The sequence below is a fragment of the Leucoraja erinacea genome, chromosome 7 (assembly GCF_028641065.1).
Source record: "Leucoraja erinacea ecotype New England chromosome 7, Leri_hhj_1, whole genome shotgun sequence".
NCBI lineage: Eukaryota > Metazoa > Chordata > Chondrichthyes > Rajiformes > Rajidae > Leucoraja > Leucoraja erinaceus.
This window is the reverse complement of record NC_073383.1, coordinates 49,024,606-49,096,694: the sequence shown is the minus strand read 5'-3', so window position 1 is coordinate 49,096,694 and position 72,089 is coordinate 49,024,606. Positions and strand designations below refer to the sequence as shown.

At 43.2% G+C, this 72,089-nt stretch overlaps 1 long non-coding RNA gene across 1 annotated transcript; it reads right to left on the bottom strand.

Moving 5' to 3' along the window:
* Positions 1 to 15,800: 15,800 nt before the first annotated feature.
* Positions 15,801 to 70,285, bottom strand: LOC129698981 (uncharacterized). Its single transcript, XR_008723757.1, has 3 exons — positions 66,816 to 70,285; positions 60,968 to 60,990; positions 15,801 to 16,175 (listed from the first exon to the last, which is right to left on the bottom strand). It is a non-coding gene; the product is annotated as an uncharacterized LOC129698981 (long non-coding RNA).
* Positions 70,286 to 72,089: the final 1,804 nt, after the last annotated feature.

Genomic DNA, 72,089 nt, shown 5'->3' with positions numbered 1-72,089 from the left:
CTCAATATGTGCAAGAAGTCGTCTTTTTATTTTGTCAAATATGAATAAAGACTGTGTCTCACATTGACCGTGATGATTGTGTTATTTTATGATCTACTGAGAGGTGAAACTTTCAGTCTGAAGAAGGCTCTCGACCCGAAACGCCACCCGTTCCTTCTCTCCAGAGATGCTGCCTGTCCCGCTGAGTTGCTCCAAGCAACTGGTGTCTATCTTCAAAGGACTGACCACCGGGCTGGTTGTTGGGGCTGACGTGTTGCGTTTCACAAACCGAACTTGGGACGGGACTGGAGTTGGGAGGGAAGGGTGGGGGAGTCGAGGGAGAGGAGGGGGAGACAGATGGGGGTGTCTGTCACTGAAACAGGCAGGTGAGATTTCACATTCACCTTGTGTGTGCCTCTCTCTCTCTCTCCCTCCCTCCCTCCCTCTCACACAGGCATGAATGGATGAACTCTGCGGGCCAGGCAGCATCTACGGAGGGAAATGGACAGGCGACCCATTCTTCATGCTGCCTTATGTCTCTCTCCCCCCGCCCTCCCCCCAACTCCCACCCACACACACGAATGCTGGAGAAATCAGCGGGTGCAGCGGGTGCAGCGGGGCCGAAACGTTGTCTATTTCCTTCGTTCCATAGATGCTGCTGCACCCGCTGAGTTTCTCCAGCATTCGCGTGTGTGGGTGGGAGTTGGGGGGGGGGGGGGAGAGAGACATAAGGCAGCCTGAAGAATGGGTCGCCTGTCCATTTCCCTCCGTAGATGCTGCCTGGCCCGCGGAGTTCATCCATTCATGCCTGTGTGAGAGGGAGGGAGGGCGAGAGAGAGAGAGAGAGAGAGGCACAAACAAGGTGAATGTGAAATCTCACCTGCCTGTTTCAGTGACAGACACCCACCGCCACTAAATGAAGCCACCCCCATCTGTCTCCCCCTCCTCTCCCTCGACTCCCCCACCTTTCCCTCCCAACTCCAGTCCCGTCCCGACCCCCTGGGAAACTGAAGGTTTCCCGCTGTAATTAAAGAGTTCCCACGGTAGACTGTAAAACTGGGACCCTGGTTCTGGACTCCCCCAACATCGGGAACATTCTTCCTCCATCTAGCCTGTCCAATCCTGTAGATACGATTAGACAGGTATCTAGTTATTTAATTAAATTAATGATTTCTATCGCCCAGCCTCTCATCTTTCAACCGGGTTCGGCCAGCAAGGATCTGCAGATGCTGGATTAAAACGAAGATAGACACAACATGTAGCTCAGCGGGACAAGCAGCATATCAGAAGGGTCTCGACCCGAAATGTCACCCATTCCTTCTCCCAAAAGATGCTGCCTGCCGTCGAGTTACTCATTCTCTTTAAACCGGCATCTGCTGTTCCTTCCGACACATGCACAGAAATATGCAACTTTTCGGTCCGAAACGTTGCCTATTTCTTTCGTTCCATAGATGCTGCTGCACCCGCTGAGTTTCTCCAGCATTTGTGTGTGTGGGTGGCAGTTGGGGGGAGGGGGGGGGGGGTGTGTAGAGAGATAAGGCAGCCTGAGGAAAGGCTCGCCTGTCAATTTCCCTCTGTAGATGCTGCCTGGCCCGCAGAGTTCCTCCAGTTAGAAACTGCTTTCAGACAAAAAGAGACACAAACTGCTGGAGTACAATAGCTCAGCAAGTGAGAGTACAATAGCTCAGCAACACTCAAAAATGAAAAAGAATAAAAATGTGATTATTTCACCTCCCTTCAACTATTTTGTGTTTCAGCATGAGAGGGATTATAACATTAGAGACATTCCTCTTGTAGTGATGTGTTAATGAAGAGTTGCAGACATCAATCTGATAGTAAAAAATATATTTATTTAACCTCACCTTATGTCCCTTCTGTCAAGCTTCCGGATTTGCCGTTTGCAGGAGTTCCCACGGTACTCGTAAGAGTCATTACGGATATCGCAAGGATATCGCACTGGCATCTGCACTCATACAATGTTGCAACGCTGCTCAAGACACTCTTGGAGAAATTCAAAAATGTTTGAATTTTCTCCCGACCTTACCAAGTCACACGACTGCCTGCTGTCAGCGCCACGGAGGTCCTCGGTGGTCCACGAATGCCGTACTGCTATCGCAGAAGGTTCCCACGATGTTAAACTCTTGTTAGGTCTTGCTTCAGGTCGCACCGTGAGATCGCCCTTTAACAGGTAAGTAAAATGATTTATTAGATGTCAATCCTCTGCTGCCCTGCCCTATGCTGCTGACTCTGGACTGGAAATGTTTCCATTTTAAAATCTTTTCTCTCATTCACAAATGCATTGCAGTCCTGATCCGTGAAATATCAGATCAGGAGACCAATGAGAGCTCTGCTGCTTTCCAGGTAGCTTCCTGTACATCCTGATTTTGACTCTAGACTTTATTTTAGAAATGCAACGTGGGAAAGGCCCTTCGGCCCACCGACTCCACGCTGACCAGCGATCACCCCATACACTAACATTATCCTACACTCTAGGGACAATTACAGACAAACCTGTACGTCTTTGGAGTGTGGGTGGAAACCGGAACACCCCGAGAAAAAGCCACGTGGTCATGGGGAGAATGTACAAACTCCATACACACAACACTAAAAGTCAGGATTGAACCTGGGTCCCTGGCGCTGTAAGGTAACAACTCTACCACTGTGCCACTCTGCCGGTATCAGCTTCCCTGACAGCCTCCTTGGCTAGGTCCAGTGAAATGCTTTGTTTTGCATACAACCCGATAAAACCGTGCAGCAGTCCTCAGTGACAAGTGACAAAGGCTACAGGTGAAAAGGGGACAAAAGGGTATCAGATAAGAAAAAATAGGTGGAGTGACATGCAAAGCCATAGGGGGGGGGGGGGGGGGTGTGGGCTGGAATGGGACCAGTAGGGAGGGGAATAAAAGGGTGGCAAAGGGGACTGGGATCAGTGACGAGCATATAAAGGATATGCAAGAAACAGCATGAATGGGTTGGTGAGAAATGATGGGAGAAATATGTGTGCCTGGGCAGGGGTGCAGGGGTGCAGGGGGGTGCAGGGGTGCAGGGGTGGGGGGGGGGGGGGGGGGGGGGGGGGGGGGGGAAAGGGGAAGTATGTGGTATTATTTGAAATTGGTCAATTCATACTGTCGCTACCCTAAGCTAACCCAAGTATACTAAGCCACCCAAGTGAAACACAATTTCCTGTTCTTTCAATTTGTGTCTGGCCTCACTCTAAAATCTTAACATGTCACAGATGCTGCTTGGCCTGCAGAGTATTTCAGCATTTACTATTTTCTTTCTGTATATCATGCTGTCTCAGTTTTTCTTATTCTACGTGCATAGTCTGACCAGTTGGGCCGGTCCCCACAACCTTGCCGTTAACAACTCATTACACAGACCAACAACCTTAATGTGTTGGTAACTGACCCAATTAGGCCATTTTGTTTCACCTTAACAACAACATTCGCTGTGTTCAACACGTCCCTCCCCTATCTTCTCTCTGACTTGTATTTCTCTCTCCCCCCTGCTCTGATGAAAGGTCACTGGCCCAACACTTTGATTCGTTTTCTTCCCACAGCTGCTGCCTGATCTGCTGAGTGTTTCCAGCATTTTCTGTTATTTCAGGGAAAATTCCATACATCCTTGAGCACTGCCACATGGGATCATTAACAACCCACAAAAGATCCCGAAACAGGAAACAGGAATGGCCTCAATGCTTGAATTAATCAGCCACCACCCTGTCTCCAGCAACAGCTTTTATTTATAGCATTTAGCAAAATGTTTCGAGAGGCTTCAAAGGAGTATTATGAAACCAAATTTGGCTCTGGGCCACATAAGTGATTACAAAAGATAGCCAAAAACCAAGCTACAGTGTTTTAAATACTTTGAAGGAGAGGAGAAGTGGGGAGGGTTATCAAGGGAGGACCATGAACTTCAGCCAAGATTGTGTGTACAAAATCGTGAAAGGAATAGATCGGGTAGATGCACAGAATCTCTTGCCCAGAGTAGGGGGAATCGAGAGCCTGAGACCATAGGTTTAAAGTGAGGGGGGAAAGATTTAATAGGAACCCAAGGCATAACCTTTTCACACAAAGGGTGGTGAATGTATGGAACGAACTGCCGAAGGAGGTCTTTGGGGCAGGTACAATTGCATTATTTGAAAAACATTTAGACAGGACAGGTTTGGAGTGATAAGGGCCAATTAGGAAAAGGGGAGATGCAACGAGACCTCGGTGTCATGTTACACCAGTCATTGAAAGTAGGCATGCAGGTGCAGCAGTCAGTGAAGAAAGTGAATGGTATGTTAGCATTCATAGCAAAATGATTTGACTATAGGAGCAGAGAGGTTCTACTGCAGTTGTACAGGGTGTTGGTGAGACCACACCTGGAGTATTGCGTACAATTTTGGTCTCCAAATCTGAGGAAAGACATTCTTGCCATAGAGGGAGTACAGAGAAGGTTTACCAGACTGATTCCTGGGATGTCAGGACTTTCATATGAAGAAAGACTGGATAGACTCGGCTTGTACTTGCTAGAATTTAGAAGATTGAGTGGGGATCTTATAGAAACTTACAAAATTCTTAAGGGGTTGGACAGGCTAGATGCAGGAAGATTACACCCGATGTTGGGGAAGTCCAGGACAAGGGGTCACAGTTTAAGGATAAAGGGGAAATCCTTTAGGATGAGTAAAACATTTTTCACACAGAGAGTGGTGAATCTCTGGAACTCTCTGCCACAGAAGGTAGTTGAGGCCAGTTCATTGGCTATATTTAAGAGGGAGTTAGATGTGGCCCTTGTGGCTAAAGGGATCAGGGTGTATGGAGAGAAGGCAGGTACAGGATACTGAGTTGGTTGATCAGCTATGATCATATTGAATGGTGGTGCAGGCTCGAAGGGCCGAATGGCGTACTCCTGCACCTATTTTCTATGTTTCTATGTTTCTAAACGCAGGCAGGTGGGACTGGAGTGGTCGGGGGACATTGGCTGGTGTGGGCTTGTTGGGCAGAAGGGCCTGTTTGCATGCTGCAAGATGCTATTATTCTATGATTGCCAACACAGGAGAAATAACAATTATGGTGCACAAGAGGATAGAATTGGAAAAGGAAGATCTCAAAGGTCTGGAGGGGTTAGGATGCAGCTTGAAGAAAGAGAATGTGGAACAGGCTCTGAAGCCAGTATCTGCAATCTGTGATGGAAAAGCCATTGGCCCCGAATGACATTTTCTCCTTGATTGGGGCTGCTCCAGGCCTACTGCAGGGAACAAACAAGATTGAAATTAAACATTAATGAGCTCCCTAGTCATGTGGAACAAATGCACTAACTTTCTAATGTCCCTTGTGCACTGCAGCTCAGTGCCCCTGACCAGACTGCTATATTTCACAAAACAGCTGACTTTCTGTCGACTTTCTCATGGAGTAACTATTTTTAATTCTATTGCTGAACAGGACCTTGGATGCCATCAATGGAATGGAAACATCTGAACGATTGTGATATTCTGGAAGTTGGCCCTATAAAATGCAAACATTCCTGATGTGAAAGTCAGAGGCTGAGCAAATGAATCATCACATTTAACTGTGGTAGAAACATACCTTCCCCTTTTAACCCACTCAGCACCGAAAGAATGCAGAATGTTAAGGCAGCACAGTGGTCCAAAATCAACCTTTGAACAGTGTTTCTTGCGGGTAGAGTTGTGGACAATTATGCCTCATGCTCATTCGTGGTCCTGAAGTCACATTTGATCCAGATAGAGAAAGGCTACCTTTTCTACAGAACAAATGACGGGCAGCACAGTGGTGCAGTAATAGAGTTGCTGCCTTGCATAACCAGAGACCCAGGTTCAATCCTGACTACGGATGCTGTCTGTACGGTGTTTGAACGTTCAACCATATTATAATTGCAGCTATGGTTTCCTCCCACTCCAAAGACGTATAGTAGGTTAATTGGTTGTATCTCTAAAATCTAAATAGTCAATGACGTGCGTTCATGCAAGAGTTGTGTAAGCAATTAAAGAGAAATAAAACAAATCTTAATTTAGCATTTCATTAAGCAGTTATTACATTCCAGTACATCTCGCAACCATTAATTGACTTTCCAAGTACATTCGATATTGTAATTAATTAAATTATTTTTTTCTGCATGGCTCCCCGTGACTGTGATTTTTCCCCGGGTGCTCTTGTTTCTTCCCACTCTCCAAAGACGTACAGGATTGTAGGTTAAATGGCTTCGGTAATATTGTAAGTTATACCTTTTGTGTAGGATAGTGCTCGTGAATGGGGCCGTTGGTCAGCACAGTCCTGGTCGGCTGAAGGGCCCGAAATCTCTAAACTAAACTAAACTAAAGGGTTTCAACCCAAAATGTCACCTATTCCTTTTCTCCAGAGATGCTACCTGACCCACTGAGTTACTCCAGCATCTTGTGTCTATCAGCAGATCTATTTTGTTGGCCGGGATGGATGGTGTGTACCTGGGAGAAGGAATTGTAAATGATGGTTTTTCCCTCTGTTGCTGTTTTGTTCCATCCAGGTGTCAGAGCTCACTCAGTCAAGCAGACGGAGAGTATTCCATCACAGATGTTGCAAAACATTAAGGGTTCAAAATCGGAGTTGTTCACCACAAAATGGCCAGCTTCTTCCCCCTCTCTTCATGTCACATTAAAGTGAAATGTTGATGTCTCCCTGCAGCTCTATTCTGTCTGACCAGATCATGACCATGGTTGTGAAAGGTTGAGTGCCTCCATGATTCTCACCTTCTCCCTGGCCCACGCATACGTCACTATGCTACACAGAGCAATAACCCTGTGTAAGATTGGAGTATAAAGGAAGAAATAGTAGAAGCTTGTCAGAATGGTATAGCGAAAACTTGGCCGCAAACCAAAATAATCATGTGTTTAAGAAGGAACTGCAGATGCTGGAGAATCGAAGGTAGACACAAAAAAAAGCTGGAGAAACTCAGGGGGTGGAGCAGCATCAATGGAGCGAAGGAAATAGGCAACGTTTGGGGCCGAAACCCTTCTTCAGACTGAGCGGGGGCGGGGGTGGGCGGGGACAAGAAAGGAAAAAGGAGGAGGAGCCCGAAGACTGGGGGATGGGAGGAGACAGGAGGGGGACTGAGGAAGGGGAGGAGACAGCAAGGACTAACAAAATTGGGAGAATTCGATGTTCATGCCCCCAGGATGCAGACTCCCCAAACGGAATATGAGGTGCTGTTCCTCCAATTTCCGGTGCTGCTCGCTGTGGCCATGGAGGAGACCCAGGACAGAGAGGTCGGAGACGGAGTGGGAGGGGGAGTTGAAGTGCTGAGCCACCGGGAGGTCAGCTTGGTTATTGCGGACCGAGCGGAGGTGTTCGGCGAAACGATCGCCCAACCTCCGCTTGGTCTCACCGATATAGATCTGCTGACATCTAGAGCAGCGGAAAATAATCATGTGACTGTGATGACTTCATTACAAAAGCATCCCAAGGTAGCTGTGGTTATAATGTGTAGGAAAGAACTGCAGATGCTGGTTTACACCAAACATAGACACAAAATGCTGGAGTAACTCGGCAGGACTATTGAGGGAAGGAATGGTAACTTTTCGGGTCTGAAAAAGGGTCTCGACCCAAAACATCTCCCATTCCTTCTCTCCAGAGATGCTGCCTGTCCCACTGAGTTACATCTATCTTAGGTGTAAACTAGTTACAATATGGTTGAATTTTACACTCATTTTCCATGCGAGGAGACTCGATCCAAGATGTTTTCAGGGCAACTATGAGGACCAATAAGCATCTCTAACACTAACTAGAATTAAGTGGGAAATGTTTAAAATATGCCATGGCAAATATTTAAGGGGATTTTCAGAATACGAGTAGATACATTCCAATGAGAATGAAGAGTTCCAGGCGGGGGATTTACCATCTGTGGGTTAACTATGTTGGTTAAAAATAGAGTGATAGAATTATATAGCACGGAAACAGGTTCGTCAGGACAATCCAACTCACTTCTCCCACTTCCTCTGGCAGCTGATTGCATATACCCACCAACCTCTGTGTGAAAAAGTAGCCCCTCAGTTCTTGTTTACATCTTTCCTCTCTCACCTTAAATCTATATCCACTAGTTTTAGACTCCCATGCCCAGGAAAAAGACTGTGTTCATCTACCTTTCTATGTCCCTCCTGATTTTATTTAGCTCAACAAGATCACCCCCACAAGGTAGTTATAGGATTTGTAGTAAAATTCAGTGGATAGGCCATCTCCTGGGATGGCAATAAAGAGATCAAGAAATGAGGAAGAGATGTCAGAGATCATCCAAGTGAATTTTAGGATAGGGTAAAGGTTGATGAGTAATTTCCTGAGAGGCACAACATGAGAACTATAGCTTACAATGTAATTTCTTGAAGGTTGCCAGGTAGCAAAACGGTTGTAAGAATGTCAGCGTCCCAAAATCTTCATGTAAAACCGAGGAACCCATTCAAAGAATGTGAGCTGTGAGATTCCTTGACAGAACGTTTAAAACGTGCTTACCTACATTTTGCTTATTCATTTTTCAAAATCTGGTCATTACTGGCAAGAGCAGCAGTAATCACCCTTCCTGAATTGCCCTTCTGGTGAAGATGATACCACAGTGCTGTTGGGGAGGGCCAGTGCTTAGGCCCAGCCCTGATGAAAGAGTAAAATATATATTTCCGTCATGAGCGTGCAGGATCTGTAAGGTGGCGGTGGTTCAGAGCTCTCAAAAACCTTGTCCTTTATGGTGGCTGGGGTTGGTGTTGGGGAACCTACAGTTTATGTTGGAGATCGTACACATCAGCCTCTGTTCACAGTGGTGGAGGAAACAAAGGTTTTGGGTGGTTGATGGGGTACGGTGCCAACCAAACAGGCTGCTTCATCCTGGTTGGTGTTGAGCTTCTTGAGTGTCATTGGGACTGTACTCATCCAGGTAAGAGGAGAGAATTCCATTATGCCCCTGACTTGGAGATGATGGAAAGCATCAATTTGACCTGATTTTCCATCCATTACTGCATTAGGAATATGTCTGGAAGATTATTACACAGATCCATCAATTGGTTCTCCCTGCCACATCAGCCAAGAGTAACCATGCAGTGAACAGCAATGGTAGAATAGCAGAGAATCAAGCATAGTCTTTCAACCATCGACCAAATCATGGTGGAAAAGGTGCATGGCTGCAGCTTTTTATAAATAGGATTGCCTGCAACACTTCTGGCTCTATCCAGTGGAGCTATACGCTTCCCATGGTTTCAATGAAGTGTTGCCAGAAACCTGGATAGTGTATCTTTGAGTTATATTGGGTGTGCACTACTTGAGAATTGACCCATGTCACCTATTGCTCTCCATGTGAGTTTGTTGTATTGTCAGTGTTAAACATGCTACATGCATTTTACCGATGTGAGAGCAGGTAAGCATATAAAGATTTTCTTTCTCATTCTCTCTCTCTCTCTTCCCCCCCTTTCTCTCCTTCACCCTCTCTCTATCTTCCTGCCCTGCCATTCATCCTTTCTCTATCTCCCTCTCACTACTACTCCCTCTCTCTCTCTCTCTCCCTCTGCCTCACCTTCTGCCTCTCCCTAATCCCCCTCTCCAATCCCCATCTGCCAATCTATCTTCCTCCCCCCCTACTCCCATCCCTACTCCCTCCCTCTCTCATATTTGGGGAAATGAATGTGCACCCTGCATTCCAAATTCTTGATCGTGCAGTTGCGAGTCATTTCCATATTGAATTCCCAGTGTCACACACAGCTTGAAGCACTTGTGTGAAAAGCAGACAATGGTGGTTTGGCATTTGGTCCTGATTTTACATCCTCTGTCTCCAACCCCAGCCCACTGAACTACTTTAAAACCAACTTACAGAAGTTAAAGTCCCACCAATATTTCCTCAGCGACTGCTTATTCATTATGGTAGAATTGATTCTATTGCAAAATAAACTGTATAGTAAGTTGAGAAAACTTGAATTTTGATAGAGCAGAGAGACGGTGTGACACAGCCAGGGGAAATATTTACCTCAGCTCCCCTCCTGCCTGCCTGTACATGAAGTGTATCTCTAAGAATTCAAATCAAAGATAACAGTCAGTGAATTGGAGCATTGCATACTGGGACTTGAAACCAGCCTACCATAAAAGGAACATTCATAACCCAATGTCACAAGCGCAATTTGCAGCACAATGGGCACATCAATCAAAACGATCTGACAACGCTGCCTCCCTCTCTTTCCATTCACACACCCATTCGATGAACTGTAAAAATATTTAAGAATAATTACATTAACTAGCCAAATGCAAACTTTTCAAAGCTGAATCCACATTCCAAAATGTTACAGTTCAGCTTGTATTAAAATGACTACACAAATGGAATGTTCTTCAAATAATCTCATCATAATATTTCTCCATGTTTGGTTATTCAATACATTTTGATTTCTTAATGTGAAAGTAGGGGTTTCACTGGATTGCCAGTGTTGATGGGCAAAGTGTTCAGATGGTAGATGGTTGGCATAGTCAGTCCTAATAGTCAATGGAGACACCGGGAACTGCAGATGGTAAACCTTGAATAAAATACAAAGTGCTGGAGTAGCTCAATGGCTCAGGCAGCATCTCTGGAGGGAATGGACATGGAACATTTTGGGTCGGAACCCTTCTCCAGTCTGAATAATGGTCCCGACCACAAATGTTACCTGTCCATTTCCTCCAGAGGTGCTGCCTGACCCATTGAGTTACACTTGCACTATGTTTTATTCAAGTAATTAGTTGTTGACTAAACTCCTGGGTCTGAAGAAGGTTCTCGACCCGAAACATCACCTAATCCTTTTCTCCAGAGATGCTGCCTGACTCGCTGAGTTTCTCCAGTGTTTTGTGTCTATCAATTGTTGACTGATCATCAGTGTGGGTTGAGATTTCTGATTCCCTTATGAGAGTTATCATATCCATCCAAGTTGGAAAATAAAACGTTGCCCATTCTTTCAAAGAGAAAGTCCAGGTTGTGGGGTACTATATAGAAATATCTGAGCAGAGCTACAGTATGTCTATATGAGCAGGAACCATTCCTCTCCTCCTCTGACTCATTCCAAAAAGCCTTTCTGTCCATCACAATGAAATGGTGATGAAGATCCTGCCTATCATCCCCCAATTAATAATCGCACTAGCAGACCCACAGTTATGTTGCTTATATGTTACAAAGAATCTTACTAAATGCTGGATTTCGTAGTCAACAATCCAGACACAAGAGACAAGAGTTAAGTGTTTAATTATCATATGAACTGGGACCAGAATAATGAAATTCTTCATTGCTGCATCTTTACAAGTAAATTAAACACAAAAAAAGCAACAAATAAATATACTGTACAATACATTATCCATTATTCTAAGTAATCCAAACAGTGAAAGGACGATGCAACCTTGGTGCAAAGTCCATAGTGGTTCAGTGCGAAGATATGAATATGGTTAGGGTTGTGTGGTTAGTTTAAGAGACTGATGGTAATGGGATGAACCTGGAGGTTCAAGTTTCTCAGGTTCCTGTACCTTCTTCCCGATGGTACAAGCAAGATGATAGCGTGATCAGGGAGTGAGTCTTTGACGATACAAATATGAATAAATAGATAAATTCTCAGCGTCTTTCACCATCAAGATCTGTTTTTTTTTGCTTTATTTTTGTCCAAGTGGTTTTCCACTGATTTTCCAACCTTGCTATTGTGCACTTAGTGTGGATAGGGAATCAAAGCAAAACCTTTCCTCGTCACGATGGAAAAAGCACACTAGAGAATACGGAGGGGCCTCTTTTCAGATAAACTGTTCCATGCTTTTGAGTAACACCATTGTAAATTCTATATTCTTCCCACTTATTCAGACAAATGTGTCAAAACAATGACTTAATAAACCTACAGGCCAATTAATTTCCTACCCATCAGAATAGATTCCAAAGGAACAATGCCACTCCTCTCCTTTGGGAACACAAAATCTGACTGATATCTTGTAGTCATTATGTTCAATCAGGAACCCCTTGTTGCTGCAATTAGATGTTGCAAAAAACACAAAACTAATGATGAAACAAATCCATGCTTGAAAAAAGGCTTTGGCTTAATTGGGAAGCAAAAATATCACTTTGGCATAATTGGGAAGCAATAGGCCATTGGAAAACATAGATTTGATCTGAAATATGTTCACCTGATTAAATCTAATCAGTCTGAAGTTGTCATTTTAAGATGATTCACACTTTGGCTTCAACAAAAGGGACTTGACAGGGTGGATATGGGGAAGATGCTTCCTCTTGTGGGAGGATCCGGAACTAGAGAGTCACGGTTTAAAAGTAAGGGAGACACCCATTTGAGTTACAGATGTGGCAATGTTTTTTTTTGTCAGAGTATTAAAAATCTTTGGAATTCTACCTCAAAGAGCACTGGAAGTAGTCTTTTAATATTTTTAAGGCAGAGGTGAATAGATTATTGATAAGTGGGAGGTTGAAAGGTTAGCAAAGATGGAGCTCAGATTCCAATTAGATCAGCTACAGTATTAAGTTGTGGAACAAACTTCAGTGCCAAATGACCTACTCCTAAACATGTTCATGATGTTCACTTAGTAATACCTTTAACAAATCATTTAAGGGCCTGTCCCACTTTTACGACCTAATTCACAACCTTTTTTACTCGTGGACATTTTTCATCAGGCTAGAAAAAATGCCGCGACCCACTTGATGCCACGAGTACCTACGACAACCATCACGACCTACTTACGATCTACCTATGACCTCCTACGACCTTGTGATGACCATGCTGCGAGTATGAGTAAAGGGCAAACTCGGCAGAGGTCGTGAATTATGTCTTCAAAGTGGGACAGCCCCTTTAAACTAGTCAGAAAATAATGCACTTGTGTAGCAGGCAGAGAATTATTATACAGATGATTTGCCTGCTAAGAACAACGGTCTTGTGTTTATGTGCTGGCTCAAAAGTAACTGTTGTGGAATTGGTCAGTTCATTTGTCCAAGAGCTTCCAAGGCCAAGATTGACTGGCAATTAATTCTAACAGGGTTGACGGTGGATATGCAATGGAAGACATTTAAAGACTGCATGGATGAACTACAAAAATTGTTCATCCCAGTTTGGCAAAAGAATAAATCAGGGAAGGTAGTACATTCATGGATAACAAGGGAAATCAGGGATAGTATTAAAGCGAAGGATGATGCGTACAAATTAGCCAGAAAAAGCAGCATAGCGGAGGACTGGGAGAAATTCAGAGACCAGCAGAGGAGGACAAAGGGCTTAATTAGGAAAGGAAAAATAGATTATGAAAGAAAACTGCCAGGGAACATAAAAACTGACTGCAAAAGTTTTTATAGATATGTGAAAAGAAAGAGATTAGTTAAAACAAATGTAGGTCCCTTGCAGTCAGAAACAGGTGAGTTGATCATGGGGAAGAAGGATATGGCGGACCAATTGAATAACTACTTTGGTTCCGTCTTCACTAAGGAAGACATAAATAATTTGCCGGAAATAGCAGGGGACCGCGGGTCAAAGGAGTTGGAGGAATTGAGTGAAATCCAGGTTAGCCAGGAAGTGGTGTTGGGTAAATTGAATGGATTAAAGGCCGATAAATCCCCAGGGCCAGATAGGCTGCATCCCAGAGTACTTAAGGAAGTAGCTCCAGAAATAGTGGATGCATTAGTAATAACCTTTCAAAACTCTTTAGATTCTGGAGTAGTTCCTGAGGATTGGTGGGTAGCAAACGTAACCCCACTTTTTAAGAAGGGAGGGAGAGAGAAAATGGGGAATTACAGACCAGTTAGTCTAACATCGGTAGTGGGGAAACTGCTAGAGTCAGTTATTAAAGATGGGATAGCAGCACATTTGGAAAGTGGTGAAATCATTGGACAAAGTCAGCATGGATTTACGAAAGGTAAATCATGTTAAGAGGGAGTTAGATGTGGCCCTTGTGGCTAAGGGGATCAGGGGGTATGGAGAGAAGGCAGGTACGGGATGTTGAGTTGGATGATCAGCCATGATCATATTGAATGGCGGTGCAGGCTCGAAGGGCCGAATGGCCTACTCCTGCACCTAATTTCTATGTTTCTATTCTATGTCTGACGAATCTTATAGAATTTTTGAGGATGTAACTAGTAGCGTGGATAGGGGGAGAACCAGTGGATGTGGTGTATCTGGACTTCCAGAAGGCTTTCGACAAGGTCCCACATAAGAGATTAGTATACAAACTTAAAGTACACGACATTGGGGGTTCAGTATTGATGTGGATAGAGAACTGGCTGGCAAACGGGAATGAGAGATCTGAATGAGGGAATTGAAGGAATTGAAGGCAATCTCCAAGTTTGCAGATGACACTAAGCTGGGGGGCAGTGTTAGCTGTGAGGAGGATGCTAGGAGACTGCAAGGTGACTTGGATAGGCTGGGTGAGTGGGCAAATGTTTGGCAGATGCAGTATAATGTGGATAAATGTGAGGTTATCCATTTTGGTGGCAAAAACAGGAAAGCAGACTATTATCTAAATGGTGGCTGACTAGGAAAAGGGGAGATGCAGCGAGACCTGGGTGTCATGGTACACCAGTCATTGAAAGTAGGCATGCAGGTGCAGCAGGCAGTGAAGAAAGCGAATGGTATGTTAGCTTTCATAGCAAAAGGATTTGAGTATAGGAGCAGGGAGGTTCTACTGCAGTTGTACAGGGTCTTGGTGAGACCACACCTGGAGTATTGCGTACAGTTTTGGTCTCCAAATCTGAGGAAGGACATTATTGCCATAGAGGGAGTGCAGAGAAGGTTCACCAGACTGATTCCTGGGATGTCAGGACTGTCTTATGAAGAAAGACTGGATAGACTTGGTTTATACTCTCTAGAATTTAGGAGATTGAGAGGGGATCTTATAGAAACTTACAAAATTCTTAAGGGGTTGGACAGGCTAGATGCAGGAAGATTGCTCCCGATGTTTTTCCTTTTTCACACAGAGAGTGGTGAATCTCTGGAACTCTCTGCCACAGAGGGTAGTCGAGGCCAGTCCATTGGCTATATTTAAGAGGGAGTTAGATGTGGCCCATGTGGCTAAGGGGATCAGAGGGTATGGAGAGAAGGCAGGTACGGGATACTGAGTTGGATGATCAGCCATGATCATATTGAATGGCGGTGCAGGCTCGAAGGCCGAATGGCCTACTCCTGCACCTAATTTCTATGTTTCTATGTTTGTATGGGTGTGTGGGGGTGAGGGAAAATTAGTCAAAGTCCCTGATGAGAAAAGGTTGTGACACAAGAAGAAGGTGTCTTGGTATGTGGAAGTGTAATGGGATGTTTAATCCCCTGTGCCAAGCAATATTCTCCTTGAAAGATATGATGTATGATGTCCTGCCTTTATTAGTGCAAATTTGATCTACCTCTTACATTCCAATTGTCATTTATATCCATTGTTATGTGAAATTGGGTGTGACTCTAAAGCTGAAAGTTGACAGTACTGTAGTGTGTGTTAAACATTTCATGCCACCAGATTTCACGAGGAAGGGCTTTCAACTTGAACAATGAAGGCACTGAAATTGAATGAGTTAATATCAGGTTTAAGATGACTAGACTCTTATTGTTCCTGCTGCAGAAGCTGATGGCTGGAGGCAAGTTCTGTGTTAAGGATGTAGAGTAATATAATAGTAAGATTAAACGAGAACTTACCAGTTTGAAGTTTGATCTTTATTTTATAAGGAGTAACATTGAGGGACTACGTGAAGAACCCCGCCAGGACGCAGGCGTGTCATTCTTCAAAGCAGCAGTGTGAAATCACAGATAACTATAATTACATTGTAAGATGTATAAACATAGTAAGATTAGAGAAGAGATACCAGTTGAGTATATGATCAAGGGTGGGAATGGAGGGCACGTATTCCCTCAACGTTACTCCTCATAAAATAAAGATCAAACTTCAAACTGGTAAATTTTAAAGCTCTGTGATTTCATGCCGTGGAAACGAGTCCATGCATCACATCTGCCTTGATTATGGGGAGAATAGTGTTAACATCATTAGATATCAATACGATATTGAAACAACAAAAAATTTATTAGCACCAAATCATAGCCCCTCTTTATGGGGTAAAATCATATTACAGAACTTAAAAGTGTTTCTGCAAATGTTCCAGGTTCAATGACTGGTTTATTATAAAATCGTTGGAATGTTCTCTCCGTTGACCATCCTGCAGTCTTGAGGATTTGGTCCATTGGAACATCCAACTGCATTGCTGCTGATGTAGCTGCAGCCCTGGTGGAGTGAGATTTAAAAATGTTAGTATCTACTCCCACCTTTATTAGGACCTGTTTTAGCCATCTTGAGATGGTCTGGACTGTCACTTTTTTTGTGTGGCTGTTTGTGGCTGATTAACAGTGCCATTTCTTTGCCTCTGATGATTCTTGTATGTTCCATATATAATAGTAAGTGAGTTACTATACAGAGACGATCATCCGTCGGGTAGGCCCTGAACTCTATTTTTTGCCTTGCTGACCCCTGTCTGTTCTGTTTAATTAATTCATGGATATGAAAAGTCAAATTCCCAGATGACATAGTCAAGTTGTCCAGCCTTAGTTTTTGTAGCGACTGGACCCTTTGTGCCGTGACCAAAGCCATCAGCATGACTGTTTTCATTGTTAGTTTCTGTAGGGACAGAGCTGTAGGTGGAGACCAGTTTCTCAACATGGTCAATACAATGCTCACATCCCAAATTTGGGTGTACCTGGTTCTTGGGGGATTAGTATTGAAAATGCCCCTCATGAGTTTGTTTACCAGGGGGTGTGTCCCTACAGAATGCCGCTCTGTTCCTTGCCACAGGTAGTTTGACAGAGCACTTCTTGCGCAGTTGATGGCAGTATAGCTGAGCCCCTCATCGTAGTGGAGGCTAGCCAGAAATTCCAGAACGGACGGAATGTTGTTTGATCTGTGGTTGAGGTTATTGTCGTGACAGTACTTCCCCCATTTCTTGATGTACACCAAGTACTGTTTTTTTGGTGGACTGTCTGTGGGTCGATGCAATCATATCCATTGTTCGGTCTGTCAGTCCCAGGTGTTGTAGGGGCGCTTTCAAACTCTATAAATTAATGCATTTCGTTGTCTCTGTACTGTACACTGACAATGACAATTAATTGAATCATTTCATTTCATTTTCATTTCAAATTAATAGGTTTGTATGATTATGACAGGGGTGACTTCCTGTGTTACTGGATGGACCAGTAAATTTGGTCTATGATGGATGGTGATGCATGGTTCTAATACCATGTCTAGTATCACCGGGAACCATGGTTGAGTAGGCCAATCGGGTACTATCAAAATACCAGACGCAGAGTCTTGTTGTATTTTCCTTAATACCCGACTGATGAGGCAGAAAGGAGGGAATACATAAATATACAATTTCCCCCAATGCAGCGAAAATGCATCTGTTACTGCTGCCCTAAGGGTCTGGTTCCCATGAAACATAATTTGATAACTGGTGATTGAGCCTGGATACAAAAAGATCGATAGCTGGTGTTCCATACCATGCTGTAATTTCAGCAAATACGTTTTTATCCAACATCCATTCAGTGTTTTCATTGAATTTGCGCGACCTGGTGTCTGCCACTAAATTTAGTTTACCTGGTAAGTAGGTAGCTGATATCCAAATATTTCTCTGGATACACCATTGCCAAATTGTGTTGGCCAGATTGTCACATGATGTCGATTTGTTTCCACCCATGTGGTTGATATATGCTACCACGGTGGTGTTGTCAATTTGTAGTCTAACATGCTGGTGATATAACCCAGAACAATATGACTTAAGGCCATGGAATGCCCTTAACATTTCCAGGTAGTTTATGCCCAGTGTTTGTAATAATGATGCCTCCTGTGCATTCCATCTCCCTCCACAGCTGGAGATGGAATTGGTGGCTCCCCAACCAAGTGCACTGGCATCAGTTTGTAGTACCATAGACGGGTTGCTGATAATTATTGGATTGGAACAATACTTGATGTTGTGTTCCCACCATTTTAGTTCCATTATGGCCTCTGTTGGTAGCTTCATTGGTCTGTCAAAATGGCCACCATTAATTTTGAGTGCTCTTCTTTTTGCTCTCTGTAAATTTCGATAGTGTAAAGGTCCGAATTGTGTGGCTGGAAATGCAGCCACTATTTTCACAATTATTCTAGCTACCAGTCTAATGGATGGTTTGGTGATGTCAATGATTTTGCTGCAAGCCTCTTTTAAGGCTGCAACCTTTTCTTTCGACAAAGTCACTGACATGAGAACTGAGCTAATGGTGAACCCCAGATAATCCATTTTTGTTGAAGGCATTAATTTAGACTTAACTGGATGGATGATAAACCCCAGTTCTTCAAACAATTGTTTTGTGGCTGTTACTGCTTGTTTAGCCAATTCCAAAGTTTTGCCAACAATAAGTATGTCATCTAGATATGCCATTATCATGTGTTTTTGTTTTCGCAGTAACGCTAGGGCTGGTTTCAAAATTTTTGTGAATAACCTGGGGGCTGATGTTAGCCCATTAGGTAGTGCCCTGTATTGCCAGTGCTGTCCCATCCAGTTGAATTTTAAATAACATCTGTGGTCACCTCTTATGGGTACTGTATAGTAAGCATCTTTTAAATCGATGCTTGCCATGTAGTAGCCTTCGGAAAGCAATTGCTTAGCAGCAACAAAGGTTTCCATCTTGAAATGAATATATTGTAGAAAGGTACTTAAAGTAGTCAAATCGATGATGTTGCGGCAACCATCATCTTTCTTGTTTTTTAATAAAGATATCGGACACAAATTCCTGTGATTCGTGTTGGGTTTGTTCAATGACTCCTTTTTTATATAGCCGCTGTAGTTCAGATTTTTCTATGCCTATGAGCACGAACATTCGGTTCGGTACATGCTGTACTGGAGGGTTATGTTTTTGTATAAATTCTATGGTATAACCGTGGATACTGCTTAGAATATAAGTGTCGGTAGTTAACTTATTCCATGCATCCAAATAATATCGTAATCTCCCACCAACTTTCATGCTCCCTTTAATTCTTAAGGAACCAGACCCACCTACCTCCATGGTTACCAGTGGTAGGTGTGTTATTTCTTTGGCATCCTCCGTGGACGTTGAGGCGCCGTTGTCTGGGTCTGTTGTTGGGTTGGTGTTGAGGGCTTGCGCATTTTCCAGGAAGGTCGGTCTGGGCCATGGCCTAAAAAAGACCGATGTTGGGTGTTCCTGGTTTTTGCGCTTGCTCCGCTTTGTGTTTGCCGACCGGGGGGTGCGTAGGGGTGATGTTTTTGGCCATAGTAGCTTTTGGTTGCTGCTTTTATGAGCCCCAGGGTTTTCGCCTCTTCATCAAGTTCTTTGACTTGTTTTGGTAAATTCCCTCCAAATAGTAGCATTGGCGGTTTGGAGGTTCCAGGTTTACAGAGGCCGGCAAATTTGGGGTCTAATGCTGGTTGGATTGCACTTTTTCTGATGTTGTTCAACTCGTATTGTGAGTTGCAAAGTAAAGCCAGTGCATCCTGGTGGTCTTGGGTCATGTTTTGCTCCTTCAATGTGCGGGCAAAAGCTGTAATTCCTGCCATTAGGACTTTTAGGACTTTCTGTATTTTTAAGTCCCTGGTTCTAATTGATGCCCCTACATGTTTCCAGATGCACTGGTTTACACTGGGAACATTTAGCGACTTGCAGTTCCCTGGTGGTAAATGTCGTGCCATGGTGTCTGATAGTGCCTGTGCCTGTAGTTGGTTAAATGACATATAGTCAACGCTTGCCGCTATTTTCAGCTCCAGGTCTTAGCCAGTTTGGTCTGGTTGGATAAACTGGGACACCATATCCAGCATGTTTTCTTTCACCCCAGGCATACTGGGGGTATGTTGATCACTCCCCTCTTCAGGGTCAGCCCAGGCTTGACCCTCCGTGCTCTCCGCTGATGAGGGAGAAACACTGTGCAGCCCCACAAGGGGTACTGCTGTGGGGCTTATTAATTGCCCACTGTGGCTAGCCTCCATCTCCCGGAGCCTGCCACTTTGGAGTATTTCCTCCAGCAGCCGCTCCAACTGGCTCTCGGGCATTATGCTCTCGGGCATAGGCCACTCGCGGCTGTTCCTGGTCCTGCAGCCGCTCCAACCGGCTCCAATGCTCACGGTTAAATGTACCATCTGAGCAACAGCACTGACAAAACTGTACCAAAGTGAAGCATCAACTTGGGACTCAAGTAAAGCTTCTTATAATAAAAATAGCAGGACATGAAGCCACAACCTGCTGACCCAAGTTAATTGCAAGCAAGCAATTAAGCACGTTTGAAAGAAAATTAAATATTTCAAATAGGAAAGGAAGAATGGCTATAAGCAGAATAACGACCACCAACTGTTCTCACTGGAAAGCAGGAGGCTGAGCGGTAACCTAAAAGTGGGTTTATACAACCATTTCTTGATTAGTATGGGTGCTGAGGTTATGGGGTGGTGAATGGGGTTACGAGGGAGAGATAGATCAGCCATGATTGAATGACGGAGTAGACTTGATGGGCCGATGGCCTTATTCCTATTCTTTATGACCTTATGAGGGGCATAGAAAGGATAGATAGTCAGAGTCTTTTCCTTGCACAGGGGAGTCTAGAACTAGAGTGCACATATTTAAAGTGAGAGGAGAGAAATTTAAAGGAGACCTGAGGGGTAAGATTTTCACACAGTGGGTGCTGGTGATCTGGAACGAGCTTGCAGAGGACGTGGAGGAGGCAGATACAATTAGTGTTTAAAAGGCATTTGTACTGGTACTCGGATAGGAAAGGTATATAGGGAATGTGTAGGATGGAACTGCAGATGCTGTTTGATGTCTCAAATACAGGTAAATGGGATCAGCATAGATAGACAACATAGTCATCATAGATGTGGTGAGTGCAAAGTGCCTAGTTCTGTTCTGTATGATTCTATGATTACTCAGTCTTAGAATTTTTCAAATGCATTCTCCGTGTTGAAGATCTTAAGGATTCAAGTTCAAGGTCAAGTTCAAGTTCAAATTTTTTGTCATTTGCACCATAAGGTGCAGTGAAATGTAATTTACCATGCAGCGTTACAATTAAAATGGGACACAATACACAACATAATTCAACGCAGACATCCAATGCAGCATTCTTCACTGTGGTAGAAGGCAATATAGTTCAGACAGTCCTCCTCCTCCCTTGTTCACCCGTGGTCGGGGCCCTGACCCTCCATAGACGCCACCCGGCGAGGGAACGGCCACTCCACGATGGAAGGTCCGCTCCACCCCTGCTGCCAGTAGCTCCACAGACCAAGGCTCCAAGATGATGTAGGCCCGCGGTCGGAGTGCTTCTCCGGCGACCCCTGGCAAGGGGGTCCTCAATGTTAAAAGTCACCACTACGCCACCACTGAAGCTCTGGGCCCGACTCCGGGAAAGGCCGGACCAAACCAGCTGTAAGGCCGCGAGGAGAGGGGGGGGGCGAAGAAGCGACAAGGAAGAAAGTCACATCTCCGTCGAGGTAGGTGCCTGAAAAATGGTTTTCCCCTATTCCCCTCACACAGGACATACAGAGAAACACTAAAACATACTTTTCGACATACCTTTGTATTCATGTTCTTGATCGGGGTGTTATCCATACAAGTCAATATAATCATACTATGCTAAGTCATATAAAATTGAATTGGGATTCTGTCCTAACTTCTGTTTTTATCCCCTTGCATTTTCTCTGCAGACTTTCAGTGGATGAAATCACTTGTAAAACTCCTCTGATGGTTTCTGTCACTGTCAATTAAGATACTTGCAATACCATGTATTTCCCAAGGCTTTAAGAAAAATTAGGTTAAACAAAATGATTGTTTGGCTGGAGAAGTTTTGTACACAACCCAGACTTGACTGGTCCGTGATGTAAAGTAGCGTATTCTCCAACCTCGAGATATTTGTTCACACCCATGCCAGACAATATGACCAAACTTTTTCTCCCAGTTCTGGCAGCAGGTTTCTGTATAATTGGATTTGGACAGTTGGGCATTAATTCTAAGGGATGCGCATTCAGAGAGCAAAACAAATCAGGATAAATTGGCTGAAATAACAAAGGGAAGTTTTGTGAAATATGGAAATGCTGTACTTGAACTTTTTTCCAGTGCTCAGTGTCCTGACTGATTTCAAAAGCAAGAGTTCCAGTAGTGACACAAAATGAGGTAAATATAAAATAATCTGTTCCATAAGAGACAGCAAAGTTTTGCAATTGGTAGAACACTGTGAACTATTGAACACTATGAACCAACTTCAAACTACGAACTGTCTTGATTTTACTAGCGACTTTGGGCTCTGTTTTATTTTGCACTATATATTTTTTTAACTTCGAATCATCGAGTCATGGAGTGATACAGCATGGAAACAGGCCCTTCGGCCCAACATGCCCACACTGCTCAACATGTCCCAACTACACTAGTCCCACCTGCCCACGTCTGGTCCAAGTCCCTCTAAACAATACAATACAATACAATACAATACAATACAATACAATACAATACAATACAATTTATTTGTTATCATTTGAACCTCTTGAGGTTCAAACAAAGTTTGGTTTCTGCAGTCATACACACAAGAAAAAGAACCAAGACACAACACAATTTACATAAACATCCATCACAGTGAATCTCCTCCTCACTGTGATGGAAGGCAAAGTCTTATCTCGCTCCTGCACTCCTCCCGATGTAAACCTGTCCTATCTATGTAACTGTCTAACTGTTTCTTAAATGTTGAGAAAGTCCCAGCCTCAACTATCTCCTCTGGCAGCTTGTTCCATACACCCACCACTTATTGAACTTTTTTTATGTTTGGCTAGAATGTTATCTATTGAGTACTGTGTTTACAAACCTGTTGTGCTGCTCCAAATAAGGATTTTAAGTCTGAAGAAGGGTTTCGGCCTGAAACGTTGCCTATTTCCTTCGCTCCATAGATGCTGCTGCGCCCGCTGAGTTTCTCCAGCTTTTAATGTGTACCAAGGATTTTATTGTTCCATTTCAGTGCGTATGACAATTAAACACTCTTGACCACTGCCTCACAATATCAGAGACCTAGTTTTGATCTTGAACTTGGGTGTTCTCCATGTGAAGTTGGCGTGTTCTGCCTGTGAGCACATGGGTTTCATATAGAATATAAAATGGTACAGTCCATAATGTCCATACTGAGCATGAAGCCAAGTTAAACTATTCTCCTCTGCTTGTGATCCAAATCACCTCCCTTCCTTTTATATCCATGTGCCTATCCAAAAGGCCATTATCATATCTGCCTTCATCACCACGCAAGGCAGTATGTTACAGGCACCTACCATTCTCTGCATTAAAAAATCTTGCCCCATACATCTACTTTAAACTTCTCCCCTCTCACCTTATAGCTATGCCCTCTGGCCTTTGATATTTCCACATTGGGAATAAGGTTCTGGTTGTCTATCCATAATTTTTATATACTTCTACCTAGTCTCCTCTCAGCCTTTGACTCTCCAGAAAAGAACAATCCAAACATATCCAACCTCTCTTTGCAGCTACTACTCTCTAATGCAGGCAACCTAGTGGTAAACCGCTTCTACACCCTCTCCAAACCAACCACGTGTCTTATAAGTTCTGGGAGGCCAGAAGTGCACACAATGCTCCAAATACAACCTTACCAAAGTCCTATAAATTCTTAGAATAGAGAAACAAGGAACTGCAGATGCTGGTTTACACAAAAGGACACAAAGTGCTGGAGTAACTCATCCGGTCAAACAGCATCTATGGAGAACATGGATAGGTGACAGGTCAGGATCCTTCTATAGACTGATTGTATTGTACGCGATGCCCTAATCAATAAAGGCAAGCATACCATACGCCTTCTTTACCACATGATCTATTTGAGTTACTACTTTCAGGGACCTATAAACTTGGATCCCAAGGTTTCTCTTTACAACCATGCTGTAACTTGCCATTAACTGTACAATTGCCCCAAATATTCGACCTCCCAAAGTGCTACACCTCACACTTGTACTCCATCTACCATTTCTCCATTCATTTCTGTGGCTAATCTATATCCCGCTGTATACTTTGACAACCTTCTGACACAAGGCTCACTGGCCTATAATTTCCTGAATTATCTATCTTTTCCGTAATCAAAGTAACACCATTGGCTACTCTTCAGGGACCTCGCCTGTGGTTAGAGAAGATACAAAGATCTTTATCGGAACCCCTGCAATATCCTCCCTTGCTTCTCTCTATAACCTGGGATGGATCCCATCAGGCCTGGGGATTTATCCACCTTCTACTCTTGAAGACCCCCAAAGCCACCCACTTGATCTCAACCTGTCCTTGCATATTAATATTCACCACACTTATCCCACTGCCCTCCATGTCTTTCTCCTTAGTGAATAGAGAAAAAAAATACTTCTTTATTACCTGACCTACATCTTCTGACTCAAGCATAAATTATCTTCTTTATCTATATTTAATGTTAATGCTATATTTAAGAGGGAGTTAGATGGATCAGGAGATATGGAGAGAAGGCAGGTACAGGATACCGACTTGGATGATCAGCCATGATCATATTGAATGGCGGTGCAGGCTCGAAGGGCCGAATGGCCTACTCCTGCACCTATTTTCTATGTTTCTATGTTTATCATTGAGTGGGCTTTCCTTCCCCATGATACAGTTTTGTCTTTAATGTATGTTTAAAAGCCATGGAGTTTTCTTTAACCTGACTCACCAGTTACATTTCATGACTCCTTGGGCTCTTCTAATTGCGAGCTTGAGTTCTTTTCTGCTTGCTTTATATTCCTCAAAATCCCTATCTGATTTAATCGTTCTAAACACACACATTTCCATTTTGGCCAAATTTGCAACCTCTTTGGTCATCCAAAGTTCCCTTACATTGCCACACTTATCCCTCCTCCTTATTGGAACATGCCGGAACTGAACTCTAATCAATTGGTCTTTAAACAACCCACACATGTCAGATGCGGATTTACCCAATAACAATTGTTTCCAATTTATTCTCCTAGCACCTGTGCAATAATGCTGTAATCAGCCTTCGCCAATTTAGCACCTTCCCTTAAAGTCCAGACTTATCCTGATTCATATATGTCTTGTAACATCTGGAGTTGTGATCACTATCCCCAGTGGTATATTCTTCCGCTGAAACCGCTGTTTTCCTCCAGTTCAGTGCTCTAGTTTCCTCCTAGATCCCAAAATCTGGGCACTGTAAATAGCCGCCAGTGTGTAGGTGGGTGAGAAATCTGGGTGGTGGTGATGGGAATGGAGGGGGAGAAGAAAATTAGAATTATATAGGTTTGGTGTATAAAGGTGGTTGATGGTCAGTATAGACCCGGTGGGCTGAAGGTCCTGCATCCGTACTGTATGGGTCCATGACTTAATAACTAAGGATGAGGATATCAATAAAGAATGAGGATTTCAGGCTGGAAACACTTCAGGTTATATTTATTTTATGGAAAACCCCACAGGGAACATGACATCACTTTAAATCAATCTGACACCTAAAGAGATTGGTAAAAAATGTATTACAGAGGGAGGACGTGGGGGAGGAAATGTGCACCAGATGAAATTCAGGGTTGCTAAGCCTAATTAAGTACTGCAAGTGGTTCCATTTATTTAAATAAAATTACCTGAAGACAGTGAATGTTATATCATAATTAATAAATCACATAAGTGCAAGTGAACACTATTTCCTGATTAATCCTAGTATGTATCAATCTTGAAATGCCTGACATTCCTTCAATCTTTGATGAGCCATTACAGACTATTCCGCGGAGCCAAGAAGCCTAAAAACGATTAAAAAATGAAAACAATAAACTATGAATGCTCAAAATCTGAATAAATGTAGAGAGTGCTCAGCAGGTCGAGCAGCATCTGTGGGGGGAGAAAAGCATTGTGATGTTTCAGGTTGAAGATCTTTCAATTCCTGAAGCATAGTGCGTCCAAGGTGTTGCTTATGGTTCATGCATCAAGAAGCCATGGATCCAGTTGTAGATATTTTACAGATTTTCTTACCAGTGTAAATCATGCCGGCACACTTTGATGTTATTTTTAGTCTTTCGGAAACCAATGGAACACAGAACATGAGAAGTGCATGCAGAACATTGAGGGGCCATTTGGGGGGGGGGGGGGCCCGGGAGGGCTTTCTGAGAATGAAGGGGGACCCAGGAGAGGGAGAGGGGCGGGGGTCCTTCGAGGACAGAGGAACCCGGCAGTGGTGTGGAGGAGGTTGCTGCCACATGGGGCGGCAGGCAGTAGATAGGGGCTGTTCAGTGAATCTTTGTAACTTTGTCAGTGCCAAAACATGATGACACTTGTATACTGCCTAGGGGAGCTCTGCTACATGATTTCACTGGGTTGTATGCAACACAACGCATTTCATTGTAACCAGGTGCATGTGACAAAAACGTATAATTGAATCGTTGAATCCGAAACTAATGGCCAATCTTCTTTCTTTTATGTTCCTCTGCCCCTTAATTCTATCAGTGTGCAGAAATGGATCAATCTCAGCTTTGAATGTAAGTCAATGACTGAGCCTCCAATGCCTTCAGGGTCAGAACTGCAAAAATACAACACCTTCATCATTTCAGTTCCAAAGAGCCCACCCCTTATCCCAAGATGCTGTCTTTCTAGCCAGGCGTACCAAGCCCCTCTCCAACTGTGCTGAGTCCTCCCAGAATGTTGTGCACCTTGCTGCTGGCGGACAGTGTGTCACCCTGGCAGTAACTTGATCATTCACAGGAGCTTTGCCAGATAACGACAATGGTGCACTATTGCTAATGTATGTACATATATATATTTTGCTGTTCCATTATTCTATGTTCGCTCTTCTGGGTGAGATGCTAACTGCATTTTGTTGTCTCTGTACTGCACACTGCACAATGACAATAAAGATTGAATCTGAATCTGAATCTGGTGCACGTTTTATAGCAGGGCCCTTGTTGTGTTCCTGGCCACATCCTGATATGATGAAATTGGAACTGACATTTAATGCTACCATAGATAAGAGGATGCAAACCGTGAAAATAATAAAGAGAAAATTAACGTCAACCAAAGATTGAGAAGATCATCTGATTCAATTGTACTGGCTGCCAGTTCAAATTACCTCTGTGCATTTAAGCAAGTCAATAAGGGATTTTTCATAATACAATGTAAGGTAGACAAAAATCCTGGAGAAACTCAGCGGGTGAGGCAGCATCTATGGAGCAAAGGAATAGGCGACGTTTCGGGTCGAGACCCTTTTCAGACTGATGTGGGGGGGGGGCGGGATAAGGAAAGGAAGAGGTGGAGACAGTAGGCTGTGGGAGAACTGGGAAGGGGAGAGGAAGGAGGGGGAAAGCAAGGACTACCTGAAATTGGAGAAGTCAATGTTCATACTGCTGGGTAAACTACCCAAGAGAAATATAGGGTGCTGCTCCTTTAATTTGCGGGACTCACTCTGGCCATGGAGGAGGCCCAGGTCGAATTCGGAATGGGAGGGGGAGTTGAAGTGCTGAGCCACTGGGAGATCAGGTTGGTTATTGCGAACTGAGAAGATGTCGAGCTTCGGCTGTTGGAATAACTTAGGTCACACACAATGATTACGATCCAAAGACTTTATTAGCATTACAGCATGGGTAACTTCATCTTAATACGTAGCACAAGACTGAGGGAGAAAGGGCTGAGAAGCGTGAGGAGAGGAGCGAATGCACGATGTGATAATGGGGGAATGAGGAGCATGAGGGCAGAGGGCGTGGGTTGGGAGGGGAGTGCGATATGGAGTGAGTAGAATGAGGAATACACAGAATCAATATATTCTAAAGTACTCAGATGGTACAGTTCTATTATCTCTATTGAGTAACTCAGACAACCCCGGGCTGCACCAACTCGGCGTGAACAAATTGGTCGAGTATAGGGTATAGGGTATAGGGTAAGGCCACACAGTTGTACAATATAAAAATTAGTTATTCCAGTCAATTGGAAAGCATAACATGGGAGGTTCACTTCCCATTTTGGGAATGGCAGAATCCTCTGTCTCAGTGTGTTGCAGGCTTGTTTTAGAGGAACACCTCTCCTCTCCTCATTCTCTTCATCCATACTCTCAAAGCACTGTATCTTTGATTGAAGTGGTCATCGCCCACCATCAGTTTGCAAAGGCCATTCAACAAAACTAAGTGACTAATCTCAGACTGAAGGCACTGTGGAAAATTACATCATTTGTGGCACTGAAATGTAGACACAAGGAACTGCAGATGCTGCTTCACAAAAAGGACACAACAGTGACATGGGTCAAAGGGGAGGAAGAGGTCAGTTGTACCTCTGCACCAACCGAACATTTAGAAAAAGGACCAAGGAACTGAAGGAGTTATTGAATGACATCTTCACTGAAATCGATCAGGATCCAGCAAGAAACTTGATCTCTACAATTTAAAACAGGAAATGCCATTGGGAAGTGATGGAAATGAATTATTGGGACATTCTGTTGATGTTAACAGAGCACAAGTTAAGGGGAACGATCAAGGTTACAATAGACAAAGCAGTAGCAATTGTTTGTTGAGAACCTTCCTTACAAGGTAACACAGGATGGGCCAAAGAAATCTTCAAAAAGCATTAAGCATCACTTCCTGTCTCCACTGATGATTCCAGAACTCCAGACTTTGTTTTTACTGTAGTTAATTTCAAAGCAAAAATGCTGAAGGAACAGCGAAGAAGTAGAATTAGGCCATGGAGGTCAAGGGTTAGTCCATTGTTGTTGGTTTCTCTGGCAACAAAAGTAAATTCAGTCCAAAATGGGAATCAAGAGACAAGGGTTCAATGCACGTGTGTTTAATAATCTGTCACAGTCTGGTACAAAAAATAATTTCATGAATATTCATGAAAAGACATCATGAATCAAAGTGCTAAGAAACTGTAGCCAAGACAAAGAATTAGGTATTATCCCACTTCAGTCAACTAAGCAGCCCAAAACAGAGTCACGACAATCTCCCAATTGACAGGGGAAGAGTGCGGATGGAATTCCTCAGTTGGAGAAAAAGAAGTGGCAGTGGACTAATCTAATCAAGATCACCTTGTTGATAGGGCTAAAAAAATTCAAAAGAAATCGGTGCAGAAGACCGAAGAGGTGAGAAGCCAAGAAGCAAGGATTCAAGAAACTTGCTGTATTTGTGACGAGTTCCTTGCATGTGAAGAAGATACAAAAACAGTTAATTGGGGCGGCACTGTGCTGCAGCAGTAGTGTTGCTACCTTACAGTGCCAGAGACCCAGGTTCAATCCTGACTGCAGGTACTGGCTGTACAGGGTTTGTATGTTCTCCCTATGATCGCATGGGTTTTCTCTGGGTGATCTGGTTTCCTCCCACACTCCAAATCTACAGGTTTGCAAGTTAATTAGTGGCAGTAAAATTCTAAATTGTTCCAAGTGTGTAGGATAGTGTTTAGTGTATGGGGTGATCACTGGTCGGCACGGATTCAGTGGGCCAAAGGGTTTGTTTCCGCTCTGTACTTTTAAAGTCTAAAAGATTTAAAAACTCAACTGTGCTCAAGAAGTGACCAGGTGGTAGCGGAGTTGAAGTTTTTAACGATGGAAAGATGGCAACATTGACACATTGTCTCGTGCTCATCTCATTCCTCCAGCAGTTCACACTTCCTGCCTTCATAGATGCTGATTGACCTGGTGAGTTCTTTCGTTGTTCTGTTTTTGTTGCAATTATTCAGAGTACAGCAGCAGGAGGTAAAATAGCATTCAAATAGCTCATTTATGTTGGTATTAAGAGAAACCAAAGTGTAAGCACACTGAGGGTTTCCTACCATTGACTGGATGTGCTTGAGCTGACTGGTTGCGCTGATGGTAGCAGGTTTTCCTGGTAAGGCCCTCTTTCATGTTTCCATGACCTGGGTATAATTCAGATGTCTCTACCATTACCATGCTCACTTCTCTATTGTCAATATGCTCAAAAAGATTTCCTCCTGCACTAAAGGAAATTTCCTATCATCTTCCCACACAATATATTTGTGCATTTATAGTAAAAGTCTGTTGTACTTGGCCTGACACTTCTTTCAGGGGGTATGGAGAGAAGGCTACAGGATACTGAGTTGGATGATCAGCCATGATCATATTGAATGGCGGTGCAGGCTCGAAGGGCCGAATGGCCTACTCCTGCACCTATTTTCTATGTTTCTATGTTTCCATTTTACTTTTGCCCGCATGTTTTGGTCTCTAGACTTGTGGCTGTTACCTGCATTGTTCAAAAACTCATTCATTTCTCCTGTCGTCATTGAAGAAGGCTCTGGACCCAAAACGTCCCCGATGTACGTTCTCCAGAGATGCTGCCTGACCTGCTGAGTTATTGTTTGAGAAAGAACTGCAGATGCTGGAAAAATTGAAGGTAGGCAAAAATGCTGGAGGAACTCAGCGGGTGAGGCAGCATCCATGGAGAGAAGGAATAGGCAACGTTTCGGGTCGAGTCTCTTCTACAGTCTGCAGTGCCTCATTGCCTTAATGTTACTTAGGGGGTTTAGTTTAGTTTGTTTGTCACGTATACCGAGGTACAGTACAAACTTTTTTTGTGCGTGCTAACCAGTGAGGAACGGAATGCACTTACAGGGCCAAGAGCTCAACATGGGGGACTGTTTATTGCCCTTGGTTGAACAGGTGCACGTTGCCCAGAGAGCAGTCAGACACCAGATTCTTTACTTGATAAGGCAGCAGCTTTAAAGCCACAGTCGCCAGTTGACGGCTGTTATCGAAAACATCACAAGCCTGAAGAACTGACATAGAATGTAGGAATTCTGTACCTCAGAGGGATCTGCGTGCAGTCAATAAGTACATGTGGGGCTAAGAGCATGTAGGCAGGAAGACAAACACTGAGTATGTAAGAAGGAACTGCAGATACTGGTTTACATCGAAGAAAGGCACAAAATGCTGGGGTGACTCAGCGGGACAGCATCTCTGGAGGTTCAGCCATAACCATTGTGAATGACCACCAGGGGCGATGACTGCCCTGCCGGAAGTCTGTTCGGCTTTTCACTCTTTTTGTTATTTTTTAGTTTGTTAAAAATTTGTTTTAATGTTCTTTGGTTTGTTTAATGTTCTTTGGTTTGTTTTATGTGGGGGGAGGGGATTGGGAGAAACTTTTTTTCAGGATCTTACCTTCCCGGAAATGTGATCAATTTTGGGATCACATTCTCTGGGCTCTGCGGCCTACCATCGATGCAACTGGAAGCCTCCTCGGACTGTCGTGAGCCCCACCGCGGGGCATGGGCTTAACATCGGAGCTGATCCCTTGCCTGGGATTACTCCCACCATGGCCACCGCGGAATCAACATCAAGGGCTCGCAGTCTCGGGTGAGGCCGAGTCGGGAGTTCCAACGTTGCGGAAGGTTCACCAGCCCCGACGCGAGATTCGATCATCCTGCATGGGGGAGCTGACATCCCCCCAATGCGGGAACTGATTGCCTCGACGCGGAGGGCCCGAACACCGCCAGCTATGGGAGTCAAGATCATCCCATCAACAGGGGCTCGAGACCCACGACCGAGGAAGAACTAAGGGAACGAATTGAACTTTATTTCGCCTTCCATCACAGTGAGGAATGTGTAGGAGTCACTGTGGTGGATGTTCATGTTAAAATGTGTTTTTGAAGTGATCTGTTACTTTTAATTGTATGACTGACCTGGCCAATGAAATTCCTCATATGTTGCAAAACATACTTGGCGAATAAAGTGTGATTCTGAATGGCTAAGCAGATCTTGGGGACTGAATGACCTCCTACTGTTCTGAAACTTCTGTTCCTAAATGACAATGATGGTTGGAAACCAGATGGTGACAGATTACTGTTGGCTGAACATTGCAAAGGGAGTTATGTTGGCAGAGGCTGACAATGTTTTTTGACCTGAAATGTTAACTGTTTCTCTTTCCACAGATGCTGCCTGACCTGCTGAGTGTTTCCATCATTTTATGTTTTTACTTCCAACATCTGCAGTCCTTTTTTAAAATTCCCTTTTCTTCTGGAAATCATCTTTTCACTTTATCAAATGGTTGTTGCTCATTAATTCCTAGGTTGCAAAGAATATCAAACTAAATTATGAGATTAATGACCCATAGACATAATACAGCACAGGGATACGTCAATTGGCCCACGCCGTCTGTGCCCAATATTGTGCCAAGGTAAACAAATCCTCCTTGCCTGCACATGATTCATATTTCTCCATTCCCTGCATATCCTATGAGCCTATCTCAAAGCCTCTTAAATGCATATTATCGTACCCGGCAGTGCATTCAGGAATCCACCACTGAGTAAAAAACCTGGTCTGTATACATCCTTTAAAATTTGCCCCTCTGACCTTACAGCGATGCGTTCTAGTCTTTGACATTTCCTTCCCGAGGAAAAGGGTTCTGACTGTCTACCCTATCTATGCTTCTTATAAATGCACATATTTCTATCAGGTCTCCCCTCAACCTCCAACAATCCATGTTTGCTATTTTATTGCTATTACCTCTAATAGGACAGCAAAATAGTCTACAAAGTCACATTTATAGGAGAGCTCCCCCCCCCCCTCCCCTCCCCCCCCCTCCCCTCCCCCCCCCCCCCACTCACCATCAACAACACCACAGTCACATCTGTAGAGTCTTTTATTTTCCTTGGAACCATCATCTCCATGGATCTTAAATGGGGGCCACCATTGACTCCACAGTCAAAAAGGCCCAACAGAGGATGTACTTCCTGCGGTAGAAGAGGAAACATGATCTGCCACAGGCAATGATGGTCCAATTCCATACTGCCTTCGTGGAGTCTGTTCTCACCTCATCATGGTCTGGTTTGGCTCAGCCACCAAGCACGATATCCGGAGGCAGCAGTGAATCGTTCAATCAGCTGAGAAGGTTATTGGCTGCAACTTTCCCCCCCATTGATGAACTGTACACTGCAAGGGGCAGGAAGCAAGCGGGTAAGATCATCTCTGACCCCTTTCACCCTGGCCACAAACTCTTTGAAGCACTTCCCTCTGGAAGGTGACTCCGGATTATCAAAGCTGCCACAGCCAGACATAAAAACAGCCTTTTTCCACCAGCTGCAAGTCTACTCAATAACCAAAAGTTTGTAGCCTCCTTTTGCTCTGGTATTTTACTTCATTCACACGTTTAAAACTATAATGTTTTATTGTTAATGTTTTAATGTTTTAATGTTTTATTCTTAATTGTTTACTGTATGTCCTGCTGTTACTTACGAGCGAAGCACCAAAGCAAATTCCTTGTATGTGTACATACTTGGCCAATAAACTTATTAATTCATTCATTCTTTCCCAACAACTTAACCATCACAGAACCATCAGATTACTGTTGGCTGATCATTGCAAAGGGAGTTATAGTATGTTGGCAGAGGCTGACAGCACAACTATCCATGGCCGTATCCGAAGGGGGGGGGGGGGGGGGGTGCGTTGGGTGGGACCGCACCCCCTACCCCCCCCCCCCCCCCCGAGTAAGAAAAAATCAACAACAAAAACGGGGGAAAAAAATCTGCGTTTCCACTTTGAAAACGGCCAGTTCTCTGTTCTCCCGTCGCCGGGTGGGAGTGGCTGAATCTGAACCCAGTGGCTGTAACCCCAACACCAGACGCCGCTGTGGTGGGGCCCACTCCCCTCGCCTCCCCCCGCCGCCGGGGCCCAAGCCATCTCCTGCCCACACCATCCCCACAGATCCCCGCTGGGCCCACGCCACCCCCGCTGGGCCCGCGTCACCCCCGCTGGGCCCACACCACCCCCGCTGGTCCCACGCTGGGTCCACGCCACCCCCGCTGGGCCCACGTCACCCCCGCTGGGTCCCACGCCACCCCCCGCTGACCCCTGCTGGGCCCACACGACCCCCACTGGGGCCCACACCACCCCCGCTGGGCCCACGCCACCCCCGCTGGGCCCACGTCACCCCGGCTGGGCCCACGCCACCCCCGCTGACTCCCGCTGGGCCCACACCACTCCCGCTGGGCCCACGCCACCCCCGCTGGGCCCACGCCACCCCAACTGAGCCCACGCCACCCCCACTGGGAGGAGATTGATAGATTCTTGATTGATACGGGTGTCTGAGGTAATCGGGAGAAGGCAGGAGAATGGGTTTGAGAGGGAAAGATCACCCAACTTCTATACTCAATACTCTGACTGATGAAGGCCAAAGTGCCAAAATACTTTTTGACCGCCTGATATACCTGCGACACGACCTTCAAGGAACCATGTAACCATCAACCATTCCTCTGCCCACCTTGCTAATTGATCCAGTTCCTGCTGCAATCTTTCACAACCATCTTCACTATCTGCAAAACCACTCACTTCTGTATCTTTAGCCAACTTGCTAATCTTGCCATGCTCTATGACGTTTCACAGTGGGTCAGGCTGAGTATAGAAGTTGGGAGGTCATGTTGCAGTTGCATAAGAAGTTGGTGAGGCCGCATTCAGAGTATTGTATTCAGTTCTGGGCACCATGTTATAGGAAAGATGTCATCTAACTGGAAAGGGTACAGTGAAGATTTACGAGGATGTTGCCAGGACTAGAGGGCCAGAGCTATAGGGAGAGGTCGAGTAGGCTGGGACTCTATTTCATGGAGCACAGGAGGATGAGAGATGATCTAATAGAGGTGTATAAAATCATGATTTGGATAGATATGGTTGAGTCTTTTGCCCAGAGTAAGTGAATCGAGGAGCAGAGGACATAAGTTTAAGGTGAAGGGCAAAAGATTTAATAGGAATCTGAGGGGTATGTTTTTCACACAAAGGGTGGTAGGTGTATGGAACAAGCTGCCAGAGGAGGTAGTTGAGGCAGGGACTATCACTACATTTAAGAAACAGTTAGACAGGTACATGGATAGGACAGATTGGGAGGGATATGGATCAAACGTGGGCAGGTGGGACTAGTGCAGATGAGACATGCTGGGCCGAAGGGCCTGTTTCCACACTGTATCACTCTATGACACACGCCATAGATAATCTTTCCCTCTCAAACCCATTCTCCTGCCTTCTCCTCATTACCTCCGACACCCGTATCAATCAAGAATCTATCAATCTCCTCCTGAAAAATGTCCATTGACGACCTCCACAGCTGTCTGTGGCAATGAATTCCATAGTTCACCACCCTCTGACTTAAGAAATTCCTGCTCATCTCCTTCCTAAAGGAATGTCTTTTAATTCTGAGGCTGTGGCCACTGGTCCTAGACTCTCCCACTAGTGGAAACATCCTCTCCAAATCCACTCCATCCAGGTTTTTACCAGGCTGGGACAGACGGCAACAGCTTCACACCATGCCCCAAAGCTTGTGTCCTGTCCTGCATCACCCAAGGCAGCAGAGACGTTATAGGAGAGGGCAAGCACCGTAACAAAGTAGCTCACGATGGTTTGGGTAACATTCAGGAATGTCTATGCATGTCACATCATGAATATTACTGAAGAACGGTCTTGACCCGAAATATAATCTATACCTTTTCACCAGAGATGCTGCCTGACTCACTGAGTTACTCCAGCACTCTGTGACATGTCATCTATCCATGTTCTCCAGAGATGCTGTCTGACCCGCTGTGTTACTCCAGCACTTTGTGTCTATTTTCCCTTCACCCATCTGCCCAAGCCCACTCTCCCCCCTCCTTTCCTATGTTCCTTTCCACCCATAAACCTCTCTCTGCCTTTACACTTCACTCCTCTTTCAAATCTGCTCTACTTATCTACATGCATTTTTCTTCTTCACTTTTTAGTCATAGAATGATGCAGTTTGGAAACAGGCCTTTCAGCCCAACTTGCCCACACGGACCAACATGTCCCATCTAAACTAATCCCACTCACATGCGTTTGGCCCATATCCATCTAAATCTGTCCTATCCATGTACGTGTCCAAATGTCTCTTAAACATTAGGATAGTCCCAAGCCTTAACTACCTCTTCTGGCAGCTTGTTACATACACCCAGCACCCTTTGTGTGGAAAAAGCTACCTCTCAGATTCCTGTTAATTTCTAAAATATTGGTCATAAATTTGGTGCAAAAATGCTCCAAAATAAGACTCAGAATGCATCAGAAAGCATCTATAACCCTTGAGCTTTCTGGACCCCTGGACCCCTGGACCCTGGCATCGAGGGACTTCACGCTTCACGCTCGTGATGTGCGCAACGTGCACATTATTTCACATTAAGTTTTTTGTAATCCTGTCATGCCACCCCCCTTTTTGAAAAGCTTCGTACTTGTCAAAGAAAGCTGCTTTTTCTCCTGTCGGGCAAAGCTGCCTATGAATTGACATCCACAAGCCATTTGACAACAATCTGAGCAGCCCAATAAATGGGAGATGGTTTAAATTTGAAATGTCAGACATTGGAACCCTTCCCATTATGAATGGTATAAAGTGTCTATTGTATTCTCATGAGAATTTACTGACAGTGTCGTGAGTTTTTTCACCAGCCTTGGTGCAAGTGGCCTTGACTCAATTTCACATCACATTATCCAGCCCTGTGCCACAAATGGTCGATAAGACTAAATGTCAACTGATAAACAACAAGGCCATTGAGCAAATGAAATTCCTGTTGAGCTTCTAAAACTTGGCTGAGAAGAACTTCTGACAGTTTAATCTCCCTCACTGGCGAACAGGAAGATATGTTGTGGAACTTTAAAGATGTCATAATTGTAATTATCTTCATTGCAAGAGACAAATCTGATTGTGGTAAGTACAGAAAGGTCTCTCTGCTAGGAATAGCAATGCAAAGGTCCTTCTGAACCACGGCCTCTCAATGGTGTCCTGGGAGTGAAATCTGTGCATATAATGCAGATAAATGTCCATTAATTTCAGTTGTGGGCTGTAGCATCAACTAAGATACATGGATTTTCTTGACATTGCAAAAGCCTTTAAATCGGTCTACCAATTTAGACAATTTTTATTAAAATTTAGCTCTCCTTGAAAATTCATCCCTATTCCGAAAATAAACCCAATCCAACTGGATGAAAGGGTCAGGTAAGGTCACGTCATTCCTCAGAGGGTCTTCACATTCTTCCTGCTGGAATATTGCACAACATCTCCAAGAGGCTTCAATAAGTGAGATAGTTGGATGTTTTTCCCCATGTCAGAGGTGCCTAAAATGAGTGGCCTAGGTTTAAGCAAAGGACCAAGGGGTTTAATTCTTCTAAGTAATGCTTGCAATTTAAAATGCACCGTCTGAGCTGGTGGTGGAGGTTGACACTCACACACCATTAAATAATCCTCTGGCCAAGCACTTGAATCATCAAGGGAGAGTAGCATACAGACCAAAAGCTACGAAATGGGGTTAAAACGGTCAGTACTAGATGCTGGAATGGATATGATGGGTGGAAGGACTTATTTCTGAGCTGTATGACGCTATGGGCAGACAAGAGAATTTACCCTGCATTAAATAACTGTAAGATATAGGGTCTTGGAAGATCTTGATCCTGCTGCACAGAACTGCCCATGGATAAAAGTGTTCTAGTCACCATTCATGAGCTTTCATAACTGACCCACCATTCAGCCTTTGACTTTCTGAGGAAAAGTTTGTTTGAAGATCAAGCCTAGCATTCAGCTTATGGTCGACCAGGCAGCAGTGTTCTTGGAGATGGACACAAAAAGCTGGAGTGACTCAGCGGGTCGTCACCTATTCCTTTTCTCCAGAGTTGCAGTCTGACCCGCTGAGTTACTCCAGCTTATGGTGCCTATCGTTGGTTTAAACCAACATCTGCAGTTCCTTCCTGGAGATATGAACTGTCCATAATAGACGCATCATATCACTTAAAACAGGCCATCAACACAAAGTCACATCAAAAATTATTGCAGAAAGTAAAATCTGGTGGTATGGGAGGTAATGTATTAATCTGGATGGAAGACTGGATAACGAGAAACAGGCAAGCAGTCAGCATAAGTGGTTCTATTTTTGATCTGACACATTGTAAATGAGTGGTTCAGCAGTTTCTGTAGTTTATATAAATAACTTGGATGAAGGCACTAAAGGTACAGTTGCTGACTTTGCTGATAGAAACATACAAATAGGTGCAGGAGTAGGCTATTCAGCCCTTCGAGCCAGCACCGCCATTCAATATGATCATCGCTGATCATCCAAAATCAGTACCCCGTTCTTGTTTTCTCCCCATATCCCCAGATTCCATTCGCCCTAAGAGCTACATCTAACTCTATCTTAAATAAATCCAGCGAATTGTGATGACACAAAAATAGTTAGGAACCTGAGTTGTGAGGGAGACATAATTAGTTAAAACATTTTCCAACGTACTGTGCAATTGTTAAACGTATACTAGAAGAAGATAATTATTTACATTTATTCAAAGGGTGATACTTTAAGAGTTTTTATGATAAACCCTATTTTCAGACTGCAATTCCCAGCAAGATCTTTAAACAAGATTAATGTAAAACCAAAGAACTGCAGATACTGGTTTGCGAAAAAAAAATGCTGGAGTAACTCAGTAGGTACAGGCAGAATCTCTGGAGAACATAGCTAGGCTACATTTTTGGTCAGTATCCTTCTTCAGACTGATTGGGTTGGAGGCCAGCATATTGCAAGCAGTGGAGTGTAAGTATAAGTGTCAGCTTTATGTGCCTCTGGGAAAGGGGGGTGTACACTCTGTCGGCCTCTTGCTTGAGTGTCTCAGTGACATAAAGGCCTGGATGTCACTGAACTTTTTAAAATTTAATGATGACAAGACAGAGGTAATGATCTTTGGTGGCACCTCTGGGCCCCCCCCTGTTGATCTAGGCTCTTTGTCTGCATATCTCAAACCTAACATCACGAACCTGGGGATTAAAGTGGACCCTGAGCTTAGATTTGACTGTCAGGTAAGGGCTGTTGTTAAATCTGTTTTTTTCCATCTGAGGCAGCTGGCAAAAATAAAGCCGATTTTGTCAAGGAAGCACTTTGAGACGGTAATCCATGCCTTTGTTACCACCCGGCTGGATTACTGCAATGCACTGTATCTGGGGGTTAGTCGGTCCTCCATCGCCCGTCTCCAGATGGTACAGAATGCAGCTGTTCGTCTCTTGACAGGCACACAAAAGCATGATCATGTTTCTCACCTTTTGGCCTCTCTCCACTGGCTGCCTATTCAGTATAGGATTCGTTTTAAAATTATTTTATTTACTTTTAAATCCCTAAGTGGTCTTGCCCCGTCCTACCTATCTGAGCTTCTTCACCCTTATTCGCCCTCCCGCTCTCTCAGGTCAGATGATCAGCTGCTCCTGATTGAGCCAAAGACTAAGCGGAAGCTCAGAGGGGACCGTGCCTTTGCTGTGTCGGCTCCGAGATTGTGGAATGAATTGCCTCTGCACGTTAAACAGGCCCCTTCTCTAGCTGTTTTTAAATCACTCCTGAAGACATATCTATTCTCCATGGCCTTTGTAGACCAGTGAGGTGTCGAATTGTTTATTAACTTTATTTGCTTGGTTTTGCTGCGTTGTTTGTACTTGTGTTTTATGTTTTTTAATTTATTGTTTGGATTTTTGTATGTAATTTATGCGCCTCGTGTTAGTTGTATGTTCTGTTGTTCTGCCTGTTTTATGATGTCTTGCTTGTTTTCTTTTTTCTGTACAGCACTTTGGTCAGCTTTGGTTGTTTTTAAGGTGCTTAACAAATAAAGTTATTATTATTATTATTATTATAAAGCAAATCCTTCGCTTTTCGGCAAATCACTTTATGTTGCCCCAGTCAGCTAGCTGTTTATTTTTATTTGGAAAAATTAAGGCTCCAAAATGATAGAGCTACAGTGAAGCAGCACTATGCTAGGTAGCGTTATGTGAGGCACACCTGCATTGTAACATATTGGCTAGGGAATTCATTTAGACAAGTACATGGATAGAATGGGTTTAGAGGGATAAAGGCCAAAAGCAGGCAGGTGGGGAGTAGTGCAGATGAGACCTGTTGGTCGATGTGGGCAAGTTGGGCCGAAGGGCTTGTTTCCACACTATGGTTCCATGATTCTATGATTATGACTAATTCAAGGCAAAGGAGTGAGGTGATGCTTCAATTGTACGGGACATTGGTGAAGCATTGTCAGGAGCTCTGGTTCTAGTTTTGATGTCCTTATATAAGGAAATATGTTAACAGTCTGAAAACACATCAGAGAAGGTTTAATAGACTAGCCAAAGTGTCTTATGCAGAAAAGTGGACAAATTTGGTTTTAATCACGGACCTTAAACATGGCTGTTCCTCTCTCCACAGGTGCTACTTGACTTGCTGAGCGCTTCCAGTATAATCTGATTTTATACAAATAATTAACTCACTAGCTGCTGCATCAAAATTTTATGGAGCAATTCCAATTCTTTACCAAGCTCTAAGTGTGAAACCTATTATACATCAATTTACAATGGGCTGTGTTCCTCTGTGTCTCTTCCCCTGATGCTATTCCCTTTCCCCACACTTCCTATCATCTTCCCCTTCCCAAGCCACTGGTCCTCACTCCCCTTCTACATCCTCCTTGGCTTCCAGCTGCAATTTTGCTTTCTCTCTCCACACCGTACAGCACCTCACTCACCCTGCTGCATTGTTGCCAGTCTGTCTGCTGCATTGTTCTCTCCCTGCCTGCCACAATGCATATTTTCCCTCTGTGGCAATGATCCCTCTCCCCTCCGCTAACATTGTTATCCTTCCCACTGATGCACGACTCCCTCTCCCTTCCTTAATACTCCTTCTCTCCCTGCTCTCTCAGCTGCATTTTTTCCTTTCCCCCTGCCGATCTATCTACCTCCCCTTATTTATCCCTCTCTCGTGACTGCCCTGCACATTTATTAAGCATGTCACTCGAGGTATTAACCTCTTGGTAATATCTTTATCCCCAGCACAAGCTTTGCAATAAGACCAGAAATGTCAGTGCAACCTCTCCTTTATAAATTAATATGAGTACCCTGCTAAGATGCCCCTGCCACATAAACATTCTCATATTGTTTCCTTGTCGTCTGAGGTTTTCTGTGTTCAGTAATATATCCCAAGGCTTAGAACAGTGAATCTTATAAGGTTTCAAATTAGACGGGGATCTTCTGTCTGATTCCTCGGAGCTATTCTTGTCTAAATGTAATACATCTCACAAAATCATTCTGCTTGTGTCAAAGGCAGCTTTCATTATTTTACCTTCAATTTCCTTTCAGTCTGATATTCCACTTCCTGTTAACAGGAGGAGACACCCTATCCCCATCTCCAACCCCTTACCCTGGTTCTGCAATCACTGTTCATCAACCTCCACTTGGGCTTTGAGAACCTTCCCACTCTCCTGTTTTAAGTATCTTCTCTCGTCCCATTCAATCACTGGCCCCCTCACACTAGTACTTGGCAGTGCATCACACACACTGTGAAAAAGAAACAGGAAATAATATCGTAGGGTGAGAGGAATACCATTGTTTTCTCATTTCCTTGCCCCAGTTAAGGTGTTTTCACTTGATAAAGATGGGTACCTACTCTGGTGTGAATGCTTATCTGCTAGTGCTGATACCACAGTGCCATCCTGAGCACTGACTCCCATGGGCTCTGAAACTTGGCCTCACTTTATCCGAGGGTTATAGACAGCGACAGACCTGAAACATTGCTTTTCGGCCCACCAAGTGAACATGGTCTTTCAAACAAATGGTCTTTCCACTCATCCCACATTAAGCCCATTTTTGTTGACCGTGTGGGCAGCACCGAGGTAGTGTTGTGCTTCCACCACCAACATGGAGTTGTATCGACAGAGAAATGCCTCTGATGCTGCTGTGAGCAAGACTTTCATTGTACCTGCACATCATCTTACTTGTGCATATGACAATAAACTCGACTTGACTTAAATAAACTTGACTTAAATGTCCTGTGCATTCCTTTCATTTTTCCTACACTCTAAATGCTGTGCCACAGTGGGCGGTCATAATTATGGGAAGTCTCCAGTGCGATGCCCCCGCCCTGCCTGCTTCCTGCCAAAAGCACAAAACAAAGCAGCTCCAAACCTTATCTAATTTGTGTGTAATTAGCTACTGCTGCAAAATCACTGTAATCAAAGACATGCATCAGCTTCGCATCGTAACTGAGGACATGTGCAGGGAGTTTTATCATGACTTTGAACTCGCAAATATTCTGTGATTATTTGAGATTGAATTATTCCCTTCTCCCTATCTCTATCAATTATTGTGAGGAATCACTCCCTGCTATTTGCTCAGGGTCATTTAAATTCTGCACATCATCTTGTATATACTGAAGCAGAGTGCACATGTGAACATCAGGAGCCTTCATATCAGGATACATCAAGCAAGCATTTGCACTCTGGATATCAAGACAATAAGAAATCACATTGTCCACACTATTATGCAGGATGCAATTCCAAATCATCATTCTGGAACATGAAGTGAAGTTAGTCAGAGCTGCTGCAACACAGCTCCAGAGACCGGGCTTTGATGCTCCTCTGGTATTGTCTGTGTGCAGTTTATATGTTCTCCCAGTAAACGTATGGGTTTCATCCCACATTCTAAAAATATATTGGTATTGGTATTGGATTATTATTGCCATGTGTACCAAGATACAGTGAAATCCATACTATAAATAAATAAGTCAGGTAGTACAAATGAGAAAATTAAGTGTAGAGTATAGTGTTTCCGCTACAGGGGAAGTGCAGTTTTTAAAAAGTTCATGGGTTGCAACAAGGTAGGTTGGAAGATTGGGAATTCATCCTTAGCTCACAAGAGGTCTGTTCAAGTCTAATAACAGCAGGGAAGAAGCTGATCTTGAATCTGGTGGTATGTACGTCAAGCTTTTGTATCTTTTGGTCAAAGAGAGAGAGAGAGAAGTGAGAATGACCAGGGTGTAAGTAGTCCTTGATTTTGTTGGCTTCTTTCCCAAGGTAGCATGAAGTGTAGGTGAAGTGGGTGGGAGAGAGGCTAGGTTGTATCATGAATGGGCTGCGTTTAAAACTATGCAATTTCTTGCAGTCTTGGGCTGTGATGCATCCCGAAAGTATTCTTTCCATGATGCATCTGTAAAAATTGGTACAAGTCAATGATATGGGTTGGTTAGATAAATGGCCGTGGCAAAGTATGTCCACATCTAAGTGAGTGGTGAAAGAATCCACAGGGAGTTGATGAGATATGATAGAGAATCAGTAGAAGGGGCACTGGAATATAACGAGAGGGGGGTTGGGACTGATGCAATTGCTCAGCTAGGAGCCGGCACGGGCGTGATCAGATGAATCATCTCCTTAGGTCCTGATTCCTGGACATCTTTTGTCATTTGTAACAGGTATGAGTGATACAGATGATGGCACATAACGGTAATTTTCTTGGACCACACCAGGATTGTAAGAAAACAACTACAAATCTGAAATCCATTCACCTCTCGGATTTACAGTTGATGACTGAGGGCTATTCTACAGGTCTGGCAATAATGTTAAAACTACTCCATTTCACATCTCGAGATCAAAGTAATTAATTAGATAAACCACGTCATGTTTGCTGTGTATTGAAGTACAAACATGAATCAATATTACAAAATAAATTCATAGCTCCCCTGCACCTCCTGAATTCACCTTCAGTGAATTCAATATCATTTTGTAACTCAGTGAGTTCTGCATCACAGAAAGCTAGGGGGAGCTTAGCACATCCAAGGGTGAGCTCAGGGCTCTCATTGTTCCATTTAGTGACATATGACAATAAAACATTCTTGACACTTGGACAGGTTACAAATAAAGTCAAAGAGTCAGTGGCTTCATTGAGCACTGTGTGTGTCCACCAGGTCTAACAGACAGAAGCCCTGTCATTGACAGGCTGCAAGTGTCCTTGGTTCCCAATGGAATTCCCAATGTCGAGGAAACTGCCCCCTTTCTATAACCCCCATGCTATGGTGGTAACCCTCGTGAGTCACTCCCTCCATCTATTTAATCAGTATTGCCCCTCTGTGTTATCCAACTGATAGAGTCCTAGTCATAGATTGACACTATGACTCTATGGACATGGACCTGCCTGCGCTTGGTCCATATCCCGCCAAACCTGTCCTATCCATGTACCTGTCTAACTGTTTCTTAAACGTTGGGATAGTCCCAGCCTCAACTACCTCCTCTGGAAGCTTGTTCCATACACCCATCACCCCTTGTGTGAAAAAGTTACCCCTCCGATTCCTATTAAATATTTTCCCCTTCACCTTGAACCTAATTCCTCTGGTCCTCAATTCCCCTACTCTGGACATGAGACTCTGTGCATCCATCCGATCTATTCCTCTCATGATTTTGGACACCTCTATAAGATTATCCCTCATCCTCCTTTGCTCCAAGGAAGAGACACCCAGACTACTCAACCTGTCCCTATAGCTCACACCCTCTAATCCTGGCAACGTCCTCGTACATCTTCTCTGACCCTTTCAAACTTGACAATATCTTTCCTATAACATGGTGCCCAGAACTGAACACAATATTCTAAATGTGGTATCACCAATGTCTTATACAACTGCAACATGATCCCCCAACTTCTATACTATACTCTGACTGATGAAGGCCAATGTCCCAAAAGCCTTTTTGACCACCCTATTTACCTGTGACTCGACCTTCAAGGAACCATGCCATCTGTACTCCTGGATCTCTCTGCTCTACAACACTCCCCAAAGGCCTATCATTCAATTTGATAATTTATTTTACAGATAGGGTATATTACTTTACTTGTCACATGTACCGAAGTATAGTGAAATTCATTTTTGAATACAGTTCAGTACAAATATCACTATACATAAGCACTTAGATACATATTAGATAAGCATATCGGATACAGTTCAAATGTATAGCAGTAGTACACGAATACAGTATACAATGTCACTAGTTTGGCGCCATTTTCAAATCCCAGTTGTTGTAAGTGTAGGGATCTTGATCTAACCATGAAGCTCCTGGTGGCGTTGCAGGGTCAGCCTGTCAAAGGGTAGCCGTGGTGTTCTCTGCCAGTGTAGACCACGTCCGGTCCACATGCACGGCCTCTGGGAGCGGCGCCCAGACCAACCGAGCCCCAGGCTGTGGAGGCCCTCCAACCTTCAAGGCCGTGCATGCCCTCTGCAAACCGACCCTCCAGGTGGGTTCCCGTGGGTCCTCGATCTGACGTGGGCGAGCCGGGCTTTCCGGATGGGTTCCAGTCCGCCTGTCGTCTGTTCGTGGTGGGCAAGTCCCCGGTCCACAGCGGGCAAGCAGTGCCTTCCCGGCAAGGTCCAGTCTCCAACACGGATCACGATTCCACCATTCGTGGCGGGCGTCGGGCCTACCGGTCTCCGGCCTAATTTCTGGCGGGTCCCCCGGGATACTCCCTTGTTATAAAGAACCAGATTGTATCCTCTATTGTCGAGTGTCCACTGTAACAGAGTGTTACTGCATGAAACAACAAGTGGTTTTCAAATACAAAGTTATTTTTAACAGCTTTTTCTTTTGGCAAGTGAAAAATACTAAAAGCTGTTTGTTACATGTAGAGTGTCAGTACACAAGTGTCGATTGAAGCAATGGCTTGTCAATTTCAATGATCTCTGCAGTGTAACCAGCAATATTCAATTGTCCTTTATTGTGACATGTACGAAGCACACACCATGAAACGTCTTTGATGCTTGTAGTTGTTGCCTGCCAGACATTTGGATCGCTTTCTCAGTGATTCATGTCTGTGCACAACCTTGAGTCTTGATAACATTTCCAGCTGCAGTATCCCCCCAGCCCCCATCCCACCACTACGTGCACCAGGCCAGCACCCACCCATTCCCCTACATCTGGTTCCATCTCGATACTGTTAAGTCAATGAGGAGAGTTGAAGGGAGGGTATTTCCACATCAGAGACAGGAAAACATGATCAGGCATTCCTGAGTTAAATGAAGGAAACAGGATTTCCTGATCCTTGGAGCAAAGATTCCAACTGCACAGATGAAAGACATTTATAATTTTACTGATTCTTTGGAATGAACACTGAGTTTTTACAGTTTTGCATTTTGAAACTGTGTGATTAAGAACTCATCAAAAGAGCTATCGCGAGCTGAGTGGATGGGGAGGCAGAAATAAATATTTAGCTCCAGGTTCCAGTATCTGCAGTCTCTTGTGCCTCCAAGAGATATCAGATAGTATGTTCAGAACTTATTCAAAGTGGTTCTGGTTAGGATTTTAGAAGGCATGAAGAAAGGTGGAGTTTTTATGGAATTTCAGGACGTTTGGCAATAACTGGCTGTCACACAACTTCAAACAAAATTGTTAGGTGAGACCAAGCACAGACTGGGCGATCGTTTAGCTGAACACTTATGCTCAGTCCACCTTGGCCTACACGATCTCCCGGTTGCATTTTAACTCCCCTTCCTATTCCCATACAGACCTTTCTGTCCTGGTCCTCCTCCACTGTCAGTGAGATTCAGATTCAATTTAATTGTCATTGTCAGTGTACAGTACAGAGACAACGAAATGCATTTAGCATCTCCCTTGAAGAGCGACATAGCTAACGATTTGAATAAATAATAATAAGTGTCCGGGGGGGGGTGATTGGCAGTCACCGAGGCACAGTGAGGCCACACAGATATTGGAGGATCAGTTTGGGCAGCTTACAAACCAGCAGTACGAACATTGATTTCTCTAATTTCAAGTAACCCCTGTTTTTAAGGGAATTTCAGGATGTTTGGCAATAACTGGAAGCCGGTTTACTTCTCAGTAGATTTAGAAAGTTCAAATAAACAATCTGTTTCTCTTTCCATGATGCCTGGCTTGCCGAGTTTTTCCACACATCTGCTCTCTGCAGGCTTGAAGAAAATAAATATGCATCCAGATCCTCAGCTCTTTTGCATGTTAAGTTATAACTCTGGACTCTTCACCAAAAATGTCCCTCACTTGCAGATCGTCCTCTTCCCACATCTCTTCTACTCTACATTGATATGACTGTATCTCGTACAGTAACTGGGTTGCCCTCAATAGTCTGGTGATTAGTGATCCCACGTTCACACTGTGAATCCAGAATACTCTTAATCCATCCATGATAAGAGGACTGGAAACCATTCCTTCTCAAACATTTCTGCCTGATACTAACATCACACTGAGAATCTTCACATACCCTGGTACTGTATATTTTGATGGCACCAAAGTAGAGATGGTCAAAAGCTTCCTGTTCCAAGGAATAAATCTCACTGCCAATTTGTCCTGGATCAACCACATCAAAACTATTGTCAAGAGAGTACACCAATGCCTCTACTTCCTCAGAAGGTTTTGGACGTTCGGCATGTTCCCAACATCCCTCTCCAACGTCTACAGATACACTGTAGAAAGCATTTTATTGGGATGCATCACAGCCTGATTTGGGAACAATTCCACACAAGGTAACAAGAAATTGCAGAGAGTTGATGGACGTAGCCCAGCCCATTACAAAATCCACTCTCCCTTCCATTGTCTCCATCTATATCATACTGCCTTGGCAAGGCCACAAGCATAATCAAGGACCAGTCTCATCCCAATCACTTATCGTTTCCCCTTTCCCCTCAGTCAAGAGGTACAGAGGTTTGAAAATGCATATCTCCAGATTCAGGAACAGTTTCTTCCCAGCTGTCAGCAGACAACTGAACTCTTATCAGCTCGAGTGCAGTCCTGATCTCCCATCTACCTCATTGGAGTCCTTTGAACTATCTTTTATCAGACTTTATCTTGCATTATATGTTGTACCCTTTACCCTTTATCTGTGCAATGTGGACAGCTTGATTGTAATAATATATAATATTTGACTGATTACCCCAAAAACAGTTATTTAATCTGTTCCAATTGATGTTTAATTTCACATGCTGCAGAAATAGCTTGTTTAGACTGGTTGTACTTGAGAAGAGTAAGTATTTTTCCTGCATCTAGCCTGTCCAATCCTTTAAGAATTTTATATGTTTCTATAAGATCCCCTCTCATCCTAAATTCCAGTGAATACTAGCCCAATCAACCCATTATTTCATCATACTGTATGTCAGTCCCACCATCCTGGGAATTAACCTGGTGAACATAGGCTGCACTCCCGCAATAGCAATAATGTCCTACCTCAAATTAGGAGACCAAAATTGCACACAATACTCCAGGTGTGGTCTCACCAGGGCCCTGTACAACTACAGTAGGACCTCCTTGCTCCTAAACTCAAATCCTCTCGCAATGAAGGCCAACATGCCATTAGTTTTTGTCACTGCAAATCTTCACTTTTATCCTTGCAAATACTTAATGAGCACATTGAGGAAGGCAAAAAAGTTACAAAGGTCTTTTTGGTTTGAGATAGAATACTGAAATAAGAAATTCTCATTGCACTTCTAAAGGTCTAGTGGGATGGAAACAGGTATTCCCTGTGCAGTTTTGCTCTCCATACTTAAGGGGAAATATAGTTACCTTAAGCATAGTGCAATTGGAATTGATTCCGAAATGAGAATGCAAGGGAATAGCCCATGTGGCCCTTTCTAAGCCTGCTCTATCAAGCAACATGGCAATGCTGATCTTCCTCATCAACAGCCCACATCAGCACAGGAGCACCTCAAGGCTGCAACTGATTGTTAACCTTGAAAGAGGAACATTGAGGATCCACAAACCTTTCTTCATTGATGGGACGGTGCTGGAGAGAGTCAAAAACATCAAATTCCTGGGTCTCTGAAATTCTGTCTGGACCCAGCCCATTGATGAAATCATAAGGAAAGCCCATCAATGCCTTTACTTCCTACCATCAGGCTAGTAAACACTACAACCAGCAAATAAGCTCCAAATTGCATAATTTGGGGGCATTGTTTATGTTTATGCATTATTATATATATATTTTAAATATATATACTGAATAGAGTACAATGTTTATATATCTGTTATGCTGCTGCAAGTCAGAATTTCATTCTTCTATTTCAGGACATATGACAATGAAACACCCTGAGTCTTGACTTGGCCTGACAGAAATGTCTAAAACTATGATGTTTTTTACACAGAGAGTGATGGATGCCTGGAACATGCTGCCAGGGATAGTAGCGGAGGCCAGTCAGATAATGGCATTTCAGAGGCTTTTTTGGTAGGCTCATGGATAGACATAGAATGAAGAGATAGTTATCATGTGCAGACAGAGGAGATTAGTTTAACGTGGCATCATGTTTCGCACGACCTGTCCTGTGCTGTTCAGTTATATGTTCTATGTTCTAAGCTTCTGAGAAGGTTTTACAGAGTGCATGCTAGGATGCTGTGTGAAGCTGGGCAGTGTAAAATGTGGAAGCAGAGTCGAAGATATAGGATTAACTGTTCAGGTGTAAGAAGAGCAAAGACATGGTCATACATCTTTGGAATTCTCTAACCCATTGACTAAGGGTGCTCCGATATTGAGTGTGTGCAAGGTAGAAGTAAAGGATTCAAGAGATATAGAGAAGGGGAGAGAAAACTACAGCTGGAAGAGGAGCCATTATTTCATTGAGTGGTTGCACAGGCTTCAGGAGCTCTTTTATAGAAACATAGAAACATAGAAAATAGGTGCAGGAGTAGGACATTCGGCCCTTCGAGCCTGCACCGCCATTCAATATGATCATGGCTGAACATCCAACTCAGTATTCTGTACCTGCCTTCTCTCCATACCCCCTGATCCCTTGAGCCACAAGGGCCACATCTAACTCCCTCTTAAATATAGTCAATGAACTGGCCTCAACTACCTTCTGTGGCAAAGAATTCCACAGCTTCACCACTATCTGTGTAAAAAATGATTTTCTCATCTCGGTCCTAAAAGACTTCCCCCTTATCCTTAAACTGTGACCCCTTGTTCTGGACTTCCCCAACATCGGGAATAATCTTCCTGCATCTAGCCTGTCCAACCCCTTAAGAATTTTGTAAGTTTCTGTAAGATCCCCCCTCAATCTTCTAAATTCTAGCGAGTACAAGCTGAGTCTATCCAGTCTTTCTTCATATGAAGGTCCTGCCATCCCAGGAATCAGTCTGGTGAGCCTTCTCTGTACTCCCTCTGTAGCTTCCTTTCCTTCATCACACAATTAAACACACAAAAGCATTTCCAGACACAAGGACACGCATACAAATTCACACAGTTATAAACATATCCCCACACACTTAGAAAACACTATAATACAGAATCAACAAAAACAACCCCATTTGAAGAGGCACCGTGAAATTTTCATCACATCAGAAAATGGATCTCTACGCTGCACAATCAGCAACACAATGATGAGAAGTTGGAGGAGAGCCCGTTTGTCTACACAGGAAAGGAACAACAAAGTGAATTCATTTGAAAGGACTGCATAGAGATATGCTCTTGTTTTTAAAAATGTTGTCACCACTCTCAACTTGTAGTGAGCCAAATTCATTGGAGGCTAAATTTAATTGTGAAAAGAGGACAACAGTTTCAATATTATTAACCCACATAGGGCTTGCTTGGGTGCAACAGAACTCGTGTTCAGAGAAACTTTCTCAATCAATATGTAGAGAAGGGGCAAAAGTCGACCTCCTCTTGGGGATATAAAGCAGGGCCAGTGACCGAAGTGTCAGTGGGGAATGCATTGGGACCAGTAAACATAATTTTATTAGTTTTCAAATAGTTATGGAAAAGGGTAGGAATGGTGTTGAGTTTCTGCTGTAGGAATAACTTAAGTCCAAAAACTTTATTAACGTTACAGTGATTAAGATCCTAATACTTTATTAACGTTACAGCATAGGTAACTTCATCTTGGCACATAACTCCAAAAGTGGGGGAGAAAGGGCGGAGAATCTTTTTGTTAAACTAGTGGGCGTGGCTATAAAGTATGACTCATAACATGAGTGACACTGATCTAGAACTGGATCAATAGTTGTGGTCCTAAATTAGGACAAGGCCAAAGGGCATAGGTGAAGAGTCTAGAGTGTTTAATTGGCATATGTACCGAAATGAACAAATAAATTCTTACTTGCAGAAGAACAACAGCTTTGTAAACAGCTGTAAGGTGAGGTGTAAGAGGTTTACAGGGGATCTGAGGAAAAAGTTTTTAAACGTTTTAGAGGGGATCTGAGGAAAAACGGCATCCTGGTGTGGTATGGCAACAGTTCTGCGCCTGACAAAGAAGGCTTTGCAGAGAGTCATCAGTACAGCCCAGAAGATCACCAACACACATATGGCTGCCCTGGAAGAGATCTATAGCTCTCATTGCCTGCGGAAGGCATCACGCATCCTAAAGGACTTATCTCAACCCCCACATCACTTGTTTGCCCTTCTGACCTCAGGAAAGCATTACAGGTCCATCAAATCACACACCACAAGATTAACAAACAGTTTCAACCCCAAGGCCATCACCACTCTGAACTCTGCTCCGAACACACAGCCCCCATAGCCAATATTTTGTACTGCTATAGCACTATACTGTGAAATTTTGCACATTCTGACTTGACAATAAAGTGTATTATTATTATTAACCAGAGCGTGGTTGGAATCTGGAACGCATTGCCTGAGGGAGACAGCAACTCTAACAACACTTAAGTATCTGGATGAGCACTTGAATGTACAGGGCATCAAAGGCGTCATGCGAAGTGTTAGTAAATGGGATCAGTGTAGATAGATAGAATGGTTGGCATTGACGTAGTGGGCCATGGAGCCTGTTTGTGTGCTGTTTGACCATGGGACTGTATAACGTGTCAGTGCCATGTGATAGACTTCATGAGAGAATACAATGATGTTCAAGTCCTGCCTGCCAGATCAAATACTCTGATGATGGTGAAAGGAATAAATTTGACCACCTAGTTTATGCTGAAAATAGGGCTGGACCAGAAGTGGAAAGAAAATAAAACCACGGGAATGTTTCCTTCCTGCTTCTCAACCAATCCCACTGATCACCAATCCCGATGACCTCAGCTGCTCTCTGAAGAAGACAGACATATCATGACTGCAATGGCACTGCATGTCCTGACGTTGTCATACTGGCCCCTTCGGTCGTTCAAATCCATGCTGACACATTGCTGCATTACAGTGGGAATGCCACGCCACGAGAGGTGCCATCGTCCCATGAAACTGAAGCTTTATATTCTCTGCATAAGAAATGATCCCAGGGCTTTACTTTGGAGAGTATTTTCACAGTGCCTGATATTTATACCTCATACAAAGGTTAGAAAACTTCACGCATATTTTATAAAAGTTTGCAGAAACTCAATGCTCACACATTGGCTGTTGAGTTTCCTGTGCTCCACTTCAATTACGTTATTGCCTGCAGGGTACTGATGCAGCATCCCAGCCAGAAACATTGACAACCCCTTTGCCTCCAGAGATGTTACCTATCCGACTGAATTCCTCCAGCTCTTTTGCTGTGAGTGATTTGGAATGTTCGGACTGGGATATGAAGGGTGTTGGATAAATGCAAGGTCCTTCTTGTCATTCATCACCTTACTCCAAATACTTCCCCCTTCCTCAAACAAAAATAAATGGCAGTTGCCCGGAACCAGCATTATCTAGTGCTAATTAAAAGAATGCTCACACATTGGGGAATGAATCATCACATCCTGTGTGATTTTCTGAGCTTAAAGAACTTGGATATCCCCTTCACTGCTTCATAGGTACTTTGACAATTTGTTTAGAGATACAGGGTGGAAACAGGCCCTTCAGCCCACCGATTCCTCAGAGACCAGTGATCCCCACACATTAACACCCTACACACACTTGGGACAATTTTACATTTACACCAAGCAAATTTACCTACCAACCTGGATGTCTTTCGGGTGGTGGAGTCGCCGAGATTCCGGTATTATTGTTGTTTCTTGATGTCAAATGAACATAAAGTGCTGGAGTAACTCTGCAGGTCAGGCAGTATCTCTGGAGAACATGGATGTGACATTTCGGGTCGAGACCCTTCTTCTGAGTCCAAAACAACACATATCCATGTTCTCCAGAGATATTGCCTGATCTGCTATCGCTTCAACACTTTGTTTACTTTTATGTATTAACCAGCATCTGCAGTTCTTCCATCATTTTTTCTTGATCGCATTCCTTTGGATTTTGCACTCTGTCAGGAGAGGGATAGAGAACCACCACTGACTTGCTCTATATGCTGCTTTGCTTACCCTACAATGGGTGATCATTAGAAATATGATGGCAATTCCTGTCAGGGAGGCTAGCACATTCAGTCAAAAAATTCTGCCGGTCTTTAAATCCTTCGGATGGATCCCATTTCTGGCCTCCCCATTTCAAAAGTGAAGCTGCCAGTGTACAATTCAATGGGTCCATCCTGAGGAGTTGGGCCAGCTAGATAAGTAAACCTCCTTCACCAGCCCACTGGAAATTCTGGTGGAGGGAATGGTCCAGACCGTCCATGTTGAAGTAATATATGTGAATAGGAATAATTGGTTTTGGTATAGGTTTATTATTGACACGTGTTCTGAGATGCAGTGAAAACATTTGTTTTGCATGCCATGCAGTCAAATCATACTGTGAATGAAAAAACAGGTGAAAAACAACAAGAGTGCGGAGTGTAGTGTTGGAGTGTGATGGTATTACAGCTACAGAGAAAGAGTAGAGTAAAAAGAAAAATGTAAGGTCCACAATGTGGTAGGTTGGGAGATCGGGACTACACTCTAAGCTTATGAGAATCAAAGAGTCATCTGCTATCAATGGGGAAGAAGCTGTTCCTGAATCTAGTGGTATGTGGTTTTGAGCTTTTGTCTTGTCTGCCCAATGGGAGAGGGGAGAGGAGGAAATGGCCAAGTCAATCCATGGTCAATACAAACCTTGAAAGAATTTCTTCCAAACTTGTGCCAAACGTAATCTATCCTGAGAGTATTTTGAGTCATGCAGTATGGAAATAGGTCCTTCAATCCACTGGATCCATGCTGACCATTGCCCAATCATTTACAATAATCCCATTTCATTCTTCCCACATCCTATCTTTCCCCGATTTTTCCACTTATGAATGAATGAATAAGTTTATTGGTCAAGTATTCACATACAAGGAATTTGCCTTGGTGCTCCGCCCGAAAGTGACAACATGACAGACAGTGACAGTTAGGAATGACACATCAAACAGTAAACATTAATAATAAAACATTATTGATTAAACATGTGAATTAAATAAAACACCAGAGCAAAAGGAGGCTACAGATTTTTGGTTATTGAGTAGAGCTACTACTCGTGGAAAAAAAGCTGTTTTTATATCTGGCTGTGGCAGCTTAGACAGTCCGGAGTCGCCTTCCAGAGGAAAATGATTCAAAGAGTTTGTGGCCAGGGTGAGAGGGGTCAGAGATGATCTTGCTCGCTCGCTTCCTGGCCCTTGCAGTGTAAAGTTCATCAATGGAGGGAAGGTTGCAGCCAATAACCTTACTTGCTGATCGGACGATTTGCTGCAGCCTCCAGATGTCGTGCTTGGTGGCTGAGCCAAACCAGACCATGATGGAGAAAGTGAAGACAGACTCTACAATGGCCGTATAGAATTAGACCATCATTGCCTGTGGTAGTTTGTGCTTCCTCAGCTGCCGCAGGAAATACATCCTCTGTTGTGCTTTTTTGACTGTGGAGTCAATGGTAGCCCCCCATTTAAGGTCCTTGGAGATTAAAAGACGCCACAGATGTGATTGTGGTGTTGTTGATGGTGAGTGGGGTGAGGTGAGGGGGAGCTCTCCTCAAGTCTACTATCAATTCCACTGTCTTAATAGCATTGAGCTCCAGGTTGTTGCGATGGCACCAGGACGCCAGCTGTGTCACTTCCTGTCTGTAGGATTCTTCCCCATCCTGGGTCAGTCCAATCAGGGTTGTATCGTCCGCAAACTTGAGAAGCTTGACAAAGGAGTCAGTGGAGGTGCAGTCATTGATGTAGAGAGAGTAGAGGAGAGGAGAGAGTACGCAGCCTTCCTCCTATGCTGAGGGTTTGCGGGTCCGAGATGTGCTTTCCCAGCCTCACATGCTGCTTCCTGTCCGACAGGAAGCTGGTGATCCACCGACAGATAGGTTCAGGCACAGTCAACTCGGAAAGTTGGAGTGTAGTAGCTCTGGCACAATGTTGTTGAAGGCAGAACTAAAATCAACAAACAAAATCCTTGCATAGGTCCCCTGGCGGTCTAGGTGCTAGAGGATGAATGCAGGCCCAGGTTGACAGGTTATCAGCATACCAGGGGCAAATTAAACCTCTGGAGTTTAAAAGATGGAGGGAGGATCTCCTAAATACTGAACAGATAAAGAAAGGCCTAGACAGAGTGGAAGTGGAAAGGATGTTTCCAATAATGGGTGAGTACAGAACCAGAGGGCACAGCCTCAGAATAAAAACATGTACTTTTAGAATGGAGGAGGAGGAATTTCTTCAGCCAGAGGGTGGTAAATCTGTGGAAATCTTTGCCATAGACAGCTGTGGAGGGCAAGACATTGGGTATTTTTAAATTGGTGATAGTTAGGTTCTTGATGAGGAAGTGCATCAAAGATTATAGGAAGAAGGCAGGAGAATGGGGTTGAGAGGAAAAAATTAGATCCGCCATGATTGAATAGCAGAGTAAACTGGATGGGCCAAATGGCCTAATTCTGCTCCTTTGTCTTATGGTCTAACAACCTCGTGGATGTAACAACTATCTGGAAATTGCTCCTTTTACATGCTTCAGTCTTTTTGAATGAGGTTTTGAAGGAAACACCTCACACGGCAACACCAGAGACAAGTCATTAAGCGTCTTCACTTCAGCCTTTATGATGACCAAAGGAAAAGCAGATTACACTTCCACATATCAATGGGTTATCTTGGCTGACCTCAAGGAATACCTGCATGTGAAAGATTGCCCATGCATCACTCGGTTCAAGGATACAACTGACTGCAATTTGGGCCTCTTTGTTCTTTAACCCCCTGTCTGTCTATTCCAGAAAGAAGACCACATCAATAAATACCCGTCCAATGGCTGGGAGCAGGTACTTTACACCTCGGTGGATATGAAGTGTTTATTGAATGCTAAACCAGATTAATAAATTACTTATTATGTCTAAACGTTGATGAGACAATCCAACAGTCTCTCAGCATTCTTTTTTAACTATATTTAAGTTCGTTAAGCTTTTATATGTGTGAATAAAATTTGCCTTATAACATCAGCCTTAAAGATAAGTTTAACAAAATTAACAATCCTGTCAATTAAAAAGTGTTAAAAAAAAACCTGAAATGTGGCAATAAGGTTAATGCACTGTAACTGCTGTGTAGATAATTCCAATTGTTTTTTATCAAAAAGATCTTTACGGACCAATATTGCAAATTGAATGTGGGCAATGGAGTAAGAATTAATATTGAAAGAAACTATTCCAGGGAAGCAAAAGGAAGGATGTAAGATTTGACTTTATCTTGACTTTATCTTGATTAACATAGTTAGGATTAATCAAAAGGCACAATTTAGTGAATGTTGGTTCAAAATGAACATCTTACTGTGTCGTTATGAACTTTACTGAACACCTCAATACAAATTCTAAGCCTCATCCAGCGAAAAGTTCAGACATGGGTAAGGCAATACAATGGTTAAGTGGGCAGAGTTCTAGACTGCTGATCCAGAGATATGTATTCAAATCCCACATCGGTTGATGGGAAAGTAACTCTTGTAAATAAAGAAAGTCTAGTCACGAGGACAGGAGCTGTGAAACATATCTGGCTCAGTAATGTACCTTGCCTGACCTAATTCAAGTCAAGTTGAGTTTATTCTCATATGCACAAGTATGTTGTGGTACAGGTACATTGAAAGTCTTGCACGCAGCAGTGTCACAGGCATCTAACTCCAAACACATGAATAGGCAATAAATGTCAACTCAGAAAATATTTTTAAAACACATTGCATTCATGCATGATACAAAATTATTGAAATTAAATATAGTTAAGAATGTCAGGTAATTATAGTTGAATATAATCTCAGAAGTTACATGCATTTTCAGGGATCTGGTCAATTTTGGAAAGGCCAACTTTTTTCCCCCATCCCTACCACAGTGGTGGCAAGTTACCTCCTTGTATAACTGCAGATGGAAGTAGCCTGTCAATGATTTTGGGTTGGAAGTTCCTGGATTGGTTACAGGGATAATGAATGAACAATAATACAACCCCTAATTATGTTGTCATGCAATGTGGAGTGGAGTTTGCTGTTAGAGGTACCTTGTGTACACCACCCTTGTCCTCATCAGTAGCTGAGGTCCTGGGTTTCAGAGGTGCTGTCAGAGCAGCTGAAACAAGCAACTGCAGCACATTTTTATAGTTTATAGTTTAGTTTAGTTTATTGACACATGTACCAAGGTACTGTGCAAAGCTTTTGTTGCGTGCTATTCAGTCAGCGAGAAAGCAATACATAGAAACATAGAAAATAGGTGCAGGAGTAGGTCATTCAGCCCTTTGAGCCCACACTGCCAATCAATATGATCATGGCTGATCATCCTAAATCAGTACCCCTTTCCTGCTTTTTCCCCATATCCCCAGATTCTGTTAGCCTGTATCTAACTCTCTTGAATACATGATTGCAATGGAACCATTCAGAGTGTATATATAATAGATAGAGTTAAGTAGACTGTGTCTCTATTCCTTGGAGTGCAGGATGATGGGGGGGGGGGGGGGGGGGGGGGGGGGGGGGGGGGGGGGGGGGGGGGGGGGGGGGGGTGATCTTATAGAGGTGTATAAAGTCGAGAGAGGAATAGATCAGGTAGATGCACAGAATCTCTAGCCCAGAGTAGGGGAAACGAGGACCAAAGCTCATTGGTTCAAGGTCTAGGGGCAACGATTTAATAGGAATCTGAGGGGTACCTTTTTCACACAAAGGGTGGAGGGTATATGGAACAAGCTGCCAGAGGATGTAACAGTTAGACAGGTACATGGATAGGACAGCTTTGCTGGGATATGGACCAAGCACAGGCAGGTGGCACTAGTGTAGCTGGGACATGTTAGCCGCCGTGGGCAAGTTGGCTCGAAAGGCCTGTTTCCACACTGTATCACTCTATGTCTCGATGGCTCTATAAAACATACGTGTATTGCAATAATGAAAGAATGTGCCCATGTGGACAGGACACAAGGTGAACTCCCCTCCCATAGCTTCACATGGAAGTGCTTCCTCAGGAGAACATAACTAGGCTGACAACCTTAAACAACCACTCCCAAATTTCCTGAATATCTTCACATCTGCACCTGTTTTGCTGACAATCTTTGGGCACCAATTCACTTTTGAAAGATACCACACCAAAAAATGTAGTAGTGCATTTTACCTGAATGAAATAATTTTAGAAAGGTGAATCTCTTTCCACAGTGGTTGAACCACCACTTGCATTTCTTGCTGGTGACAGAGCAAGTTGTGAGCTTGTGAGTTTTGATTCCACAAGTCGTCTGCACTGAGTTAGCTGATGTCAACCATACAGTGTCGGATAGGGAGTGGAAATAAACCAGCTATTCCCAGGTGGAAAAATCTTTAGCGTAAGCAGCCAATGGATCAAATTTAAGTTTAACGGTCCTGGGGTACCTTAATATCGTAGATCACACATGAGGAATGATCAAATATTAAAGGCATCTGAGGCGGTTGGTTTCAGTGGAACTGTAACTTATTGTTAGCAAATGCCTTCAGCTGCTTCAGTGGAAAATTCCTTTATTTAAATAAAGTAGCTCCAGGAATGATCGGCACTAAATACCTTTTCATGAGCACAGTGCCCTTTTACTGAACTCAGAATGCCTTGAGTTTACATTAAACATTCTTTAGTCTTGTAGTCACTGCCCCCAAACCATCTGGAGCACTCTCTCAGGACCACCTAGCCTCAGTTATCTACATTCCATGTCTTCATAGCAACCGTGTTTTTTTTTGTCAATAATTTTTTACTATGTCTGTGTCTGCGTCCGCATCACGGGCAATCTTCACACTAGCTGAGTTGAGATAGCTGCTGCCAGTAATCTTGGCTGTAACATCCATTATCGTTACAAATAGGATGTGCTTTAATATTTTGCTTTAATTATAAGCAGGAAGAAATCTGTCCTGTTTGTTGGGGGTTTTCCCTTGGGAAGAGGGAGGTGAATTTTGCATGGAGAAATGTAACAACTTTCACTTTAATATAAATTACAATCCGTCAGAACACTCACCCAGGAAAGAAGCAGAAGGCAGTTCATAAATTCATAAAATACAGGTGCCGAGTTAGGCCATTCGGCCCATCAAGTTTACTCCACATTCAATCATGGCTGATCTAGTTATCCCTCTCAATCCCATTCTCCTGCCTTCTCCCCATAACCCTTGATACCAATACTAATCAAGAATCTTTCAATCTCCACCTTAAAAATATCCATTGACTTGATCTCCACAGCCTTCTGTGGCAATTAATTCCACAAATTCACCACCCTCTGACTAAAGAAATTCCTCCTCATCTCCTTACTAAAGGTATGTCCTTTTATTTTGAGGCTATGGCCTTTGGTCCTGTATTCTCCCACTAGTGGAAACATCCTCTCCACATCCAAAAGGAGGAAGAGTGAAGAACTGAAGAAACAGACCTCATCAAAGAGATGGGCTTTTTGAAGGCTGCAGAAAGTGGGAATTTGGAGAGAATTCCAGGGGCGGGGGTGAAGGATATCTGATGTCAGAGTGGTCTTTGTTCAGTTAGGCCTGACCACTCGGTGAGGCTGAACACACTCTGAGAGTGAAATACTTTTACAATGGAATTTGAGAAGCCACAATTGTTTTTCTCTACTAGGTCACCAGCTACGATTTTCAGAAATCGTGTCTTTGAGGGCCCATGGACTGTTTAGTGCACTATCATGAACACAATGCAATAAGAGCAGGTGTCAGCCGTGAGGTCCCTGAAGCATGCCTCACCGTTCAACATGATTGTAGCTGATCTTTCCCAGGCCTCAGCTCCTCTCCTTGCCAGTTTCCTATCCTTCAATCTTTAAAAAAATATCTAATTCCTATTTAATTACTACAAAGCTATAGGGCAGTGAATTCAAGAGATTCACCATTCTGTGAGAATTTCCTGAGTACCACAGTTTTAAGTGACCAGCCCCTAATCTTGATGTTATGTAGCAATGTTACAAAATTTTGAGATTTAAAAAATCAAGTCTGCAATTTATCCCATCAGATAAAGCATAACAATAAGTTTAATTTGACACCTAATTCACTTTCATATCTCAAGTAATAAAAACGTTATGGCCATTTTCATACTCGGAAATTAGCATCTTGTTCCCTATTGATTTTCTATGGACATAACAAAAAAGCTGTGATCGTGGACAGTCAAAAGCCCATAACCTTCTTAAAAATTAAGAGAACTGAATGAAATTTTCAGTTATCATAGATTGAAGCATTCTGAAACAAATATAAAATAATCTTACTTGGATGACCTGAAATTAAAGCATATAATTAGTTAGTTACCCAAGTGTAGCTAATTTCAAACTTCAATTACTAGATCTAAACTTCTATCCATTTCTTAATAAATTATTAACATTTTTTAATAGCCCAAGTGTCCAAATAATATTCACAAATAATTCACAATAAAACATGATTTTTAAATCTCATTTACATCAATTTATAGGCCAAATGGAAGGAATTTAGTGTTCAATTGCTGTAAATTAAAGTCAATTTAAATCAGCTTTCTAGTGGGTTCCTGTGAACGCGCTGGTTTAGAACATTCACATTGCGCTGGATTTGTGCCCTCAAGTGTCCAGAAAAATACTGCGGGATATAATGAGCCCAAAATGAACTACTCGCTATAGAAAACTTTATATACAGGGTTATTTACAAGCCCCATTTAATGTAAAAATAAGGTACATACCTTTAATTGTTTGCTTTATAAAACCCTGGGGCTGCGAGAGGTTGCGGGTTGAGAGAGTGATTTTTAAACTACTATAACTATTATACAAGGCCATAAAAACTAATAATACCTTTTGCGACGGGGTCTTTCAGCGATTTTCCGTTAATGATTTACTAGGCTGAACATTTTCGATTGCAACAGCCTAGTAAAAATCGCGTTTTAAACCCGCCCCCTCTAAACAGCGCCAAAATCACACACAAGGGGTGGGGCAGATGCTCACCCACGATTCAGGTAGGTTTTGTAACATACCTATGTTATGTCTCCTCATTTGTGATTCTCTCAACTAGTGGAAACATCTCAACATCTACCCATCCGTCCCTTGAAGATTGATCAGATCTGTAAAAAAAACAAGGTCAAGATGGTGGTAGCGAAGGTTAAAAGCAAAGTGGCCGTGAATCGTTTGTGTACTCACCTCCCTTGCCCTCAGAAAGCTCTCTAAAAATCCATGGTCAGTTCGGGAAGCAGGATATGGTGGATGTACCAGAGCACCGGGACTTAAAGTGAGAAAATAAACCATTACATATCTCCTTGGGCCAAGATCAGACTCTCAAAGACTTCAAATTTTCAAGATGCTGCCAGAAATTGGCCTCTGCTTCCTGTCCCAGAAAAGGATCAACTTACAATTATTTCACTTATTTATTTTGTGTATGATTGTACTCATGTTTACCAGAGAGCACACAGAGCAAGCTTTTCATTGTATCTTGATACACGTGACAGTAATAAACGAAACTAAACTAAATAGATGAATATTATTAAAATCACATCTCCATGTTTTAAAATAGCAATTTTTCTCTTAGTATTTAATACCTGAGGTATATTGGAGAAAATCTTGCAATTTTTCTAAGATCTTTTCGTTGATCATTTTGACAACAAACTGTTGTGGGACACATAGCCCAATGTTAAATTTACATACTACAAGATGCTTTAGGCATCGGTAGCATAATGACCAGATGATTTGTTTTAACTCTGTTGATTTAAAGATTAATATTACACAGAACTCCCAAAGTAATTCTTGTGCTGTTTTGTATGTTCACCTGAGGTGGGCCCAAATCTCAGCTAAACTATTATACTTCATCAGTTCTGTGCCAGGATATCAGTCTGGATGCTTGCACTTATTTATAGAATGAGGCTCGAATCCGGAGCAATGCAAGAAAAGTGCACCCAAATGAACACAGGAAGACAATAAGACAGGACTAGGCCACTTGCCTCCTCAAACCTGTCCCGCCATTAGCTATGAATATCACTGATTTATGCTGGCCTCAATTCCTTTTCTGTGCCAGTTCCCACACAATCAGCACTCTCAATTGCCTTTTACATGTAGAATGACCCGAAGCTCTTCCTTGTCATTGTAGATGGTCACCTGACGGTCGACATGGACAAGGTGGGCCAGAAGGCCTTTTTTCTGCGCTGTATAACTCTATGCATACTCAGAAGGTGAGCAGTGCAAAAACAAGACATTAGGAGAGATGCAGTGCCAAAGCAAACTTCTCCCGCCTGGAGTGGGTCCGAGTTTTATTGTTGAGACATCCTGTTACAATTGCAGTTTTATCGTTTACTTGATTTGGGGCAGTTATGAGAGGTACACACCGCTATTAACTTTATTGCAGGAGGTTGGTGTAGGGGGTTTTGAAAGCAAGTGCCCCTCCCTACACTCCCACTACTAACACCCCAACTCCTTCACTACAGAAATTGGGGTGAGCTGAGGCTAACACAGGCAGTAATACAGACAATTGACCACAAAAGCTTGTGGAGGTCATAGTGGGGCCAGTGCATAACATAAGTGTGTAGGAACATCTTCTTTCCAACAACCATCAGGCTATTGAATGCGACGATCTCCAACTAAACTCCGAACTACGAACTGCCTAGGTTGCACCTTGGGCTTTGATTTATTTTTGCACTGTATTGTTTTTTTTTAATTTATTGAACCTATTTTTGTTTGTTTGTTGCGTTAGCTATTGAGTACTGTGTTTACAAAACTGTTTTACTGCTGCTGCAAGGAAGAATTTCATCATTCCATTTCGGGACATATGACAATAAAAAACTCTCTTGACTCTTGCCTGTTACCCGGATAAAGGATTCAGCAGCAAAGACACTGAGGCCAGGTTGAGAGGAATCATTGTACAGTTAGACGGTGCAGTCCTGAAGACACAAACAGCCAGATTCCATCCAAAACATGATTGTGTTGGGAATTGTGCAGGAATTTGTGGCAATATTATGTTGAGGCATAGGTGATAGTTTCAGCCTTCTTCACATTTAATTGGGGTTAATCCAGAACTGGACATCCTGGCTAATCAGGGGACTGGTCTCGATCGTCATATCACAGAACAGGCCTGTAGCAGAGAAGGATGGAATTCATCCCCATGCCATGTGCCAGTTCCTAGTTCATTCCAACTAGGCCACCTTTTCCACTGATCCTTATCTGATGCAACACGTGAATATTTAACCTATTGCCTTAGAAGAGACTTGCAAATGTTATTGCAGCAGTGAACCCCAGAATAAAGGCAAATCAATTTGTGCCAAGTGAATGACAGTCCAAACATGCAGGGAGCATCTGGAACTGATTCCTGAGAGAGAAGAAGTGGAGTTCTTTGCCCTTTCAGGCTCTATGTATTCTCTTTCAAACTATTGGAGTGCATTATTGTAACAATCATAACTTACACGTTACCTCTAATTGTGTCCTTTTAATTCCCATCAGTTTTGTTATTGTTTATTTGACAATGAATTGTCCCTTGAATGAAACCATGGGGGTGGAGAGAGGGATGTACTGTATTGTCGTGAGAGAGGTGTCTGCTTCAGGTTTAAAGGGAGTAAAATGGTGCTCATAAAAATGGAGGATTGCAAAAGCATCAGGCTCAAAATCTATCCATTCATCCTCCAGCCGATAGCAAAATCCTTGCATGCCCAACAACACTTGCCAACTTTACGTGGGTTTTCTCCAAGATCTTCAGTTCTCTCCCACACGCCAGATACGTACAGGTTTGTAGGTTAATTGGCTTGGTATAAAATGTAAATAAAATGTCCCTGGTGTGTGTGTGAGGCAGTGTTAATGTGTAGGGATCGTTGGTCGGTATGGGCTCGGTGGGCCAAAGAGTCGCTTTCTGTGCTGTATCTCTAAACTAAACTAAAGTGCAATGAAGGAGAGGCAGAAAGCCACTGTTTAGCAATAAACATCTCTGTGGATACTTTCAACAGCAAGTGTTTCCTATAAACCTGTTTTATAAGACCTCTAATGCTAAACCTTCATTAAAAGATCGATCCAATGCCACATGTCCATGCCTTCCTTTCTTTTAGAAAGGCACATGGGTATCGAGGGAAGGGGTGGTTTTGGATCTCGTGCAGGCAGAGGAAATTAGTTTAAAATGGCATTATGTTAGGGTCAGACTTTGAGGGCTAAAGGGCCGGTTCCTGTGCTGTACTTTTCGATGTTCTATGGTTTTTTCTAAACACTAAGTCGCATTCAGCTAGGGTAATTATTGAATTTTTAAGCAAAAGGAAAGCTGATTAGCCAACAAGTCTGTGCCTATGGATCAATCTCAATTAGTTATAATGTCTGATTGAAGGTACTTATTTGGTAACGTATTCCACAAGTCACATTACTTAATGGACTATGATCTGCCTGGGTAACTTCCTTGAAATAGTCTTTGAATGTTTAACTTGTGTTTGAGTGCTGCATCGCAGTGAGGGAAGCATCAAGGTTCTTTGTCTCCATTCACTCCATGCCTTGAAGTCTGCTCCATGGAATCAGTCAGACAGCACAGAAACACGTTCTTTGACCAAACTTGGCCATGCTGAGCCAGATGCCCATCTCGATGTTTGCTCATGTTTGACCCAAATTCCTCTAATCCTTTCCTATCCATGTACTGTCCAAACGTGCCTTAAATGGTGTTATTGCATGTGCCTTACAACCACTTCCTCTGGCAGCTCGTTCCCCATATACATACCACCGTCTGTATGAATTTTCAGTTCTTCAGCAGACTCAAAGATATTCCTTCAGAATACTTCTGCTTACTGCTAACTTGTATTGGAAACCATAGACTTCCCCAACAGTTTACAACCCTCTGTTTACATTGGGGAGAAGAAATTGTGATGACATTGTGTTCAAGGCTCCATGTGGCCTCTCTTTTACTTTTCCAGCCCAACTAATGAGTTGTGTTTTATGTTTGTTGGTATACAAATCACAAACTATTACCATGCAATTACCATGATCTACTTCCTGCTATAACTGCTCACCCGTAACACAAACGTCATTGGAAGATTTCAGAAAATTCTACACACCCAATAATGCCCACAGTATTAATTATGTTATGAAAAGTCCCATCAAGGTCCTTCAGCTTGACGTCACTGTTTTGGAACTAGGCTGTAGAGGAAAATCATAAACTTTTTAATTCAGGGGGAAAATAGGGAATCCCAAAGCAGGACATCTCCAGAAAGGCCAGCATTAACTGTCCTTTCCCGGCCACTTCAGCAAGTTGGACCTTCTTATCAAACTTTGGGCAGACATTTGATGGGGTGGAGCGATTGGGAGTGAAGGTGTACATTATCTTATAGCTGAAAAGTCAATAAAGTGGTTAAAAGGGCACAAGATATATTATCAGTTATGAGGATATATTATCAGTAGAATGTGGGCAGTGATATCATGCCAGGCCTATGTACAACACTAATAGTTATACAAAACCTTGAGCAGTGAGTAATGTTCTGGTCACGATGCAGGAAAGGTATGACTAGAGAAGGAACGGAAGCAATTTCAGAGGATGTTGCCAGGGCTAAAAGAGTTGGATAAGTTCAGGTTGTTTGCTTTGAGGAAAGGATGAGTGGAAATATCTGGTGCGTAAAATTGTGAGGTACCTAGAGAAAGGCAAAATAAAGTATTTTGTTCCCTTCGCACATGTGGTGAAAATAAAGGATGTCGATTTTAAATAATTAGTGGAATAATTAGAGAGAAGATGTGAAAGAAAGGTTTTCATCCCAAGGATATTAGGAGTCTGGCCCTGACAACCTGGAAGAGGGTAAGGGATAGAAAACTTCATCACAGTTAGAAAGTATCTGCATGGGTGTTTGAAGACCAGTAAAGAGGTTAATGAGCTGTGGCTAAAAAGTGTGATTTAGTTTGGAAATTCCCTCGCAGCCAACACAAGGAAGAGAGTGGAGCCGAAAACGTCACCCATTCCTTCACTCAGAGATGCTCCCTGTCCTGCTGAGTTACTCCAGCATTTTGTGTCAAACAGGGAAGACAGACCAGGTGGCCCTTCCTGCACGGTCCAACCTTTTCTTAGTCCCAAAGCATTTTTGAAGTAGAAAGGATACCTGTGTATTGTAGGAAACCCAACAACCAACTTGTTGACGATAAACGTCTCCACAAAGGCAGAATGTTTTGAATGCTGACAATTTAACAGAAAGTACTGAGTGTACTCAAGCATCAAGCAGCACCTACTGGGTGATCGGCAGAGTTACCGTTGGACGATTCATCAGATGAAAGGCTCTGAACGAAAGGTCAGCACCTGAAATGTTATCAGATGCCGTCTGATCTGCTGAGTGCTCTTTACACTCTCTACTTTATTTCAACCTCCCACAACACTGTGATAAAGATAAGGTAACTGATGCTGAATGAGACATATCGAGCAAGGAACTCTCTGCTCTTTTTCAAAATAGCTGCAGAGAGACTGATACATTTGGACCAAAGAACAGATGGAGCTACAGTGTAAAGCCTCGGCCAAATGATAACATTGGCTAGAGAGCATCACTCCCTGATCATTGCACTGGTGTGTGAACTGTGATATCCGTGTTCAGGTTTGAGCAATCAAATCAGAATTTACAACCTTTGACAATGTCTCGCTGTCCACTGACATTAACCGGAGGCACTGCACCATTTGCTCATCACCTCTGAACTTTTTAAATTTCAAAAACAATCTTTGTTCATAAGTTACAGGGTAACAGCAGTCAGAACACTTATTTCTTTACATCCAACACCACTCATGTTTGCTCCGTAAATCACGCACCTGTGAAGTATTTGAAAGGCCGTTAGTAGGTCCAGCCCCTCAATGTCCAGTAGTGGAAAAAGCCTAGACTGTGGTCCTTGCCCACAGGGCCCAGCATTGGTTGCATCGAAAATCAGTGCGTCCTTCAGCACGTACTCCTGAATCCTGCAAAAACACAGTCAGCTGCATGTCCCTATGGACATCTTACGCTGGAAGACCAGCAGGTATCAGGTATCTTTCACCAGGTTGCTGATTTTCCACAGCACTTAGCATTTATCTCCTCACCTGTGGACTCAACGTTCCCCAAGTGTGGTGCAGAATTTTTCTGCAGGTATGTCTGTAGTCCACAACGTGTTAAATGGAGTTCGATCCCTCTCTGTTGTCATGGCAGTTCAAATCTCTCTGTTTTAGTTCACCTTTAGCCAGAGAAAGAAAAAGCATTTATAAAACTGAGCTCATTTATGCCCAACTGCTCCAGTTAATATTAAATAGACTGCTATTTGCAATGGATTTGTTTTCTTACTCAGACAAATTTACTTAGCCATGTCCTGATATGAAGGTATACTGTTGCTGCTTCACGGCCACTGAGTCAAAAACCCTTGACCTCTCTATTTAACGGGATTGTCTGCCCCACACCACTTCCAGTGATTGAGAAGTTCTAAGCTACCTGAAGAGCAACAAGATGTGGGCAACAATTGGCAGCCTTGTCAATATTCATACCCTGAGCATGAATAAATGAAATGGCCATCTGATACCCTGCACAATCTTGATTCACTTTCATTATAAAAAAATGAGTTACTCCAGCATTTTGTGTCAAGCTTTGATCATTTTTTTTCATTTACTAATTTTGTTTCAGAGATACAGCATGGAAACAGACCCACTCAGTCTAGTCTGAACATTAATGACACATTCTCATTAGTTTTATGTTATTCTGCTTTTTCATCCAGTCCTTACATACTAGGGGTAATTTACAGAGGCCAATTAACCTGCACACTCCTATGTCTTTCGTTGCATTTCGTCGTCTCTGTACTGTACACTGACAATGACAATTAATTGAATCTGAATCTGAATGTCTTTGTGATGTGGGAGGAAACCAGAAAATATCGATAAAACCCACACAGTTACAGGGAGAACATGCAAACCCAGGTTTCTGGTTTAGGTTTCGATTTAAGTTTAGGTTTTTATTGTCACGTGTACTGTCAGGTGAAAAGCTGTGTTTTGCATGCTATCTAAACAGATAATACTAGACACAAATAGAATCAAGTCAAATTCAAGTACAATAGAAGGAGCAATGGGGAAGATGTGAGGAAGGAACTCTACCAGTTGTGCAACTTTGCTGCCCTTACTGTAACTTTATCATCTTTGAGGTTGATCTAAAGTTGACATGACTTTGCCTCCCAGCATTTACAATTCCAAATGAAAAAGCAAAAAAACTGCAGATGATGGAATCCTGAAATAAAACAAATGAAAAGCTGCAAACACTCAGCAGCTTCTATGTGAGAGATAAACAGAGTTATTATTTCAGATCACTGAATTACTGGAGCTAAAATCAGAAGTCCTGATGCAGGGTTTCAACTAGAAACATTGACAACAATTTCTCAGGGTTGTCTCTAATGCTTAATCTGGTACTCCTGTTCATTCACTGGTGTAGGGACGAAGGATTTAACTTGAAAACTGCACAAAACTATTCCATGAAAACAATCTCCAAGTATAATTAAAAAGGTGTCAAAATAAAAGCAACGTTGCCTCCGCTGACATATCAACGTAATAACAAGTATGGGGTCAACAAAGAGCTCTGTTTTGTAAAAAACAGGAAATGCTGGAAATACTCAGCCAGTCAGGCAGCTGTGAAACAAAAGGATTAGTACGTAAAACACGGAGAATGTTCAGAGCCTGAGAAACAAAACTACAGCTCATACACAGAATAAGAACCAGTATCTTCTTCTTAATTTATACAGAACATAATCAAACATCAATCAAACCCTAGCAAGAAATACCAGGACTGATTAAAATGTTGGTCATAGAGGTAAGATTTAATGTAAGTCCTAAAGGAAGGAAGGGAGGAGGGGATAAAGGGACAAAGTGAATGCCAGAATTTTGCACTTATGTTATTGAAGTTGTCACCATGAAAAAGAGTTTTAGTTATACACACAGAGCCAAGCCCTTCTGCCCAACTTACCCTTGCCGTACAAGATGCCACATAAACAGGTGCCCACTTTTGGACGTAATCCTCTAAATCTTTCTCTAAATCCTCTAAATCTTTCCTACCCATGTACCAGTCTAAATATCTTTTAAATATTGTTATAGTACCAGCCTCAACTACCTGCTCTAGCAACTTGTTCCCTATGCCCACCACCCTCTGTATGAAAAATGCGCTCCTCAGTTTCCTATAACATTTTTCCCCTCTCACCTTAAACCGATGTTGTCCATTTCTTAATTCCCCTACAATGGATAAAATTCGCTGTGCAGTCACTCTATCTATTCCCCTCAAATCTCTTCTCCTATTCACCTCAAATAACCTCCATAAGATCATCCCTCACCCTCCTGTGTTCCAGGAATAAAATTCTAGCCTGCCCAACCTCTCCCTATAGCTCAGGCCATCAAGTTTTGTCAACATTCTCATAAATTTTCTCTACACTCTTTACAGTTTAACAACATCTGTCCCATAGCAGAGTAACTGAACACAATACTCTAAATGCAGCCTCACTAATGTATTGTACAATTATAACACAACATCCCGATTTCTATACTCAATACCCTGACAGATAAAGGCCCATGTAATGAAAGCCTATTTGATCACTGTGATATCACTTGCAAGGAACTATGCAGTTGCATTCCTCTGTCCTTCTGCTCTACAACACTCACCAGAGCCCTGCCATTCTCTGTGAGGGTCCTGCCCAAAGATCCTAGAGGAGCCTCTATAATCTTTGGTCCTGCCCTGGTTTAACTTCCCAAAATGCAATGCCTTGCACTTATCTGCATTAAATTCCATTGACCATTCCTCAGCACACGGGTCAAGATCTTGATGTCATTTTTGATAACCATCTGTGCCATCTACGATACCACTCACTTTAATGTCATCTGCAAACTTACTAACCATGCCTTCTATATTCCATTGATATAAACTGCAAACAGCAATGGGTCCAGCACCGATCCCTGAGGCACACCACTAATCACAGGCCTGCAGTCTGAAAAATAAGTTTCTACCAACACCCTCTCATTAAGCCAATTTTCTATCCAGTTGGCTCATTCTCCTAGGATCAAATGCAATCTAACCTTCCAGAACTGCCTAACATGTGGAACCTTATCAAATGCCTTGATATAGACTATGGATTTGCCCTCATCAACCTTTTTAGTTAAGTCTTCAAAATACTCAATTAGATTCGTAAGATATGATCTCCCGCGCACAAAACCATACTGACTATCCCTAATCAGCTCCTGTTTATCTATCTTATCCTTCAGAATACTCTCCAGTAACTTACCACAGATGCTAGGTCTGCTGGTCTACAGTTCCAAGGCTTTTCCTTGAGGCCCTTCATAAATAAAACACAACATTAGCATCCTCCAGTCTTCCGTCACCTCACCCATGTCTAATGATGATTCATATATCTCAGCCAGGCCACTTGCAATTTGTGCTCTAGCTTCCCACCATTTCCTCGGATGACCTTACAGAGGTGTATAACATCATGAGAGGAATAGATCGGGTAGATGCACAGTCTCTTGCCCAATGTAGGTGAATGGAGGAACAGAGGACATAAGCTTCAGGTGAAGGGGGAGAGATTTAATAGGAATCTGAGAGGTACTTTTTCACACAAAAGGTGGTGGGTGTATGGAACAAGTTGCCAGAGGAGGTAGTTGAGGCTGGGACTATCACAACGTTTAAGAAGCAGTTAGACAGGTACATGGATAGGACAGGTTTGGAGGGATATGGATCAAATGCAGGCAGGTAGAACTAGTGTAGCTGGGACATGTTGGCTGGTGTGGGCAAGTTGGGCCGAAGTGCCTGTTTCCATACAGTATCACACAATGACTCTGACTCTATATCTCATCAGCCCTGGGAGATTTATCTACCTTTGTATGCCTTAGTACATTCAGCACCTTCATGACCATAATACGGACTGTCCACAAAACATTTCCATTATCACAATAACATTACAGCTGAAACATTAGTAAATTAAATGAAACACTAGAAAAATAATGGGATCAAGAATGGTGGGTGCACAGCAAGTCAGAATTACATGAACAGGTGAGAATAGACTGTAGAGCTATTGTCTGGCCATTTTTCAATGATTCAATGGTTTTTAATTATGACATGTACTGAGGTAGAGTAAAATTCATTTTTTTGCATACAGTTCAGTAAATATATATAAGGTCAATCCCAGATTGTGTACAAAGCATATAGAAATAGTCCACTAACACCATATACAAGAGTCGCCAGGTTTTGGTGCCATTTTCAAAGTCCAAGCTGCATTATGTGCAGCTGTCCATAAAGGACCATTGTTCTGGTTGTTTTGTCGGGCTGGCCTGGCCAAGCAAAGCTGTAGGCGTCCTTCACAGTAGCTCCACTGCTGTGTGGCACTGCAGACCATGTCCAGTCCATGTGCTTGGTCTCATGGAGCAGTGCCTGATCCAGTTGAGCCCCAGGCTGCTTCAGGGCCTCCAGCCATTGCCTCGACCCAGATTGCCCAGCGAACCATTGTCCATCTCCTCACTGACCACCATTCATCTACGTGCTCCAGGGGCGTTTCCCGCAGCAGACCTTGAGGGCACAAAAGGTAAGACCCCGGTTCCTCTTATCGACCGTTTGTTCTTACATCCGCCATCGCCGACTCCTTCCACCTTCCTCTCTGTTCCACAGTAACAAACAGGGAGTGGGCATGGCGACTTCCCTCTTCAGGGCAGGTTTTCCGGTTCTGTGGTGGGCCACACGGCACCACGGGATCTCATCAGAACTCACATGCATCAGAACTCACATGTGGTGATCTGCACTCTTACTGCTTTTACTCTTCCTGGCTGTTCACTGTGATATAGCAATGTAATATCATATAGACATGCGGTATGCACAGTAAGGTCCATATTTATTGAATGCATTATGTGTACTACTGAGGAAATTTAATAAACCAATCTATATAAATTAGATACAAAATTGGTCAATTCCCTTTCATTAAGGAATTAAGATCTTCTATATACAGGAAATATTGTCAGTTATCAGACAACCGCTGTGGTGACATGTAAATTTATATAGGTCATTATTAATCAGTCTCGTGAACTGCTCCCAGGCACTGACTAAATGTAATAGTGATAATGGAAGAGCATTTGGAACCATATAATCAATGAATAGCTTTGCCCGCTGTTATTATCACTTGACCCTCATACCTCTGCTATTCTTATTTCCAACATTTTTATATTCACCAGTAATAACCAGGTTGATTATTTCATGTTCTACACTGCTGTAAATCCAACTTTACTCACACTGGACCATATTCATGCAGGAAAGTTTAGATTAAATATCCAGTTTCCCAAAAAAAGGGGGTTTGAAGGAGCAGTCATGTTTAGCAT